Consider the following 70,772-nt stretch of genomic DNA (forward strand, 5'->3'; position numbering starts at 1 on the left):
CACTGCAGCAGTAATTCAGCCACTCTGGCACAGCCTCTGTCTATTTACAATTATAGAAGGTAGGAAGAGACCTCAAAAATGATCTAGGGGTCAGAAAGCTTTCAGAGTTTGCATATTAGGTCTGATTTCTTTTTCCCCGCTTTGAGGTTACGTGTGCCCAAAAGAACTTACTGGCAGCTGAGAGATGCTTCATCCAATGATGACACTCTCATGATGCCACAACTCCCAGCTCCAGATGCTATGTATGCCTTTCAAATATGTGTCTGCAAGTTATTACGTACACTCGCCTCACAAACTGATGCCCTTGGGTCTAGTACCCCCCTTCCCAAACACACGCAACGATATCTAAATGATGCCTTTTTCAGCTGTGTTTAAAACCATCAGTGCTAAAGACTCAGTGACCTGAACCAGCACCAAGGCTTGCTTAGCCTCCTAACTAAGAAGTTTTTCCTTATATATAGCAGAAACTGTAACTCTAGATACTATTTAAGCTCCCTGCTCCCCTCTAAGCATTAAGAGTTACCTATTGCCTTCCACTGAGCAGCTACCTTTTACATATTTGAAGACTCTTATCATGTTTCTTCTCAGTCCTCTTTTCTCTAGAATAAACAAATCCAGTTATTTGAGATTTCCTCCAGGGTCAGTTTTTTAAGACTTTTATTACTTTTTATTGCTCTCAGTACTTTCCCTAATTGTCCACTCCTCTCTTAAGTTCAGTGACCAAAGTGAATCAGTCCATTTTCCAGTTTGAGACTTCACCAGTGCTGAGTAGAAGTCAAGAAATTATTTCACATATCTCACCTAGCCAATTTATATATTTCAGCACAATACTTTCTTTTTCACACCAGTATGGCATTGTTAATTCTCCGTCAGCTTGAGCTCTTCCAAAATCTCCAAGGCATTTTTGTACAGGTATTTTGCCTTGCTGGCTGCTCTCCATTTGGGGGTTTATTCTTACCTAATTGTAATAATTTACACCTGTTCTTACTGCACTGAATCCTATTGTTTTCAGACCATTTCTTCAACTGATCAAGATGCTAATCCTGCCAAGGTGCTTGTAGAACTTTCTCTACAAATTTGATAGCCATACTCGATATGCCATCTTCTAAAGCACAACAAAAATAGTGAGTTGTACAAATCCCAGGAAGGGCATCTGCGGAACTGCTTTCCATAATTCTTCCACTTCAACAATGAACCAACAATAATTCCTCTTCTAGTATTTTTTTCTTAAGCAGCTATGAGTCCACCTTACAATAGTTTCGTTTTAGCTTGCTTACAAGAAATCACAAGAGACTGCTTGAAAACTTTGTTCAACTCAAGATATGTAATATCTATTGTCCATAAGACCTGCTACTTGTCAGAGAAGGAAATTGGCTTGACTCAGCACGATATGTTCCTGGAAAATCTTTCTTGGCCTCTACTTATCATTTCATTATTTCTCATACACAAAAGAAAACTTTGTTTAATTATTTATTTCAATATATTTCCAGCAATTCAAGTCAGGCTGTTTTCTCTGTCTATATTCCTCAAGCTGCTTTTCTTCTTTTTTAAAAACAGGTACTGCAATCACCTGTCACTGGTCTTCCGTTCCCCAGTGCTGTGGGAACAGATCCCTCGTGGCTCTAGGATTGCTTCCGCCAGATTCCCTTGTGCTCTCAGTTGGTTTCTGTTGGGTATGACTGACTGGTAAATAACTGACTTACCAAAGTAGTCTAGTCTCTTCTTTCTGTTATTTAGCCTTAGACATTAATGGTTAGTCAACTGATCATAGTTAATTCTTTTTGCTGAGGAGTGAGGGGAAAAAGACTTTAACCACTTTAGCTTTTCCTGTGTCACCTTTTCTAGCTTTCCATCCTTGTCGAAGGGCAGATCATTTTTTTTGCCATTGTCTTGCTCTACCTTCTAATGCATAAAAGTGCTTTCTTGTTACTCTCTCTTTCCTTTGCGAATTATATTGACTTTTTGCCCTGTCCTTTCTGATTTTATTCTTACAGGCTCCTTTTATGCTTTTATTCTTATACTTAGTTTGCGGTAGTGTATGGTCACATTGGAGGGCTAATGAGCCACTTACTGAGATTTAACCAAGTTGCTGCCTGTAAGCTGGTGCACAGAAACCGATGTGCCTGCTGTGGCTCTGCAGCTTTCTTTCCAGGGTCTTCTTATGCCTGCTCAAGCATTTATAGATGTTTCCTCATCATCTTGTATTCCCCATAAACTACCATTTGTTACAATTACCTTCAGACTCATATCACTGACCTGTCTACCTCCTAGTTTAAAGCCTTACTTATGCAGTTGAGCCCTCTCTTCCCACTTTTTTCCCTAGGCCCCACAGGAACTCAGCAGTTCTTCAAAAACTCACCCGAGCCCTCCTGGTGACTCCACCTTCCCAACCACACATTAATTTCCAGTGTGCCAGAGCCAGTGCCTTTGCCTGGAAGAACCAGACCGTGTCAGAGCCCCTGACCCCTCCACTGTCACTCCCATAACCATGTAGCCATATTTGACTTGCTCACGGTCCCACCTGGCAGAACCATTAATACACATGGAAAGGAGCTGTAGAGGGTCTCTGTGAGAGGGCCAGGTGAGTCACAGCACCATCTTGGGTTTGGGTTTGTGGTGGGCAGGACACCTCCTGGGGTATTAGGCTGAAGAGCAGAAAGATGCCTCTTCCACCCCTTTCCATAAAAAAGAGTCACCAGCCATACATTTTGTTACCTCTTGGGTGTGAAGGTTTTGGGATGGGCTTGGGTTGGAATTATCTGTAGTTTAAGGTTTTGTACATTCTGGTTACTTGGTTTGAGACAGTTAATATTTCAAGTGAATATTTCAAGAAGATGGTATGTTCTTAATTCAGAGCACTTTATATATCTAGTACCAATTGAATTCAGTTTCATCTGGGATCATTCAGCACTTCTGCAAATTAGACCACAAAATGTCAATTCAGATACCCAGAAACTAGGAGCATGAAATTTGTGGCCACCTGCAAGAAGTGTGGTTTAACTGACTTATCCAGCATCACACAAGAACTATGTGGCAAAGGAGGGATTGAATCCAATTCCTAAGGCAGAGCTCAGCTGTTTTAACCAAGAGCTCATCCTTTTTCACATGATCCTGTACTGTCATTTACTACACATCTCCCATTCGGTGAAACAAATGTGAAAAAACTCCTGCAGACAGCGGCCTCCTCCACTATGTAGTCCTGACACAGCTCCAAAGCATCTCCACCCTGAAAAATAAATGTGGCAGAGATCCCATGGAAAGAAAAGTATGCAATTATATACATTGCATATGCATATGCAAAGGAGAGGAAGGAGAAAATAACACTCCTCATTATGTAGTATTGATTTTGCAACCTAGTCCTCATTTAAAGCAGATTTTGTATGTGCAATTATCTAGCTTTTTAAAAAGCAAACAGTAAAAAAAAAAAATCAAACCCCCTTCCATCATGCAGCATCATACTGTTGTAAATGTCATTAGGGCTGAAGTCTTTAGCTTTACCGCAGAGCTCCCTGCCACTCTGAGCTAACAGGGAAGCTGATGTGGGTTGTCATCCGCGCGTGGACAGGAGGAATATTAGACAAATTTACTTTGTCGGGGGATTCACAGGTATTTGCTGACAGAAGAGGACTGGTGTGGGGGGTGAGTGGGGGTGGGGAATCCAGAGATCTGTGGTTTTATTAGAAGGTCTGAAATACATGATTCTTCTTCTTCTCCTCTAGCACAACCCATTCAGCCTCCTACTACCCCATCTTTCCCTGTCCTAGTCTTCTTCAAGACTGCCCTTTCTCCATCCTAGTCTTTTTCCATCCATTCTTACTTCACCCTTGCCCCTCACCCTCTCTTTTACATCCTCTCATTAGATCCTAGTTCCAGTTTGAGAGCACCACATCATAGTCTCCTCCACACTCTTCCCCACTTGTCCCTGCTCTGGTCTCTTTGGCCCACACTTTACCCTGACAGTTCCACTTTTCCTTTATTTCTCCGTTCTGTTTCCTCTCAATCCTTCCTTCAGGGGCAACCCTGCCCACTTGTGTAAGAGTCATATTCCCATATTCCCAGCCAGATATCTCAGGAGCCCTATGTACAAGCTTACAACAGCCCCATCTACTTCACTTCAGCTTTGCTCACTCATCTGCTCCCTTGGGACCAGATGACTTCAGATGTTTCACTGTTCTGACCCAGCTCCCCCCGTCACCTCTTTGGAGTATGTCTGGACCACAATCGCTGCCATGACTGCAGAACCATGCAGGTATTCCCATGCAGCCTTTGTACTCCCTAGGTCACCTGCTGTTACCTCAAATGTATAGTGCTCAGCTACAAACCTTACTGAGAAGGTGAGTAAATACTAGGGAGAACAGGCATGTATCTGTACCTGTATCTATATCCCTGTTTATAGACAAAAAACAGTACAAGCAAACACAACCACACTTGGCAGTGTAATTACTCCTTCCACAGGCAATTCCTGTTTTCTACTAACACCTCTGAAAATCTGTCCTAATCTTAAGTTCAAGACAGCAAACATTCTAGTCCTAAACATATGATAAATCTTGATTTTAGTTTGATATTGTGCAATGTATCCCAGCTAGAAATCAAAGCTTTTACTAGGAGGAGAGAATTGCCTTTTCTGTGGTGCACAGAGTACTTGTTTCAAAATGAGGTATATTCCATCATAAGAAAGAGATCACCGAAGCACAATATAGTTGTGCTTAGAGAGGCTATTAATGGTAATTTTGAGGCTTTAAAAGTGCAGTATTTTTAATTTTATTTTCCCCTTAATCCTGCCATGCTGGACTAGCTTCTTTGTCAGGACTCTATGAGATATTGCATGACATTTTTTAATTCCCCAAAACATTTCCAACAGCTTTTTCACAGAATAGGTTCTGTATTTACATATGGATATAGAATGCATGAGGACATATTTTTATCTTGTGCTTTATTAGAAAGAGTGATGTTATTCATTAGCTCTCTCTGTGCTGCTCTCTGGCATGGGGATGGATGTGAAAGACAATACGATGCAGAGAGGATGGTTTGCCTTTGTAGCATGCCCAACCTTCAGCATGAAAAAGTCATGACTCAAGTCTCTCAAAAGTCAAAAGTTTACATTTGTTACTTAAAAAAAAATTATCTATATTAGGGGAGTTTATATTTCCTTACAGAGTAATTTAGGGCATGGTCACTACATGTTTTTCAGACCTTCCTCTGTACTGTGTGCTTTCAAATATTAAATGAGAGTTTCCTATGGTCTTTGGATACTTTGGGTTAGTGCTATGAGGAAAAAACAAACTTGTGAGATTCAAGGTAGCTCATACCTGGTGTTCACACCAGGTATGTGAGAATTCCTATTCACACCAGGAAAGTGAGAAGGCATTAGGAACTCCCATGGAGACATGGGATGTCGCAGTGTATGCAGCAGTCAGTCCATGAGCAAGTGCACTTAGCTATATGTAGGCATGATGCATGAGACGCCCATACGTGTGTGGCATTCAGACACAGATAGATATAGTCCCTGTATCTGTGTTGCTAATATGCATGAGAGACCCTCAGGCATACAGATCTCATTCACTGAATATATATAGGGATGCCTGTCTGGGAGTGTGTTTATTACATCTCATGCACAAGCATTTCTGCATGCATGAACAAATCCCAGGCACAGGCATAAGTGGACTCAGGCTCAGTCTTATGTTTGCGGGGTCTTGAGATGCAGCGCTGAAGTATGGGTGTGGGTGGGATTCACAAAAAGGGCTGGGGGGGTTTGTTGGCCACACGCAGATGTGTATTTGCAGGGCTTGCATGTGGAATGTAGTTAGAAGCGAGTATGAACGGTGAATATGAATGTATATCCAACTGAGAATCAAATATTGGCATTTGAAAGCAGCACTAGATATTTCAGTATATAGATGTGGGGATTTGCATAAAGTTCTGCGTGTGAGAGAGAAAGACTTCAGGAACAGGGATTGAACGCGTTTCCTTTTTTCTGGCAGAGGAGCGTTTTAAGCAGGTACAGTGTTGGTAGAGTGGCAGGGAAGAGAACAGTGTGGCTCACGCGTGACTGTGCCACCACTGGCAGCGTGCACCGGGAGGGTGTGTACGGCAGGGATACCTGGGCATTCCCACCTCCATTGGGGACCATCACTTACCAACTACGTGGATTTCCTCTGGAACTGACCAGGCACCTGTTCAGAACAGGGAAGAAGCTCAGGCCAGACAACACTGTATTAAAAAAAGCAAGTAACCCAGGGAGGGCTCCTATGTGGTAAGCACCAATAGGCAGTAAATTATACCTGTCAGCTGACTGGCAATTACTGCCTAAGCACTGGGGGGGTGGGAGTTTGGGAATATGTGTAAACACTTCTGCATAGGCAATTCATCCTCAACAGCCGATTACTCGTAGCAGTACACAAACAGCTCAACAGCCGATTACTCGTAGCAGTACACAACCAGCTCCAAGCACCCACATAGGCTTTGTTGTGCCTGTGGGGCACAGCACCTGTCGGGAACTACCTCCAACTCACATCTGCGTAAGATGAGGAAGGCCCACAGCACTACCAGTGCAAGTCATGATGCAAAGTGCTGGGAAAAGTTTTCAGCTAGCAATACCTGCACCTGCAATTCGTTTCACCGACTGTGGTATTGCTCCCGTAGAAGCAGAGCAAAAGCAAACGACCCTGCTTGTTGGAGTGGAAGGGCATGGCTGGGGTTCCCACACGAGATGCTCTTGATGGAGTGGGGCTGGTATTCCATAGATAGCTATTTCATTAAAGTTTTTTAATCTCACCTTCGTCCCTGCTTCCCCTTGAGCCACGGCATGGTGGCTGTGCTCTCTCTTCCCCTGCCTCTTTTCAGAGAGCAGACAGGGCCAAGCGATGAAGGCTTCAAAACCTTGGGCAGAACCTCGGTGTGAGCTCGCTCTCCTTAAAGCCAGCCCGCGTGCTGGGCGCTCTGGGGGACGTGTGAGGGGCAGGGGTACCCCCAGTGGGACCTGTGTCTCCTGTGGAGAAAAGAAATACTGTCAAACAGGACTGATGTACCACCAGGCTCTCCAAACGCCCCTCTTTGGTGGATGCAGGTGGCTGTAGGCTTCCGGCGTGGCCACAGCTGGACACCAGTGTTGGACGTGCTGCCGACAGAGGTTATCTGTGTCACTGACCTTGATGGCTGCCTGCGAGTGCAACATCAAGGGTGCGTGCCGCCAGCTGGGAAACATGTGCCCAGCAGCTCCCTTGCCGGGAGCGCCCAGGTGTCAAGGCCAGCCATCTCCCGGCCACGCACCCCTGCCCCTCGGGTGGGCTGCAGCCTCCTGCACTAGTCAGGCAGAGGCACCCCAAAGCGCGGAAGGTTCTGGAAGAGCAGAGTGTGCCCCACATGCGTGACCCCGGCCCGTCACAGCACCCTCGCCTCGCCCTCCGGCCCAGGGGTGCTTCTGCCACCCGCTGCCGGTGCCAGCCCACCCAGGTACGTGGGGACAACGGCCGTGGGCGCCGGCGGCGGGGACCCAGGCGCAGGGGCCCCCGCGCCGCCGGCACTGTCCTCCCTCCCCCCCGCCATGTGCGGTCTCGGGTGTGTGTGTGTGTGCGCGGAGGGGGGGAGCGAGGGGGCGGACACAGTGGAAATTTCCACTCCCTGCAGCAGCCACAGCCGCCGCCGCGGCGGCGGGAAGGAGGAAGGCGGGCGCAGGCCCCGGGCCGCTGCAGGGGGGGGGGAAGGCGGCGCCCGCGCCGCAGTTCGGCCCGCCCGCCTCGGGCCCGCTCCCCGGCAGCGGCGGCAGGAGTCCCCTCCCGCCCCCCTCGCCCGTTCCCCCCCCCTCCACCCCGGGCCGGGGCGGCGGGGCAGCCCCCGGGCGGGCGGCGGTGGCCCCCCGGGCGGGCGGGCGGTCGCGCAGCGGAGGCGGCGCTTGGCGCGGGCAGGAGGCGGCGCGGCGGAGCCTGCGCAGCTGCCGGCGCCCTTTAAGCCGCGCCGCCCGCCCGCCCGCCCGGTGTCGGTGCAGTCCGGGAGCCGCGCGGACAGGAGCCGCCGCCAGCACCGCCTGCCGCCGGGGACGCGCCTGCCTCCACCGGTGCCCCCTCTCCGGCATCGCCGCTGCCCCCCCCCCCCCCCCCCCCTCCTCCTTCCTCCCACCCTCTGTCCCGCCGCATCCCCGCTCCTCCTGCCACAGCCAGCTCTAAGATGCCCCGCTATGAACTGGCTTTGATCCTGAAAGCCATGCAGAGGGTGAGTGAGGGAGGGGAGACGGGAGGGAGGGAGCCAGGTGGGACCTGACAGATCCCCCCCCCCCAGCCCCCGGCGTCCCCCCCGCCGGTGCCGTCCCTGGCCGCCGCGTGCCGGCCTCCCCGCCGCAGCCGCACGGCCCGGCCCGGCCCCGGAGCGCCCGGCGGGGCGGGGGACGGCCCGGCCGGCCCCTTCCCCTGGGGCGAGCCCTGCCCTCCGCGCCCTCCCCTCCGCGCTCGGAAGCGGGGTTGCGCAGCGTGCTTCAGGCTCCCGTGTGCCTTCCTCTGCCCTCTCCCTCCCCTTCCTCTTTTTATTTTTCTTTCCTCCCTGCTCCTTTGGAGAGTTTGCTTAGTTGCTCCCCTAAAGCCGCAGTCCCCTTCTCTCCCCCCTCCCCTTTGGTCCGCAGGTAAGCAGATCCCACGCTTGGCGAAATAGATGCATTTCTCTCCCCCCTGTCCCCCTTCCCCGCCTCTTGCCTGGCGCAAGTGAACTCGGCCCTTTCCTTGCCCCCCTACATTGGTGCCAGCACGTCCCCCTCTTCCACTGCAGCACGAGCACTTCCATGGCCGTGGGCTTCCCCACCCCCCCGCACCTGCGGTGGCTTCGCTGAGTGCCTTGCTAGGTTGCAGCAGCCCCACGCTGGGTCCCCTCGCCCATGGGAGGCCTTGCCGTGAGCCTTGGTGGGGGGAAAGCAAGGACTTGCTCCTGCAAGCTTCCCCTCGTGGGGTGCCAGCTCCCCGCTTCTCCAGCCCCGCTCTATACCAGGGAAGTCTCAAGAAATTTATTTTTTTCCTGCCGTTGCTAACACCAGTTGAGCTGTGCTGATACGGCTCGCCGTATCGCCCACGGGAAGGGTTGCTAGCCGTTGCCGCTGTTTTTGGCGGCGTGATGATAAGCAGTGGTGTGAGTGAGTGAGGTTATATGATGCTCTTTCTATTTTACAAGAGCTGAATCAGTGCGGGGGGGTGTGCATACTTGTGCGTAAAAATAAAATGGAAACATCTCTTTGTAGATGGGACCCTTTATTTGGAAAATAATAGCTGATACTGGTCCTTCTCTAGTACCTTCTATAGCCTTTGTTTATCTGCTACTTTCCAGCTTAATATGCAGTCCTGGTGTTGGAATGTAGCAGCACTTCTGCTAGGCTGTAACCCTTCTGATCTGACCCAGCGTGGACATGCTTGCTCTCGCATTTAACCTTTATTTAAATGAACATGTATATTTGTCATAGGCTAGCAGGAAGCTAAGTAGCGTTGCTGTGTTTCTTTTGTAGTTACGGGAGCATGTCTTCATGTATTACATGTGCTGCATATACTAGTACATTTCCATTCATTTTACATGTACCATCCACATGTCAGGGTTGGCTTTTTTTTTTTTCAACTTGGCTTAACTGCAGAAGCTGTAGTAGACCTCAGGTGAGTCCTCTAGTGGAGAAATACAGCAACAGGGAAAAAAATCTGGTGACATTGCTGCACCGCCTCATGGAGCAGCATTCGCTGTGACAAAACATGCTGCTTTTGGACTTGGGTGGTCAACATGTGATTTATTTTTTTTTTTAAATTTTTTTTTTCTCCACACATCTCCCCATCAGTGTATAAGCCATAGGTAAGGTGATGAGATGCTTTTTGTATACGTGCTGTTAATGTGGGAGATGCATTATGCTGTGCAGAGGCTATAAATGCAGAGCAGGACAGAAAGCATAGCAAATCTGACATAATACGGAGACACAAAAGCCTGACTACTCTAAAAGGATGCCATGGAGTGCTGTCTTTGGTTCCTAGGAGCTGAGCTCAGAGATGCAGGGATAAGCTTTTAGCAGTAAGAAGCTTCTAATGAGCATCAATGCCCTGAAGATTTAACATCTGCAACCTTTTCCTCTTTGAAGTTTGACACTAGTATATTCTTTCCTGATAGATGTATCTTAAAGGTGTTTTTTTGCTCTGTGGTTATGTTAAAATACTTAAGTTTTGGTTCAGGTGTACTGCTGTTCTTAACCTGCCCTTGTTGTAACTCTAAAATTTAGAGAGTCTAGATGCTGGTTTTTTGTTGCTGTTGACAGTACACCAGATCTAGGTGCTTTTTAGTGTTCCAGTATCTTACTACTGATGGCTTTCTTGTGTAATGAGAACACTTGAAAAGAATTTCTGTAGTGGTATACGCTACGGTGCTGCTGAATCCTGGCAAAGGAGTTGCTCTAATGACCCCCATAGCAGTGCATAATCTCGACTGTAATGCTAACTTAAATTAGTCAGAACACAGAGACCTGAATATGGGGCTAATAGAACAGTCTGAAATTATGGAGTGACTATATAACTCCTTCCTGTAGAAGTTGGAGAGATCATATACAGTCCTGAATAAATTGCATTGCTTCTTGGCACTAGTGCTTCCTGATGAAGCTATGCTGGGCAGGTGTTCACTGTCCTGCTGTGTCAGTCCCTCTGTGTGGTGGCTGTGTGCTCCGGTGCCTACTTTAGTTTGAGGCTTGAGCAAGTGCTGTCTCTTTTCTTGCTGTCTGTGGCATCCTTCCTCATCTCTGACAGCTCCCCTGCCTTGCCAAAAAAAAAAAAAACCCAAACAAACACATAAGAAACACGTAAGGCCCTGCTGCCTCTCTGTCTTGCCCTTTAGGGCTGTTAACTCCTCTGAGCTCCCTGGCAGCTTGAGCACAAACCTCAGAGCTAGTCTGGTAGATTTTCACAGCTCTCTCCAGAGGCAAACTTTGATTCTGTGGGGTTTCCTCCACCCACAATTGTTTTTAATAGTTACCTTGGTGTTTTCATAGACCTAGGCAGAATAAATCCCTCAAATTCATTTTTGTCACTTTAAACTCTGTTGGTCCCTAGCACTGCTTGTGTTCAAGTTGGGGATCCCTCCTCATTCTTTTCTTGCATGTGGCTTCTGTTGTGAACCGTGGAATCTGTTGTGTAGCTGGTCTCCTCCCTACCCAACTAGCCTTGACATGGTTACAGGGCAGGCATGACCCCGCAGTCCTGCCTGAAGCTCCCATGTCCCCCGGCTTCTTGGCAGACTTCCTCAGAGCCTCTGCAGCTCTCCTTTTGTGTCTTAAAAATGCAACGCCCAGGAGCTTGGGGGAGGAGGGGGGAAAGGGGGAAAACTTTTACTTTCAAACTGTCACCAGTTGTGTGCATGCACTTTTCACAAAAGCTCGTGACTTTATTCTGAAGTCAAAGCTGAGCAGCTGTTCTCTGTCCCATTTTGTAGGTAGCAGATGATCAGGTAATTGACTGGCCCTAGAAATACTGTATTTGTAAATTGCCTGGGGACAGAGTCCTTGATCAGCAGAGACCCCAGTCAGTGACTCTTAGGAAAGCAATAATAAAAAACCTCAAAAGCACCCCTAAAGTAAACAAATGAAAAACTACCTCTGTGTGGTATCACTGTACTCGAAGAGTAGCTGCAGTGAGGGACTTGGGTTGTGTTATTCTGTGTGTGAGTATATGGAGGAGATGCTTTGGCAAAAGAAAGGTATGAGGCCGGTGAAGTGACTGGAATTTAGGATGGAAATAATGAATTTTGCTCACCTGTGTGGCTTTCTGCACTCCAACATGCAAATAGCAAATAGTACAGTGAGTTTGGGGTTGGATGGTAGACTTGTTATCAGCAGTGCACAGATGTATGTAAACGACACGTTGCCTACCCTCAAGAGCCCGAGCCAAAGACTACAGTTGTGGTGAAGGTAGAAGTGCAAAATGAAGACACAGCTGTTCATGCTCTAACCTTTACTGTTCATAGCAAAAGATGAATTTCTAATTATTTCTAACTTTCTCCCAGGAGAGTCATCTTTGGCTTTCAGTGGAGGGATTATGGCAGAGCAGGACCTTCAGCAGGAAAGGGTAGTGACCCGCTAGTGAATTAGCAGTTGTCGTCACTTGCTGGAGAAAGGAGAGGTCTTCAGGGAGGCTTCCTCTTTCTACCCTTCTTGTCCTGCCAAAACTCCCTTGGGAGCCCGGGGAAGGAAGTGTTGGGGGGGAAAGGGAAGGAAGAGCTGGAAATGGCTTCCTATTGCTCTGATGCTGTTTTACAGACTGACCACAGGGCGGCAATGCGAGACACCCTCCAAGGAAAATTGCCAGCCTGGGGAACCTAGGACAGAGAAAGTGGCGTTATTCCCATGCTGTTCTTGCTGCTGCTCGACTCGTGCGAGCTGGGACACCCGTCTTCAATAAAACAACTTTGTAACTGGAACTGAAGCGAATGCACAGTTTGAAAATACTTTATATTAGAGTATTTCACTAAAAATGAGGAAACATAGCAGTATTTTATTAGCAGTGTACTTTTCTCCCCCACTTCACCTGTAACAAAAGACAAATACCTAGTATGTGTCAGTAGTCAAAAACCTAATTACCTTGTTTCAGCAAATACCCAGACTAGGGGACCCATCCACCCACTGCCGTAATAGTACGGTGAATCCGAGCTCTCGCTTTGACTGGCATGTTCACACAACGTAACTTGTCTTCAGCATCTGTTTGTTGCCTTTGGAGTGGGTTGCCGTGTTTCAAAAATTCCCTTCCTGCTGTGGAGATCGTTAGTTATTTTAGGAAAGCCAAAGTAATGGGCAGTAGTGTTGCTTGACATCTTGACTATTACACTTAATTGCTGTGTAGGCAGCTGCAGCAATTGGGCTTTTGATATCTTAGTTGCTAGGAGGGGGAGAGAATGGGGGGAGAACGAAGAGAGCAGTAAGCAGGCAGATGCTGGTTTTATTTTCTTTCCTTTCTGGTGAACCTACCTGTTTTTACAGTCCAATATTACATCTTCCCTGCTGCTCTTCCCTACTTAGCAGGTTAAAATTACACAAAAGTTTTCCTCTATTTCCTTTGACTTTTTTTAGTAGGCTGAAACAGGCTCTTCTTCACAGTATTGTGCCTAGCAGGGTAGGACCCTTGTGTTGGGGGTGGTGCTGGAAAGAAGACCAAAGAGTTAGAACTAAAAGACAACATTCGAAAACCACAAGATCTAGCGCTGACTCTCCTGTAGGAATCAGATTTTTGTTTTCTGCCTTAAGCATTTCCATAAGAATAACTGGATTTTGAAGTGTGTGATACAGACAGCATTTGGGAATGATACCCTCTTGGATGACGCTTGCCACTTTCAGTCTTAAGACTTGAGAGTGGTCTTCTAAGTTTCTGCTAAGTGTGGGATATGTGCCTAGCTTGGGTATGGGGGAAGGTAGGAATTATTTGCTTCTACAAAATATTTTAAGCCTTTTTATAGCAGATTGTTAGCTAGGTGAATTTGGCAAAGTTGTCCAAAGTGAGTACTAAGTTGATGGCAAAGAATAAGGGACTCAGAAGCCTCTTGGTTTATAGAGACTGCAATGTGTTGAGTGATGTGCTTGAATGAGTGTATGTAATGGGATGCCTGGGTTAACTCTGCCACTCTTGTTCACTAAGCTGTAGATCTGCAAGCCTGAGCGCTGAGGCGCGGGACTGCGGGCAGGCCCTTGTGTCCCTGCTGGGACTGGCAGACTTCAGTGGGATTTGGCTAGCCCTGCTTCAGGTGGGCAGCAGTGGCAGCTTAACCTGTAAGAGATGACTTCTCCTCTTTGCCCCCGTTACCTCCTTAGCAATGTGCTCTTCTCTACTGGCGGTGTATCTCTCCTCATTTGTTCACTGTGTGATGTGTACGTGTGGATGCATCATGTATATGAACAGGGAGATGCCTATAAACCTCAGCATGAGAGCAGATTGTCTATCCCTTTAACCTTGTTGAAAAACAAGGAAAGTGAACCTGTTGTGATAAAATAGTATTATTGCTCTCCATTATTATAAAACCCCTCAAAAGTGATTGACTCTTTTCAAGATGTCCACTTTATCACTTAGAATAAGCCATTAAATTAATTCAAGTATGAATGTGTGTATGTCTGCTTTCTTCTAATACATCATATATACAATATTTTGTAATGATGGATTGCTTTCTTTATATGTTCTTTCAAGAGCTGATTTCTCCAATTCCCTTATTCCAGAGCCATAACATTGGCAATTTCCACCCAAAAATTACTTCAGTGGTTGTTGATTATTGATCAAGTAACTTACCTTGCTTTTCATCAGACTCCAGCCAGAGCAGGCTATAATTCCTTGAGTGACAGCTGCCCAGACCTCTGCTACAAGTCTGTGGCAATGTAGGAGTTGCTTATGTGGAAGCAGTTGCTTGATAGAGCTGCATATACCAGCCTCTGTGCTGCTTATCCGAGAGCAGCAGGAACCACTGGTACCAGGTTGTTCCCTTCAAAACCACGTGCCCAGTGGACCAGCAGGAATATCTCTGGTGTGCATTCTGTAGAAGAGTTGATAAGAAGGTGAAAGAAGGGAAAAATAAAAGGGAGGACAGATAGGCAAAATATAACTAGTTATGTAGAAGTAGAACAAGAAAGATGGGAAGTAAAAATACGGAAAGTAAGGCAAGATCTGTGTAAGTGAAGGACCTGCACTGTGGAAGCACTAGTGCAAATACTGGTGCTGGAAATGAGATGCTAAAGAAAATGCATCACCCCTGGTGAGGAGTGGGGAGGGAAAGAAGTAGATGGTGTAAAGGAAGGCTCATGAACCCTAGAAATATGATTGTGAGGAGCTACATAGAAACTATTGTTCTGCTATTTCTCACATCTTTTTTTAATCCTGATTTGTCCACTTGCAAGCCAGTCCTTATGCTTCAGTTATGCAAATATCTAAGGAATAATTAAAAACAAAGGTACATGCAGAGCATGGATACAGGAGGGGAATGCGTTCAGCGGAGTTGATGTGTTTGAGACTATTAGAAAAATAAATCAGTATTTGGTAGCTTTTAATGTAGGTAATTATAAAGCTTGATGTAGAATAGCACTATTTGTTTTATAACCAAGATAACTTTAAGCCTTGTTTCGGTGTCTTAAAATACCAAAATCCAGAAATCTCAGAAGAGCGCCCAGCAGACTAGGAAGCTTGGAGGGCCTCAAACTTAAATCCTAGGATTATGTATGCCCCCGAAACTTCTGTCTCATCTTTCAATAAAACTTCTGATGTTTTATGCTCTTGGAAAGATTGTGGGCAGCCATAAATGTGATGGGAACTTGGGGAAGTCCTAAGTAAGCTTAATGAGACTGGTTTTATTTTTTATTCTCCCTAGAAATTCTAGGAAGAATTTCTTCCTTGTATATTGCTCAGTTGCATGGTAACTGATACTTCCACTACTCCTTTCTCATTCCCCGACTAACTTCTGAGGTCTGTACTCTCTTAGTCAAAATCCTCTTCAAATGGGGTGAACCAGCACATTTTTCTAGGCTGGGGGTATGCGAGTTACATTAGTTACTGCTGAATGGTGATAACCAACAGCTGAATCACATCTGTGTACCAGCTAAAGAAAAGTCTTATCTTCAGTAGTGGTAGAGATTTTATAAGACTTTCTGATGGCGTGCTTCTAATAGGGTGATAATGTTTGTCCTCTGCATCCAGAAAACTTGATTATGTGGTCTCAAATCCTCTACAGAAATCAAGTACTTGCATGTTTATGCTTGTTTTACCCGTTCTCTTGCTGTTGCTCTTAGTGACTAAGTACTTCATCAAAGTTATTCAGGTAAATAGTACTTGTCAGTGGCAGTGAAAATGTTGCTTCTCAACTTTAGGTTGCCACAAGAAGGAATTTGAGTCTTTGGGCTCAGTGTTCCTCTGCAGCTTCTTACTTAGTATGTCAGCTGACATCTCGACACACTTGCCTGGCAGGGAAAATGCTACCTGATGCCAGGATCTTGTGTTTTTTGCCATCTCCTGGGGGAGACACCCTTTCCCACCTCCATTAAAATGGCTTGCTTTCCCTGTTTGCCCTATTGTGCTCTTTACTTAGTTACTGTTGACCACGTGCCTTCTCAGTACCCTCTTTCCTCTTCTGCTTCCAGTTCCTGTGTAGAAGGAAGAACGTCATCTGTCTGCAGTTGCAAAGAAAAGCATGGTTTCCTTGCTGAGGGATGGAGCAGCTTATAGTGACAACCTGTCTTTGAGCATCTGAGCCTCTGGTAGTCATCTGCTTGGGTTACAGCAGAGGCATGAATGATTCGGCTTATTTGCCAGGGAAGAGTGGCCCAGTTCCTCAGTGGTGCTGAGCAGCAGCTGTACTTCTGCTCTCTTCAGAGAACCCGGATAACATCTGTCACCTGTGTAAACAGCCAATTCTCTGGGCTGACAAGGAGAAAAGGAAGTACTTACAACATATTTTCTTTAAACTAATAGTCAGTTTAACATAAGCTGATGGACTAGTCTTTCTTGAGACCTGAGTAAGATGGCTACAGTATGTCTAGGTAGGCATGGAGAATATAGTCTTTTGTTCTGTTATCTCTTTATTTTAACAAATAAAAAGGAACTTTATATGTCCTTTCTTCTGTCCCCACCTCAACAACACCCCCTGCACAGTTCCCCTTTAGGTGTTTGGAGTTTTTGGAAGAACGGTAGAAGCAAATAAATCCACTATTCCTGACAGAGTGCTGTGGACTGACTCATGGAGAAAGAAACCATCCAAACGTGAATGCCACAGGCAGTGGCATGAAGTGGCTTGCTGATGCACTGCTAGTGGTGTAGGTTTCAGGAATTATGCCATCTTCCTCTTGCTTTGCAATTCAGCAGTACTGTAGCTTCTGTTGTGTTTACAGAGTACTGAATGAGCCCTGCAATAAAGTGGCATCCTTTTTCTTCTGCCCTTTTTTTTTTTCCCCCCCTCCTTCATTTATGACTTGGTGGGAGACCTAAATAGGTGTGTACACTTGGGATGGGGAGGAAGAATGGTTAAAAACAAAACAACTGAATTGATACACTACTCTTAAGACTATCAGTCACAGTGCCCTTCAGCTTCTGTTGGCCTTACAGTACTCCAGTTACTGCTTCTGTAATAGTGCATAGTAGCATTATATTTCTGATGGGCAAATGCAGTGTAGTTCTCTGTTTCTTCTGCTGAACTGCATGCTGTGAGGTTACTTACTTCTCTCATGTCTCCTTCAGCAGTCCCTTAGAAAAGAATCAAGAAGAATGTATTGTGGAGCAAGCTTCTTTTTCTGATGCTGCAGTAAAGTGAAGACCAGAACGGAAGTGATTCCTGAAACCCCAGGAAAAAAAAGCGAGTTATGTATTCATAACAACTTTGAGTGACTGACTTGAACCTTGCACCTCAAATTGGACTTTTATGGTAGTGATGATTTATAGAGTTGCCTCTGCAGCACCTGAGTTCTCCAAGGCCAGCAGACGTGTCGGTGCAGTACCACCTTGGGGCAGCAGAGCACGTGTGGCAAACAGGTTAGTCAGGTGACTGCTGGTTCAGGTAACTTGTAAATGTGGTACTCTTCTACTTCAGCCTGTTGAGCTGCTTGGAATGCCAGTCCAGACCTTAACTCAAGTTATTTATTAGATGCTACAGGTCGATTTCTGCCTCCGAGCTTTCCTGCTTCCTATGACATATCCTGTTTGTCTCAGGTAGGATTCCTGCTTGGCTTCTCTTCCCCAGCTCCTGGCTTACAAGGGAAAGTCTTGAAACTGTGGTCCTGGATGTTTAGGGCTCTGTTGAGCAGCTGGCAAGGATAGCCCCTACTTCTTCAAGGGCATGTACTACATAAGGATAAGATGATGTGTATAAATTATTCCATGAAGAACACTTGTGCTCCCTTTTTTGTGTTCTAGAGTGCTGCAGTAAATGGAGCGAAGCTTTTTCCTCTTTATTTTTTTCTTTTTTTTTCCTGAGACATAGGGAGCGTCAGACAACCCTGTGTTTACTGATCTGTGGACAGGTAGGAACTCACTTGCGTGTCTATAGCAGGTAGCCTGCAGTGTGAGCAGGCCAGACAACAGACTCAAGGGGTTGAATGTTGTATAGGCCTGCTTAAGGCATGGGACTTCTTTTTTTCCTTCTGGGAGAGAGATTGTTAGTATTTTCCATGTAAGTGTTGAGCCTGGCAATCTGGGTATATTTTTTCAACGCAAGTGAGCTTTTCAGTAGGTAAAGTGCTACTGGTATGAGTTAACGTACCCCTGCTTGAAGAAGGTGGAGAAGAAAAATCTTTCTATGAAAGAACCTCAAAACTACTTTAAGTCTGTGAACAAAGTTAAGTATGTACTTTATTTGCTAACAAATGATAGCAGTAGACACTCCTGTATGATATGTGGGTGTTTGCATCCTCAAATTAACCCTTAAAGCATTGGCCGTTAGGACTGAGTCTTTAACTGTAAGAGAAAAGGGAAGTCAGCTGAGAAACTGCCCATCTGCTGAAAGAGAAATAGACTGAGCAGAAAACAAACAGTTACTTTAGGGCTGGAGCAGTTTTGATTCTGGCATATTTAAAGACCCGTCTTATTAGAAGAGCACTGTGGAGAAAGTTTTCCTTTAAAACAATCATACAAATTTCTCCTAAAAATCTCACCCTAAATCTGCTTCACATTATCTAATACCTCTTCAGGGAATTGCTTGAGACTTTTCTTAAAGGACATGCTGCCTGTTGGAGAGACATATGCATTGTTTCACCAAAGCTGTAGCCCTCTATCTTCAGACAAGAGGGAAGCACATTGTTTTGTGTCTTTGATATGATCCAGCCAGAAAACAGCCTTAGGGAAAAAAATTCACAGTCCTTTAGCAGCAGCACTGTCTTTCTTTTTTTTCTGTCAGTGCCACAATGTACACTGTTCTAATAACTTGAGATTAAACTTGCATGGGGCATCTCAAAAGTCCTTCTTAAGACTTGAGGTCATAACTTGCTGAAAGTTCAGAGGGATGAGTCTCATTTTCATAATGAAAAAAGTTCCAGGGTTATTTTAGAATTAGGTCTAATAAGAAACTGGTACAAGAAGCTACTTTAGTACAGTAATTTAGTGACAGTGCAGCAAGCATTGAGCTGTGTTCAGCTCTGGGGCCCCCAACATAAGAAGGACATGGACCTGCTGAAGCAAGTCCAGAGGAGGAGCGTGAAGATGATCGGGGGCTAGAGCACCTCCCTTATGAGGACAGGCTGAGAGAGTCGTGGTTGTTCAGCCTGGAGAAGAGAAGGATCCGGGGAGACCTTACAGCACCTTCCAGTACCTAAAGGGGGCTACAGGAGAGGTGGGGAGGGACTCTTTACAAGGGCATGTAGTGATAGGACAAGGGCTAATGGCTTTAAACTGACAAGAGGAAAGATTTAGAAGATAGAAGGAGGAAACTCTTCACTCATGGTGAGACACTGGCACAGGTTGCCCAGAGAAGCGGTGGCTGCTCCCTCCCTGGCAGTGTTCAAGGGCAGGTTGGACGGGGCTTTGAGCAACCTGGTCTAGTGGAAGGTGTCCCTGCCCATGGCAGAGGGGGTTGGAACTAGATGATCTTTAAGCTCCCTTCCAACCCAAACCATTCTGTGATTCTATGAAACTTGTAGTGGCTACTGAAAACTTTACACATTCCTGCTTAAGCAGGCTGAATCCTGCAAAATTCAGATGTTGATTACAAAGGTGTAGACTGATTATTTCAAACGTATGGTCTGGCTGTACCTTCCGGTGGAAAATGCTCAAGAAACTTCATGTATTGTTGTTTATTTGGGTTAGAATGAGCCTGTTGTAGTTTGTCAAGTATTCTAACTGAGAAATGTCATAATTTAAGGACAGCTGCATCTTCTACTTACACACTTTTCAGAGGGATTAAACATGCTTGTAATAGTCATACTATGAGCTGGGTAGCTCTTGTATCAAATAGATGAGTTTTTTTGTGATTTATGCGTATTATTGTATAGTATAGTTTTGCAAGGTCATTGATTAACCTACAAGGAAGATGTTGGGAAGTGAACTAAAGTTGAAGTCTAACATTTTTCGATAACAGAGCAGGACAATAGAAGAGGGAAAATACTGGTTGTTACTGTTTCTTTATCTTGCCCATTATTCTAATTTTCTGTATAATAGTTTTTCTTCTTCCCACTGCGTCTGAGTAAAATCTCTTCTTCCTCTTTCCTTAAAATATTTATAGTTTTGGTATAAACATTATATGTAGTTGCATTTGAAAATTTAGGTGATTATAGTAAAAGATCCAACACTATTCAAGTGTTACTCAGAAGTACTTAAAAATAAGAATAGTATATTATGCTTGTATCTGGCATCATATGTTCTGAAGTGTTTATAATTTTGTGTTGGATTAAACTAATAGACCATTTAACTACTGCTGCATTTGCGGGTGGGGATAAATGTGGATTCTTCTATGGAAGAATTTAAAATACATCTGTGGTTTGAGGGTTATGAGCAAGATAAATTTAGCACACCACTGTAATCAGTCCATTTTGTGCCATGTCTCTGTAGTCTCTCATTATTGGCTATAACTCCAGCAGAATGAATATCTGTATTCTCATGTGGGTTTGTGGTGGTGGTGGGGAACCCTTATTATCTTTTTTGATTCTGAACTACGCTTGAAAAACAGCCAGCTTGTACGAATAACATGATTGTGAATTTCTCCTTAAGGCTGAAGTTGTGGTTTGCTGTAAGGTATTTTTAAAATTCATCTGCCTTAATGAGAAGTGCACATTCTTACATCAGCACTGTTGCTGCCTTCAGTAATGCACAAAGTAAGGCAGAGGGGGGAGCGTGTGCATTTTCAAACTTAACTATAGTTTTTATTATGGTCTATCTGAGAATTTGTAATGTTTTTATTTACTTTTTTTTAGTTACATTTTTAAACAAAACAAATATGCTACAGGGTTGCTAAACAAAAAATCACCAAAATACTAGAACATGTTATCTGGGTGTTTGCATTAATCATAGATTAATTAATAGGGAAATGTGAGCTTCAGCATAGTGCCAGAGCACTTCTGCAAATGTGGAAGGGGGAATGCCTGAAGCTGATGCTTGTAAGACTTCTAAGACTGGTAGGCCTTATGGTCAGAAAAAAGATCTGGTGATTTTTTTTTTTTTTTTTTTTTTTTTTTTTTTGTGCCTATATTACCTTTACCAGTGGGTGGGAAAGGGAGTGGAGTCAAACCCTGTTCCTTACTCTTCTGTAGTAATCTTGAATACTAAAGATTTGTGTTCTGATCTTTAGACTAAACTGGTTCTTCGTCTTGGTCTTCCCTTCACTTGCTGTGCCCATTCAGTGTAGGAAGTGGAAGTAGAAGAATCTGATGTCCAGCACACTCTCAACCCGTTAGAAGGTTTTGGGTGGGTATAGGTAAATAATACCTCCCAAGGCATAAATGGGAGAGAGGAGTACCCTATTTCCATGGTGGAGGTAGGAGCCAGTGTGCAGCTCTTCAGTGCCCCTTCATTTTTCACCTGTCCAGTTGTCTGCCAGCAAGTCTTATTATTCCCTTCTCTCTGAGTGTTTCAATCCTGCCTGCCTAAATGAGTGCCTGTTTCCTGACATGCTTTGGTAGAATTGGGTGTGATAGGGGGGTTCAGGAGTAGAGTGGCAGGGTACGCTTTGCCATAAAATCTGCCTCCGATGTTAGAGATCCTTTTCATGTGTGGATGCAAATGGATTGTGCTGGGAACAGTGCTTCCTGGCATCCTAGCAACTGTGACTGCTACCAAAATCTATCCAGTTCTCCCTCCTGTGCCTAGGGTGCTCCAAAAAAATCCTAAAACCATGTGGGAGTGGGTATCAAAAGGCACATGGCAGACAGAAATACCCTAAAACTGGATGTCAAGCATAGTTTTGCTTTTGTCACTTGTTTGAATGGGACTTTTTCTTCACTTTGATTATGTGGGATATGTATGAAGAGCTTTCAGAGTAAAATGTAACCCTGTGGTCATCTGTACCCGAGACAAACTCATTTAAAACCTGTGGAATACCCTTGATTCTTTAGCTGATCTTAAATGTTGTTTTTTGACAGTGTTGTGACTTCACTTTGATTTTTAGCTCTAGCAGCCAGCTGGTGTCTCAAGTGCATGCATGGGATGCCAAGGTCTATCAAGATTTGTGGGGTGCAGTGCTAGAGCAATACAGGAAATGAAGGTTAACGCTCCTTAGTGGTTGTTTGGGTTTTTTTCCCTAAGATTGCTTGAAAGAGGAAGGCCTGTTTAGTGGCTTGAGAAGCAGACTTGTGAGACTAAAGAAAAATAAAATGTATTTCTGTTCCTTGCCTTGTTGTGGGGAATTTGGGTTATTTAATACTCCAGTATTGTTGCGTCTCTTAAGGTACTTGTAAACATGAAAGTTGACTTGTAAAAGGCATTACTACTTAGTTCTACAAATATTTAATTACGTGTTTCATGGATTGCATAAATACAGCAGGAATTATAAGGGGGAAAAAGTCTGTGGTGTTCAGTCATTGTTTTACTAGACTTCAAGTTTTTTCTCATTACTTCATGAAATTCTTCTCTAATTCAATCTTTGTCTTTTGTCTTTGCTGCCTTGCAGGGTTGGTACAGTAGGCCTCACTAAACTTAGCTGCAACTAAGAATTTCTCCTACATCAACTGAGTTAAGGCTGATGCTCTTGTGGAATGTGGATTAAAAGTGCGTGCTAAGTTCCAAATTTCCATTTGAGAAGCGGAGAAAGTAAATGTACCACAACCACCAGCATCAGGACAGCAAACCAAGGGACAAAGAATTTGATCCACAGTGTTGATATATGTTAACTGGTTCACGTGTTGCTTAAAAGACATTTGCTGGGGGGCGAGAAGTGGACGTCAGCTGTGCGAAGTCATTTTGTTTACAAAAATGAGGGCTTCTTTGGAAACAGCAGACATTGCCATTGTGGCTCTGTACTTCGTGCTTGTAATGTGCATAGGTTTTTTTGCCATGTGGAAATACAATCGGAGCACCGTAAGTGGCTACTTTTTGGCAGGGCGTTCTATGACCTGGGTAGCTATTGGTGCATCTTTATTTGTGAGCAATATTGGAAGTGAACATTTCATTGGGCTCGCAGGATCTGGAGCGGCGAGTGGATTTGCAGTAGGTGCATGGGAATTCAACGCCTTAATGCTTTTGCAGCTTTTAGGATGGGTCTTCGTCCCAGTCTACATCCGGTCGGGAGTATACACCATGCCTGAATACTTGTCCAAGCGTTTTGGAGGGCATAGAATTCAAATATATTTTGCAGCATTGTCTTTAATTCTTTATATCTTCACCAAACTCTCAGTTGACTTGTATTCAGGGGCACTTTTTATTCAAGAATCACTAGGTTGGAACCTCTATTTGTCAGTTATCCTCCTTATTGGAATGACTGCGCTGTTGACTGTGACTGGAGGTCTTGTGGCTGTCATCTACACAGACACCCTTCAAGCTCTGCTTATGATTATTGGTGCCCTCACACTTATGATCATAAGTATTACGGAGGTTGGTGGGTTTGAAGAAGTTAAAAGAAGGTACATGTTAGCGTCGCCAAATATTACGTCTATTTTGTTAACCTACAACATTTCCAATACCAATTCCTGCAATGTCGACCCAAAGCCTGATGCTCTTAAAATGTTGCGCGAGCCAACAGATGAAGATATTCCCTGGCCTGGATTTCTGTTGGGACAGACCCCAGCTTCTGTCTGGTACTGGTGTGCTGATCAAGTCATAGTTCAGAGAGTTCTAGCTGCAAAAAACATTGCTCATGCCAAAGGATCCACTCTGATGGCAGGCTTCTTAAAGTTGCTGCCGATGTTTATTATAGTTGTCCCAGGGATGATATCACGAATACTGTTCGCAGATGATATTGCCTGCATTAATCCGGAACACTGTTTTCAAGTCTGCGGGAGCAGAGCTGGATGCTCTAACATTGCCTACCCACGTTTGGTGATGAAACTTGTGCCGGTTGGTCTGCGGGGACTGATGATGGCTGTGATGATCGCTGCACTGATGAGTGACTTGGACTCGATATTCAACAGTGCCAGCACCATATTCACACTTGATGTCTACAAACTCATTCGGAAGAGCGCAACGTCTAGAGAACTGATGATTGTAGGAAGAGTCTTTGTTGCGTTCATGGTAGTTATAAGCATTGCCTGGGTCCCGATAATTGTAGAAATGCAAGGTGGTCAGATGTACCTTTATATTCAAGAGGTGGCGGACTACTTGACCCCACCGGTGGCGGCTCTGTTTCTTATGGGTATCTTTTGGAAGCGTTGCAATGAGCAGGGGGCTTTCTATGGTGGAATGGCCGGGTTTGTTCTTGGAGCGATACGGTTGATACTGGCATTTATCTATCGTGCTCCAGAGTGTAACCAGCCGGATACTAGGCCAAGCTTTATCAAAAACATCCATTACATGTATGTTGCAACAGCTCTGTTCTGGATCACCGGGATTGTGACCTTTGTAGTAAGCCTCCTCACGCCTCCGCCTACAAAGGAGCAGGTTCGGACGACCACTTTCTGGGCTGTGAAAAACAGGAGCGTAAAAGAGAATGCCGCAAAGGGGGAGCTGTACAAAGTGCAAGAAAAGAGCATCCTCAAGTGCAATGAAAACGCTAACCATATCATTCCAAATGGCAAATCGGAAGAAAATATTAAAAATATTAAGCCAGAGGATATCAATCTTCTGGTTACTTGCAGAGATGACAGCAACCCGGTGATTTCTGTGAGTCACTCTGAAGTCGAGACACCAGTTGATTGTTATTCGAACGGACAAGCAGCTTTGATGGGGGAGAAAAAACACGAGGAAGAGACTGATGATAGAGAGAGACATTTGAAATTCATAGATTGGTTCTGTGGCTTTAAAAGTAAAAACATGAACAAGAGAGCTGTTCGGGAGATCGAGGAAGAGACTGTTTGTTTACAAATGCTGGAAGAGACTCCAAAAGTTAAACTATTACTAAATACTGGACTGGTTTGTGTCTGTTCGCTTGGAATATTCATGTTTGTCTATTTCTCTTTGTGAGTGAATAGTGAACTTTTAAGGGTATGGCTAAACATACAGAAGTTGATACAGGTCTCTGGAGATTTTGTTTGTTTTGTTGTTTGTTTTTTTTCTTTTCAAATAACATTAACCACAACCCAGGCATTGTTTACGCTATAATTGTAAGATCAACTCAACTTTAGCCTATTTAGAGACCATTTAAGACATGTTGTCCTGTCTCTGCTAAAAGCAGAATGTGTTGTGTGGTGTCTTTTTCTTTTTTCCCTTTTGTCCTTTCTTTTTTTTTTTTTTTTCCATTTGCAGTACTAACCTGTTGTTTTTCCATGTATACATATATAAATATACCAAAGGCAGGCAGGTGGCTGTGTTTGAAGTCAGGCAGTTACAGAGCTCAGTCAGCATTAAGGTGAAGATAACAAGTAATCATTTACCTATGCGTAAAATCTAAATGATTAAAGCTATGTCGAAAGATTTTTTTAAATATAGGGCTGTGATGCACATTACTGTAGTCATTCTTTGTAACATAGCTGTATTACCTCGGCCAACTTAGCACTTTTTTAATTTTGCTCACTGCTTCTAGTGTTTTTTCAGTTTCTCATTTCTCTCATGGAAACAACAGGAAGATGTTTTGTCTCATCTTGTAGCCCTTAAAAATATGATAGCTGTTAGTAGCCTTCTCTCTCTTTTCTCTGTAAGAAAATTTTTGTCTTTTTGATTTTTATCCACTGTAAATTCCATTACTGAAAAGCTGCTGTATTTAAAAAAGGGAAAAAAACCAAACAAACCCTGAAGATGACAAACTGGCAATGGAGGAGAGGGGGAAAAGGGGGGAGAAAAATACTCTGTTTGGGTTTTGTAGTATATTGGAATAGAAGAGTATATATTCAGCCTCTTAGTCTCCAAACCTTTAGGACATAATTAGGGTTAGCCTCTTTTTTAGAGAAAAAGTCTGTACGTAGGTTCTACTACATGGGAAAAAGAGAAGTGTGAGACTTTGCATGTCTTCAGTTTGGTAAGCACACTGAAAAATAACTTCTCCTCTGCTCTGTACTTCTAGAAGGAAATACTCTGCAGCCCCTGCCGTTGCTGCATACTGAGTCTATAAGGGGAGAAAAGCAAGTAGGAAGACAAGAGGAAGGTGAAGTGGGGGAAAGAGGTCAAAGCAGTCCTTGTTTTCCAGAGTCATTTTGCCTCGTATCTTTTCCCACTTCCCCTTTCACCCTGTCAAACCTTCTTTTTTAAGGAATGACTCCTGAGGGATTCTGTGTCAGGAGATAAGGAACGTGTGCAGTCGTAATCTGTGCCGGCAATTGAGGTCTGCCCTTACGATTCTTCAAAAAAAGTGAAACTTTTCCCAGGCGGTCATAGACAATCAGTAGGTCTCAAGATGCTGAGGTTCTTTTCTCCTGAAGGATGAATGCCTGAGGCAGGGATGAACAGTTTCCAGGTGTGGAGGACATCTGTGTGCAGCAGGTTGGTGGAGCTCAGCAGACCAAAAGGTTGCAGAACTTGGTCCGCTTCCCCCCCTTGGCAAAGCAGGAGTACATGTTGCCATCCTGAGTGCTCTTGCCCTTACGCTAAACCAAGTGAGGGCCTGTTTTCAGGTGCAGAGGCCAGCTGACAATGTGTGGCTGCGCTCATAGCATCAAACTGCCTTACCCTCCAGGACAGAGTGGTTATATCCAGGCTTCCTGTGAAAATAATTCCTCCAGTTATCTTTGTTCCCAGGCTTGTCTCAGGACTTGTTCGGGAGAGCACCAACCAGCTAGGCTGAAGATGATATGAGGGACCATGCTGACAGTTCAGCAGCATCAGTTCAAGGGTCCAGCAGTGTTTCCTTGGCACATAAACAAGAACCAATCCCTATGGGTGAAATAGTTCTCTAGAGATGAAATTTGGGTTAATCCTGCCTTTGACTGCTGAAGAAAGTTTGCTTTCCAGTACAGTGGTGCCATAAGCTGCAGGCTGTCCAAATGGCTTTTAGTAGTATGATGTATAATACATATTTTCAGATAAAATTATTAACTTCCATTTTTGTGGGTTTTTTGTTTGTTTTGGTGTGTTTTTAAATCAGTTGAATTCCATTCATTCCAAGACTTTAAACAGAGGCCGAGATGCCCCACCTTTCTCCACTTTGTCTAGTTGTTGCTGCTGGAAAGTAGACTACTCTTAACTGGAAATACAGTAATAAGTGTGGGAGCGATGTTGCAATATATGTAGAAGAGGAGAGTTACCGTACCTGAGTCTTGATGTTAATACCAGTGTGACAGGACACATTTTCTTATGGTTTGTGTGGCTGGCTTCGTTCAGAAAAATATTTTAAATATTTTTTAATGGTAAAATCGTAGTATGTGAAATATGTTAATGGCATCTCAAGTTACTTTGTTAGTGGGCTGAGTTGGGAAGGATGGTACTATAAGAAAGGTGTAAAACATAGTTAATTGTTTCTATGCAGGATAAAGTAGGGCAAAGTTTGATCTTAGTGGGATCAAAAATAACTTTTGGAGGGTAAAGAGAAGTCTCAGTCCAACAATATCTTCTTGAAAAGGCTGGGATCTGGCTAATATGCCTAATTTGGCACAGAGAAAGAGAGACTCGTGTACCAGGCACTGTCCCTTAGTAACTTGGCATGTCTTTCTATCAGCGGCTGATATTTGGATTTTCCAGACCAGTCCTCTTTGCTCTCAATATTAACAAATGCATTGCCACCTAACCTGTGAAGCCAGGTTAGCTCAGGGACCCTTTTGCTTGGCTGCCATTGCTTCATCTGTGCTTGCTTTTTTCCCAGGGTGCCTTACATGGTTATGAATCTGAAGGCATGGCTTTTATTGCCCTCTGAAGAGTGGTTTGCTTATAATGGCTTTTCCCAGCTTGTTTTTCCTCTTCTCTTCCGCACCCACCCCAAGTTATTTGCTGTTTAAAGAGAACCCTGTTTAAAGAGTTAATAGACAGCATGCCTGGATCCTGTTCAGTATAACTATGGTTAGATCCATGGTGAAATTACCCTTCGACTGCGGTAGGGAGTCACAATCCTTCGCAAATGTATGGTGCAGCCTTTGGCTGTTGAATCTGAGATACTCCATCTCCCAGTTAATGTATTCTCACTTTGGCTAAACTAACAAGTTGCCGCATTAATTGCAGTGGTAATTGGCAGTCAGGATCTTAATAAAGTAATACTTTGTCTCACCCCCTTCTTTAGACCTGTTATTGTGAAGAAGCTTTTAAGCAAATTATTTCTCCAGTGCTTTTTCCTCTTCAGTTGTTTAAAAATGTGCTTATGTGCTACTCTCTGCCTAATGCCAGCCTCATCAGTTGTATTCTGTTTTCATGTGTTAGAGGTCATAGAACTTGCTAATGTTTTTTGCATATAACCACTTAATAAAAAGCCTTTATTAGGAAAAAAAGTAATGATTATAAGGCTTCAAGCAAACTGTCTATTGGTGAGCAAGTACCTTGCCCTGTATTATGGACCTTAGCATAAGAAGTTGCTTGAGGATTTTTTTTATAGCGTAAACATGCCTTTGCTAATCTTCTGATCAGGATCTACATGGAAGAGGGGTTAACCCAGGTTGATACGTTTTGGTTTAAACACCAACTTTTTGGTCCAGTAAAACTACAAAGTGTCTCCCATAATGGACAATCAGTTCCATAAATGTTAATGCCTGGCCTTCTCCTCCTTGGTGGGACTGGCTAGTCATGCAGGGGTAGATCCAGGAGGACACGTGCTTCTGTCTGGCAGCGATTGGTTTATTTATTGCCTTGAGCTTAGAATGACAGTCTTGAAAAACTTATTTTGGAATGACACCTTTTTTTGTTATTTCCCTTAACTTATTTTTCTGTTAAGATATTTGAATTTTCTCCCAGAAACTTTTTAGAAGCTTTTTATTTAAAAAAAAAAAAAGAGGCTTTTTGAGAGCTTAATAGTACATTCTGGGAGACTGTTCTTATTTAATTTTTTTTTTAAATGAATGGTTTGATGCTATTCTCTGCCAAAGTTTAGGGTTTTTTTGTTGTTTTTGTAATTTTTCCTGTTAGCTTTCACTAATACCCAAAAGGAAACAGTGTGAGATTGTAAGAAATTAAAATGGCCTTCAGTATACCGCTTGTGTATCTTCTACTTTTCCACTTCTGTGTTCCCTTTTCCACCCTAATCCCAGAAGGGCCAGCATGAGACTTCTGATACAAGTCATGAGTACTGTAACTGAGTAGTGAAAAAGATTTCCCACAAGGTTACAGTGGAGTGGGCAGAGCCATCAACGGATCTCTGTGCGAACACTTAAAGCGGAAGATGCTTACAACTTTAAAACGTACAGCTTTATTTTTTTTATATATATATTTTTTTAAATCCTAAGATAAAGGAGGTGTTGGGAGATGCTCCCTTTCAGAGAACAGGATACATGGAAGAAGTTAGAGTTGCCAAGCTCTAGCTTTCTTGAGGAAATCTTTGGATTTAGCATGTATAGCGAAGCAAAAATACTCATCTGTTAATTTGGTATTCTGTATGTTCTGTGCCCTTAAATGTAATTGTTTTGAAAATAAAACTAACCTTGTTATGTGATGTTAAAAAGCAGACTTGTGTGCAATGTTTTAAAATTTTTTTTAAGAAAATGTTTGTATATAATTAAATGGTTTAATGTGCTTTAATTGGCCTAAGGTAAAGAGTAGTCCTAGAATGTAAACATATATAATTAGGATTTCTGATTTCACTGTGAGATCTCTGAACTCTCTTGTTTTGCAAAGTGGTTTGTTTTGTTTACAAAACACTTTCTATTATTTCTTTTATGGTGTTGGTTTAAAGGCATTTGCTTCACTTCTGTTCTAATATTGAATTCATGGTATAGTGACATCTGGTGACACTTAGCATTATCAGTTTCACTGTGTAAAGTCAAGACACTTTGAGCAAAAATGGTAATGATATGACAATTCTCTGTGTCTATGAATACACGTTTTTAAATGAGGTGGTTATAAAAATAGTTGCTGTGCAAAATGTTAGTAGTCTTCTTCAAGAAGAAAGCAAATTTTCTAATATCACTAGAGCAGTCTCTTCATTTATCTTCTTATTTTTAAAGCACAGTGTCAAAGTGATGCTGCTTTACCTTGTATCTCCGATATAATGTTTTTTTAGATATCTGTGAAGTATTTTTGTTTTTTGTTGCTGTTGTATTTTTCTGCAGATTTTATATAAAATACCAGTTAATGAATTGCCTTTTTGTTTTTTTAACTATTCAACTAAAATACATTTCAGACCAAAACCAAATGATATCATATAGCATTTGAAACCTGCCTTTTTCCTTGTCCCCCCCCCCCCTTTTTTTTTTCTTTTTTGAGATAAGCCAAATGGGCATGTAGATAAGATCACTATAATGGATCCAGGTCTCTTTTGGTAAAGTGTTATTTAAAGGTCTGTTAAGATCTTATAAGACAATATACTGAAAAAAAAATTATTGTAGTAGGAATATAGATTTAGAAGTGTTAATGAGATTAATACAGCTTAATTATATTGTAAGTTGCTACTGTCCTTAATGACAAGCTTTTTGTCATAGAAACGATGTATGATAAATTAATTTTGGTCTAGTGTATAGAATTATCATATTGCTATAAATCTTTGAAGTAAATCTGATGCAAAATTTTCATAGTTAGCATTGCTGGCCCTGTGTATACTGTTCTTTGTATACTGTATGCATATTATTTTGCCTACTGCATTAGTCTTCAAACTAAAACTCTTATTAGAGAGTATTTGGATACTTCAGACTGTGTTTCTTGCAGTTTACATTCCTTTACCATGGCATTTTGTCCTGTCTAAAAGTATTGTATGGAAATGTTTAAAACTTCTGTACAAAGTTTCAATAAAAATAGAGGAAAAAAAACCCCACAACAACAGAATAGATATTTGTGAAGCTATTTTGGAGAACCTGACCATAATTAATGTATTCTTACTTGTAGTAAGCCTTGCATCCCTATACATAAAGATACTTCCCTTTTTTCCCCATTATTAAAAGGCAGACCTATTGAAGGAGGGTGTGGGCATTTGGTTAGAGAAGTAAAAAAACCCCAGACTTGATTCTTTAAAACTGCAAGAAGAATTTAAGAATACAAAATATGGGTGCAGTTTGGTTGCAAAAACTCTAGGCCAACTCATGTTGTGGGGAGGTGGGGCTGAGGTGGTCTGGACTAGACTGATCTTTTTATGACCTGAAGCTCAGGATGCTGTCAGGGCAAGGCAAGCTGTCTGAAGCATCTTGCAGAGCAGCAGCTTGCATGCGGAACAAAGTATGGGTGAACCCTCCTTTAGCAGGGCAGCCTTGTTGCTTATTGTGCAAAATTGTGATTTTTTTTTTTTATTATTTATTTATTTTTTTAAAATACCTCCAGTTGTGCTTTGCTGTCACTCTGGGACTGCCCTAGCCTTGATGCCTTGGTGTCTGTCTTGTGTTTATTTCTGATGGTGATCTAGAAATCAGTCCTGGTGCCCAAATCCTCTAAAGAGCCCATGCCAGCAGTCATGCTCTGAGAATGATGCATGGGATGCTGTCTTCTCCCTTGTAGGAAGCAGTTAACAGCTTGTGGTAGCCAGTGCTTAGATAGTTGTCTTTGGGGAGGGAAGAATACCTTCTCACGATTTTTATTTGAAAAAGATCAAAACATCAACACAGTTCTGTAAGCAGAGACCGAACATGAGTCTTCCACTTCCTTCTCCCCCTCATCCCTGTCCCCCGCTAAGGACATGTTTGAACTGTGGAAAGCATGGAGTGAATCATGACTTCTTTGTTGTCCAGTGATGATGGTTCAACAGGGAGGGGGCAGGCCTGGTGTTTAATCACCTGTAGATTGGGGATTAAGATTTAGAGATGGGTTGTTGGCAAAAACTGAGAAGGACACTAAACTCATATTTTCAGCTGCAGAGGAAATGCTGCATTCATCAAAATTATTCTTGGTATTCTCTTTTGCTGCTGTGTTGTAAAAGGCAAGTGGAAGCTTTGCTGTTGTTGTTTATTGAAGGAATGGATAAAAAACACTTTTGGAGAGGAAGCTTTGAATTTGGGATGAAAAATAAGCAGTTTCCTGCCTGCAGACTTGGTTTGGATTTGTGATTTCTGGGAGGGAGTGGGACTCCTGTGTTTTCATTAGTTAGCTGTTAATTGGTTATCTAATTAGTTTATTAGGTGATTATTCAATGAGCAGCTGTCCATTTCATTGATTTTGAGAGGTTCAAGAAGCCTCATCACCAGCTGGTTCCATTTGTATTAGTTAGCAAAGACTGTCAATCCCCAGTTTACTGATGTTTGAGACTTGAGCGTTTCTTTGGGTGTGGAGTCCTGGCCCAGGCAAGTTGTGGGCAGGTTCAATAAATGCTGCAGCAGCATTTATTTTGAGGGTTCACTGGAAAAACCCAAGGAGATGGTGGTAATGAGTACTCTTTGCCTGCTGGCTCTGAAGTGATTTCTCCTTCCTTGGATGTGGCTGTCCCAGTTTGCCCTGTGCATGTTCTCATGCCAGGAAAGTGAACAAGCCAGGAGGTTTCAGCTCTGTGCTTGCTTCCTGCCTGTCTAGCAAGCACGTTTAATCAAGTTGTACTTTGTGATGTGCTTTTTTGATGGGTTTTTTTTGAGGTGCTTGTAGACTGATAGGAATAAGGTGACAATTTGACTGCATGGTCATGATGTTTAGAACCCTTTAATTTGTCAGCAACTATTTTTAATACTTATCCAATCCATGAAGCTAGTTTTGTAAGTTAGTTTTGAGTATCTCAGTATATATGCTGTAGCATACAGGAGAATTTAAGCAAGAAGTTGCCAAAGTTTGCTGTCACTTGTGCGCACCAGTTGGTGAAAACAGTGTGACTTCCACCTTAAACACTATTCAGATTCAGAGATAGTTACTTTTCTACAAAAGCATGAGGATTTGAAAATTATGGCTATGGTCCTCACAGACTCTTTGGAAAGTTTTTTACTAACCACATTCAGCTTTTTCTTAGTCCTGACTCTTCTTTATTCTTCTGTGGCAGTAAGGATGTGCATGATGGGTGTCGCAGCTGCGTGTTAGGAACCAGATCTCTGGTCCTTGAAAGATTTCTCATAGAAGGGAGCTCTTCAGTGGCTTAGACTAGTCTGGGTGGTGCTAGTGGTACAACCTAGGTCTGGAGTGTTGGGGACTTGTTTGGAATATATCCTGACACCCTACTGCTACAATGGATTGTTTGGACAGTTGCAGGTATTTTTTCCAACGTTGGACTATTGCTGGCACTCCAAGGCTGGAAGCCTCCATCCTGGAGAATGTGAAAATTAACTGTGTTTGGCCTTTGCAGCAGTGACTCAACCAAAGTAGTGTTTGTCTTCTGGAAGCCACTCAGTGCCCTTTTCCTTTGACGCTGCACAGATTTCTCCCAGTTACAGAGGTGTGAAAGCTGGTTTGAAAAATGCTGATTATGCCCAGAGCAATTACACTGGAAGAACCTCTGTGGGTTCAGAGCTGCCTGCACATGTGCCATGTCAGACAGCGAGCTGTTCCCTGCGGGAAAAGCATCAGGCTCGGTATCATGTGGCAGCGGGGCGGCTTGGGTTGTGAGCTCTGGTCATTTTTTTGAGTTTGCAACACACTGAAGCCCTTCTCCTTGATGATACCACTGATTTTGTCCCTGAGCCATCCAGGGAGGCAAACAGTAACAGCAGCAGTGTGACGATGGTTTGATTTGTGTCCCTTCCGCAAGTTGCATAGAAGTGAATGGAGTACCATCATAGCAACGCATGCGGGACAACCAGATGATCAGGCCCAGTCAGCATGGGTTTATGAAAGGTAGGTCCTGCTTGACAAACCTGATCTCCTTCTATGACAGGGTGACCTGCTTTTTGGATGAGGGTAAGGCTGTGGATGTTGTCTACCTTGACTTTAGTAAGGCCTTTGACACCGTTTCCCACAGTATTCTCCTGGCAAAACTGGCTGCTCGCGGCTTGGATGGGCATATATTTCGCTGGGTAAAAAACTGGCTGGATGGCCGGGCCCAAAGAGTTGTGGTTAATGAAGTTAAATCAGGTTGGTGACCAGTCACGAGTGGTGTCCCCCAGGGCTCGGTTTTGGGGCCACTCCTGTTTAACATCTTTATTGATGATCCTAGGTCAGGGGATTGAGTGCACCCTCAGTAAGTTTGCAGATGACACCAAGTTGGGTGGGAGTGTTGATCTGCTCGAGGGTAGGGAGGCTCTGCAGAGAGACCTGGGCAGGCTGGAGCGATGGGCTAAGGCCAACTGCAGGAGTTTCAATAAGGCCAAATGCCGGGTTCTGCACTGTGGCCACAGCAACCCCCAGCAGCGCTACAGGCTTGGGGAGGAGTGGCTGGAGAGCTGCCAGTCAGAGAGGGACCTGGGGGTGTTGATTGACAGCCAGCTGAATATGAGCCAGCAGAGTGCCCAGGTGGCCAAGAAGGCCAATGGTATCCTGGCTTGCATCAGAAATAGCGTGGCCAGCAGGGACAGGGAAGTGATCTTACCCCTGTACTCGGCACTGGTGAGGCCGCACCTCGATGACTGTGTTCAGTTTTGGGCCCCTCACTACAAAAAGGACATTGAATTACTCGAGTGTGTCCAGAGAAGGGCAACGAAGCTGGTGAAGGGTCTGGAGCACAGGTCGTACGAGGAGCGGCTGAGGGAACTGGGGTTGTTTAGTCTGGAGAAGAGGAGGCTGAGGGGAGACCTCATCGCCCTCTACAACTACCTGAAAGGAGGTTGCAGAGACATGGAGATGAGCCTCTTCAACCAAGTAACAAGCGATAGGACAAGAGGTAATGGCCTCAGGTTGCGCCAGGGAAGGTTTAGGCTGGATATTAGGAAGTATTTCTTTACAGAATGGGTTGTTAGGCATTGGAATGGGCTGCCCAGGGCAGTGGTTGAATCCCCATCCCTGGAGGTGTTTAAGAGTCGGGCTGACATATCACTTAGAGATGTGGTGTAGTTGGGAACTGTCAGTGTTAGGTTAATGGTTGGACTAGGTGATCTTCAAGGTCTTTTCCAACCTTGATGATTCTGTGATTCTGAGGTGCCAAGCAGTTGAAGGAGTGATTAGCTCTGTGTTCAGGCAACCTTTTCCTTTCAAACACTTGGGGCAAGGGGATGGTGGGCTTCAGCTTGCCTTGGAATAGCAGCCATCACTTTTGGACCATTTCTGTCAGTGTCTGAAAGTTTTCCAAGCTGGTGTTAAATATGTGGGTGAATAGAAAAGCTTAAAAGAAGTTGATGAGAGAAAACAATAGGGGAGCCATACACGCAGTGTGTGGAGATGGAAACAAGGCTGAGTTAGAGAGGAGAGATTGAAAGAGCGAGCTTATTTGAGAGAAGAGATATCTTATCCAGAATTAAAATTCTTGCTTAAAATTAGTCTTGCCTTGCGAAATTTGGTAGTATAGGTGACATTCTTGAAAAGTAAGCTTCCACACTTAAATTCCAGCTTAATTCTGGTGCTGGGTTGTATGCATTATTTTTCATCCACAACCTGTTTCCATAGGGATTATGTCATACTAAACATCTTACTAGGTAGAATTACACCACAAGACCTCTTACCCAGAGGAGGCATAACCAGCTTTCTCAAGAAAGCAGTAAATTGTAACAGTCAGCTGTAATTTTAAAAGATGGGGAGGAAGAAAGAGCAAAACTTCTGCTCTTTGTGGCGATTAAAATCCTGAATACATCTAAAAATACTGTCATGCACAGGATTTCTATTTTAAACTTGTCTAAGGATGACTTGATGCAGATTTTGATTAGACTAGGCTGCGCAGTTAAGTCTGGCTTTACATTTTGCTTATCTCGGAGTCTTCTGAAGGTGGATCTCTGAGGTTGGGCAATTGCAGTCCAAACGCTTGAGGAATCAAAGGGAAAGTTTGAAAAGTTCAGAGGAAGTTCCAGGGTATCTTAAAACTGGCAGCTGATTGCTTTGAGGAGAGGAATTGATGACCTGAATTGTCAAAGTGCAACGATGCATCCCCTTCCAATGTGCTCAAGGAGATGTTTACCAGTGAAAAGTACTCACATGGCGAGAGGAGCACTGGTTTCTTGACTGTGGTTCCAGCTTGTGTATCACAAGATTGGAGAAGGCTTCTTTTCCTCTCACCTTCCCCTTTTTCTGCTCCTACTGTTATCTTTTTGTTCTCTTCATTGGAATGTCTTCTGTTTTTCATCTTAAACACAACAAATGTGGAAACAACGGAAATTCCGTGTGTGTGCGCATGCATTTCAAAAGCTAGCAAGAAAAGGTGTTTGAAAATAACTCTGTCCATGTTTGGTTTTTTTCTTTTTCCCTTTCCACTCTTGATTATTTAAGCTTAATGAATATATAAAGTAAACTTGATGAAATGTATTCACATCTAAAAGTCACAAGAGGAACAAAACTTACTTGTAGTTTCTGGTACGCTTGGTATTAGCAAGCCTCTGATAAGTACACTTTAGCTGACCAGGAGTGTTACACTGAAGTCCATATTATAATTTATTGTGATTGAGAAGAAGAGGGTAAGTTTCTAAATGGAGTTTTAAGGAAGGTGTATAATTGATTTGAAGCTGTGTCCGATTGCTACATTAACTCTTTCTAGTAATAAACCCTTGAAATGGCCCTGAATCACGGAGCATTTGGTTGCTGTTTACTTCAGATTTACAAGACACCTTTTAGAGTTCCTTTTAGAAAATACCAAATTAAGTTCAGCTAAGTTCAGTGTTGAGATTCATGTTATTTTAACTGTGACTTGGTATTTATAGGGTACTTGTATTGCTTGGTTTTTAGTTCAGTTTCTTTGATAATTTCCTGTGATCTTAAATGTTGAGTTAAAAAAAAATAATAATTGTGGTATTAGATTCTTTGAAGAAGAAAGGTAGATTTTGGAACTGAAGAGATACTAGCATCACTTTGACTTTAAAAGTTGCTTTGTTGACATCTAAATCCCTGGGTTCCATGTTCACATGAGGTGAAGTTGCTAGCTCCTTGGCTTATACACTGTTAAAATGCTAATTAAATATCTGTTTTGAGGATGGGGTGTTATTTTTAATACAGACTGACTGAGTCAATTTTGATCACTCCCCCAAACTTATTTTTGGTGACTTGCCTGCTATAACTTTCTTGCTATTTGCCAAATCTCTTTCTAGAATAGTATCACGCCTTTTTGTTCAATCAACATTTGATAGAAATACGAAATGGTTATCATGTTCAGGAGCACCTGGGTTTCTTCCATTTGTTTCTTATTCTGTATTGGGGAAATTGTACTGTTGTAGTTACAGAAACCTCTGTCCCTACCTAGCACTGCCATGTGTCCAGCTTCCCCAGACTGATCCCTCCCCACCCCTGCCCAGGTCTGAATTTCCAGGCAGGTGTCCAGAGTCCTCACATTTTTGTTGCTCAGTTTCTGGACGTCCTGATTGTGCTCATCAGTCACATGCAGGCCATTTTTAACAAGGGTGCAGCACAGCTCCCACATCTTCTGTTAGCTTGATCTACCACTTCTATCTTTATTTTGATCTCTTCTGAGGAGTACTTATCCTTCAGTAGTTGCACCCTACTTTAGGACTGCTGTTCTGTGTTGTTTATGCTTTTATAGTAATTGCAGCTTTGCATCTTGCATCGGGAGTTCAAGTTTGTTCCCATGGCAGATAAAGAACAACCCTGCCACTAGCTGTGTTGTATGCCTGGCTATGGTTTTTACTAATATTAGCATTCATTTTTTCTTTGCTGTCCATTCTTAATCTGCAGATTATTTTTTCATCTGTTTGCTGTGTCTTCTTGTGTACTAAAATAGGGTGTGACAATTAAATAACTCCAGCTTCCCCTTGTTTCTCATTGCAAAGCTCTTCTTTTTATGCCAGTGTTGATCTTGGCTAGTTCACAATGTATGTGTGGTTTTTTTATCATTTTCACTAATAAGTTTCTAATGTTTTATTATGTGGTAAATGACAGTAAGGAGATGTTTTTTTCCCCCTAGTTTTGCAGCTTTGAATTGCAGCTTTCTTCTAAACATAGATTTTGCATTATTTGATTTCTACCTCAGTAAATAATCTCAGAACCTTTTGTAACTGTTTCACAACCAAAAAAAGACATAATTTTATCCTACTATTACTACATTGAAGGGATAATCATGATGGATTTCTTTCTGTTTATAATTTAATTTTATAATGTGCCCGCTGACTTTAAATGCTTCCTGTTGAACTGAATAAATGGCCAGAAGAACTTGAGTACAGTCCTAGCCCTAAAACTAAGTATTTGGTGTCTGCTTCCTTCTCTCTCTCTAAAGACCCTTTTGGAGAAGTTTTGGTGGCTTGAGAAGGCTTCTTTTTTAGCCAGTTCTGTTTTTTCTATCCCTTTGCCTTTCTGTCCTCTCAAGCTCCCTCTGGCCAGCTAATGAGATGGAAAATTGAGCAGTGGCACAGAGTCCTTTCACATGGACATAATTCCAGCCACAGCGTTGTCCTTCCCTTTAGGACTAGGTGGGTGGCTCCTTGTTTTTTAGGAGACATCGACATTACAAAAGCTTTATTTCAAGCCCTTGCCATGTTTCTAGTCTGTCTCCAAGCTGTTCTTTGCAGCTTCATGGCTGACGAGCTCATGTCTGTTTGGCCTCTGGTAGAACAGAAGATACGTTGCCGTCAGAGTATTCCCAATTTTTGTTCTGTTTGCCTATTTTTGATACACCTTCTGGTTGCCATGTGGGTTCTGTATGACTGATAAAAGCCAAGCTATAGTTTTTACTCACGCTGGTGGTATATAACTTCCCCTCAAAAAGAGGTTGTTGGTGCTGTGTTGCAGTACTTGCTGCTTATTACCATACGTTTGTGGCATTGATCCTGGGCGCTAATTGACAGTGCACCCCTGTCCATTTCCATTTGCACAGTCTGGTGAGATGCTGAAGAAACCTGTGCCTTAAACAGCTTTCTGCTCACTTGAGTGATGATTATGTTAAGCTGACAGACTGGCCAGGAGAAAGGGAGAAGCCAGAGGTATGGAGGAAGTGCTTAGGGCATGGTGTTCAGCTGTGGTTTGTACCGCACCTGGGGCTGTGTATAACTTAATGGGAATAGTGGAGTTCTGAATAAACTGAACTGGATTCTTTGTGAAAAGGTGCTTGGTCATCTTGATGAGCGTACTTCCTGCGGCATCGGCAGCAGCTGTGTGGGGTCTCCCTGGTGGTGCAGCCACCTGGTAAATGTGGCTGCAGTGATCTCATCTGTGGAGAAAGCCAACGATACACAGAAAGTAATGTACCTCTGTTGTGATTGTTTTGCCTGGCAGATACAGGGTTGACATGCCAGTTAAGGTGTTCTGGGCAGTTTTAAGTTTAAAAAATGTGGGGGTCGAGGAGTGGGGAATTTTAATCTGTAGGCAACAGTTACTTTTTCCAGGGGCAGTTTTTCAAGGAAAGGTTCTTGGACAATCTGCGGTGACCTCCCTCCTCTTCCTTCCATGGCTTGGGCAGGTCCGTAGGGCTGTGTACCTTTCTGAGAACAAGGTGACTACTGGTGGCTGAATGATAGTGAATCCAGTTCACTAACGAAGTTCACCAAGTTCAGTAAGGGCGAAGCCAGTTGAAAGGGCTCTGGCTTGACTGTGCATACAGGAGGGGGAACCGGGCCTTACATACCAGGGCTTACACGCTCTTGCTAGCGCTTCCTGCTCTCTGGCATGGATATCCTGGCATCGGCTTCCATTTTCTCCTTTTCTCTCCCCCATCTTTGCTTCCCCACATCTGTGGTACTGGAATTAGTGCTGGCTGTTCAGGAAAAAATGTTGTGGCTACTGGGTTGGGAGCCAGGCAATACCATTTCCTATGTACTCAACGGGTCTGGCTCGGAGGCAAACCAAGGAACCTGTGTCTGTGGATATTATGGTTAGCAAAGGCTAGCCTATATATAGTTTGGTTGATGGCTTTAGGCAAGCTATGATAAACCATGATCTTTTTTGGAGAGGAAGAATGAGAGGGATTACAGTGACAAGCTTTCAAAACCAACAATTAGTTTATGTTTTCAGAGTATGTCCACAAGTGGGGAGGTTGCAAAAACGTGTAATATTTTACAATCCTTAATGTAGAAATCTGTGGCTTTCTCTTCTTGTTCTTTTTGTTTTGTTTTGCTTTTAAATACATGGGACTTGATCTTAGGCTTCATTGTGTTTAGAAACTGCACATCATGTTGGACATGCAGCCACTCAGGGAATGTGCTGATCTGTTGGCATGTATAAAAGAGACAAAAAGCTTATGTGTCATTTGAGGGTATGAGGGATGTAGAGGAATAAGCTTACCCAATAACATTTAACTTAAATCTGCATGGTTGTTAAGGACAGTATGTCATACAACTCCACCACTGGACATACAGCTGTTCGTCTAAAGGTCTCGATTAATTAAGATCTCTTTTGAACAGAGCTCTGTTTATTGATCAGTATTTTTTATGCAAGTGGGAGACAAGTAGCAACAGTAAACATAACAGTATTTTTATTCATTGACCTGACAGATTTCTCTTGCGATAATTGTGTGAGCACCGTGGAGGCTTCTGCAACCTAACCACACCCAGCAGGCACAGTGGGAGAAGAATTGAATGGCAGATCCTATTGCTTTCCAAGAACGTATTTTCAAGCCTAGGATTGGAAGCCCTACAGGTGTGCTGCTGTGCACAAAATATTAAAGCTGTTAGATTAGCTGCCTTTTCTCTCCTAAAACTGCTCATTTCCCTTACTAGTGTGGGTAAGTAAAATCCTAACGGTCAGTGTCAGATTCTTCTTTAAAAGGCAAAAGCTTCTAGATAGTAATGCGTACCTTGGTGCCTGCTTTGCAAACTCAGTTGTTTTTATCTTCTTTCTGGAAGCCAGATTTCTGGTATGGTTCCTACAGCATTAGACTGTGGATATCACTAGCAGCTCTGTTACCGGAGTTTTTGGCTTGTCTGTATTAGGCTGCTGCTTCACAACAAATGAGGGTGTCTCACCAGTAGCTCCTGATCTAGATGGGTTTGAGTGCTGAGATCCTGTATTGATGGAAAGTAGCATAAAGCCTGTCTAGAGTTTGGGCCAGCTTCTCTTGCCTTTGTGCCATGTAAGTCGAGCTAAAACAGCCACGAGGAACTTGGGTAGAAATTCTTCATGGGAAAAGTCGTAAGAAACGAGCCTTTGCTCCCCTTTCTCCCCTTGTGTTTTGGCATTTGTGGAGTGTGAAGAACAGTGTCAAGTAAAGTGGAGCTGCTACCTTTCTTTGGCTGTTACTGATGTTTCTCCAATAGCAGAAGTTTGAAAGAATACTTTCCACTATGGCAAAACAACATGTGAGTGTGATGAAGAGTAAGAGATTTTGTTCTATGCTCAATCCTAGTTGCTGGCATTATTGTGATCTCCTTACTTGGCTTTTCTTGATTCTGTTCCTCACCTTCAGTCCTGTCAGCTCAGCCAACAGATTTCACAGTCACTCTTCCCACTCCTTGAGTACTGCTCAAAGTACTGAGAGAGTAACATGCTATAGCTGCTGCTTCTGAGTTCTTCTCCGATAGTATTTGCTTTTCCTTCTCCTTGGGTTTGTGGAGAGAGAGAGGACTGCATGTGACTGCTTGGTGGTAGTTGTCAGACATATTAGAAGATGAAAAGTAATGCAAAATGTGAGCACATAGAGAAGACTGAGAATCCAGTCTTGGAAGAAAATCCTTGTGTTGGTGGGATACTCTCTAGTACTTGAAACTAGTATGCAGAAGTATTTGAGAGACAAGAGACAGATTTAAAAGGGGGAATGAAAGTATTAACATGGTCAGCATCATCAGCTGTAGCATCGACATGCGAGTGCCTACATGATTTTACAGAATTTGTTTTATGCTATTTCTGTAGCAAAGGGCTGTATAGTTGCGGTCTGCCTGTCCATCTGTCAGTCTCTCCTTCATAAGTTTTGAACACACTGGCTTTGTTCCAGATAAGCTTGAACGAGTTTTGGAAATCTCAGAAATTCAGACTCCTGTTAACATTTGTGGGAATGTCTTGTTTTGTGGCAAGAGGCCAAAAAGAGTTGTAGGGAGACCCACTTAGTTCTGCAAACGTTTTGGGGAAGGAGGTCTTAAGCATGAAAGGTGCTTGCTTGAAAAATCTAATGAGTGATGATGGAAGCAGTCATCCCAAGTCAACTGAAAAAATAGTGTTATTCCTGGTTTTGAGCTAAAATATGATTTAAAGTAATATAGTATAATCTGTAAAATCTATTAATCCCTTCATCTTAACTTTTCACGCTGTGACAAGAGATACCTTTAGTATTTGTCTGTTGTGAGAAACAATACTTTTAATGAGAAACAATAGTTTTCATGCATTGAAGAATTTTGGCAAGGTAGCAATGTTTCTTCATGTGTGAACATACTTGTCTGGTCCTTGTAATTGTTTTACAACACAATCTAAACATATGTTGAAAAAAAAGTCCAGGCATTTTTGCTGACCTGACCTGTTTAGGCTCTTTGTGTTGAAAATAAATTTCCCGGACAGTTTGTGCACTGGAGAGAGGGGGATAAAATTTCTGATTGATGGTGAGGGGCAGTAGGTGTGATCCTGTGATTGACTCTTGTCTGCCACAGGGTCATTAGCCCATGGAAACAAGAAAACATTTCAGGCCGTCTGTACTTCAGGTCTTTCAAAGGGCAGTCAAATATTGCAAAACATCATATGTTGAACATCTCTGCTCTGCATTTGGAGGCTCTTTCATACCACCTTGCGTCCTCAGGAAGATGAAAGAGAAATTTCACACGCAGGATCATGGGCTGCACCACATGCTATGAGATTCTGGTAACACTTTTTTCCGCCAATTTCCATTAAGGGAATCTCTGCCTTAGACTTAGGAAACTAACTTTCAGTCAACTTATAATAAGGTGATTGAAGGCTTAGGTTTTCTTCTGACTGAGAAGGGACAGTGAAATTATTATGATGGTCTGATTTAACAAAATCTGAATAAAGCTGAAAATCAGCTCTTTCATTATGTTTCCATTTACAGCTGTTGCCATCTCACTGGACAAGTAGACTTGGGAATATCTCAAGGAATGCAGAAGAAAGCTGTACAGTTTGGTTTGTGTTCAGTTGGACATCCATTTAGTTTCCTTTCTCTGTAGGAGATCTGTTTCTTAAAATACTTCTTGTTGCTGAGAGGGTATAAGTTTGCAGTTGTTTCCAAAACATTCTAATTTGAACTTTATTAACATTTTCATAGATATTGTTGAGTGTCATTACCAAAATGATTCAGCACTCTAAAGAGCCCTGATATGCAGTGAGCAAGAAAATGTTGCATCTGTTTTACCTACTGTTTTTTGGCTGCCTGTCCCTCAAAGTTGTTTTTCTAAGGAGTGAAATCTCTGCATGTTAGACTAATTACTGCATGTCAGTTCCTTAACTCTTAAAAAGGCTTGGATGTTGGCTTTGCAAAAGTAATGAGATGTGCAGTGATTTAGCCAAGGTCTAGATATCTATTATGCAGGTGCAGTTGAAATAACAATATAAAATGAATGTGGGGTTAATTGTTTTCTCTGTAGCAAGCCACAAAGTAGTGTTCTCCCCACGCTGTTCACTTTAAATGTTGTGGTGAACAACATTAATGAGCATCGATGATTCAGGGACCTTAAAACTGTTGCCAATTCATAATTGCTCTTTGCCATGTATATTTACTTACACTTGTGGAAGGGTCAGCCAAAGTAGTACCAGGTGAGTTAAATCGATTAACTATTTCCTTTTTCCCATTGTTGGGGCCTGACTTCAAAATTGGTGGAAACTTTGCAGTTGCCATAATTCAGAGGAATTGGCTGTTTGTTCTTAAAAATTTTCTTCCTTAGGAGGAGATCTGCTTCTACTTCCACTTTACCCTCTCGGGTTACAGAACGGTCTCTTCCAGCGCTGAGCTGTGCAAGTACAGGTATCCCTTCTAATCGCATAATAAGAAGAACCAATTGTGTACATTTCCCTCTCTTTTTTTTTTTCCTTTTAAAGCCTGAGACTGCAGCTGTCCTGAAGCGCACTGTTGAGGCTCTTATGGAGAGAGGAGCCGTTGTGAGGAACCTAGAAAACCTGGGAGAAAGGTCTCTACCTTACAAAATCTCCAAGCACAATGAACGCCACAGAAGAGGAGGGTATGCATGATGTGTTTTTCTTTAAAATCCTTTAAGTGCTCATTTAAATTTTACATAAGTAACTCCCATTGTCTGGTCTTCCTTGTGCTTTTTGGGAGTACACCTGTAATGTCTGTGATCTCAGTAAGGTGTTGTGTGTCTGTTTGTGCATGCGAGTGTTCTGCTTCAAGTGTTTTGTGTCTTTTATTCTGTGTGGTGTCAGCTTTTTGTTAGTGTTTAGTCATCGTGTTATAAGTAGTCTGAGTCCAGGCCTGCAGCACTACTTTCTCCAACATACACAATGTTATTTTGTTATGTTATTTTTACATAACTACTTTCCAAGCCAGTCAGGCTGTTTCCTGATAAAAGTCGTACTAAATACGACTGGTTGCTAATTGACAGGATTGATTCTTATTCTATAGTGCATCTGAACTAAATGTTAATTACCATGTGCACCTGCTAAGACTTCCTTGTGTTTCTGATACAGTTTTTTTTAAGGATGTTAATGATGACCATGTGGTTTACAGGAAGAACGATCAATATAAATGAAGTGAACTGGCATCTCGGATCCTGGGCTTCCCCCGCAGTGCAGGGGGACGGTGCTGTGGATCGCACCCCCTGCTCGCTTATGCCGGTGTGTTGTTGATCGTTGAGGCTACCTCCGAAATGGATGCTGGCTTTCACAAGGATTGAGAAATGTTGCTAGGCAACCCGCACTGTGCTGGGGCTGGCTGTGGTAATCAAAATAACAATTAGCGACATGCTCCTCCTAATCCCTGTAATGCAACTCTTCATAATTGGACGGTTGGCCAACCCACCTACCTACCGTCTTCCTTGAGGGGTGCTTGGCACTGGAGAAGGTGAGGTGACTCCAGAGGTGCACCTTTTATGAAGCCCTTCTTGGATCATCTTCCCAGGGGTGATTCACGGTTTCACTCCCTCTTCTGAGGACCTCTTCATTCTCCTGCGAAGTGGGAGTGGTGACAGCTGCCAGTTAAAGCAGACTGACACAAAGGGTAGGGAGGAAATCTCCACCATGTGCCTGTTACTTAACCAAAAGCAATGGCATTGTGGCCATGACTGTCTTGCACTCCTGCTCTGTGGTGTCGTTCAAAACATGGCTTGATCCTGCCAGTTTTGCATTTTAGAGTGAAGTCTTGTTGCCTACACATAGGAGCTAATCAAAGCATTGTCTCAAGACACAATTGCTAATTACCTCATCCTGTTGGACTAGAAGGATTTTATAAACATTAAAGTCTTTTCTGATGGCTTTAGCAGAACAAGGAGCTGGTGTTACTCTCCTTGTACAGGTGGGCAGCTAAGGCAGAGGGACTAAATTCCACTAATTTTCCATGCTGAAGTTGAGACTTTTAGCTTCTAGATTTTTTTTCTAGAGTACTTGGCACTCTCTGACATTTCACCACTTCGGATGACAGTTTCTGCTTGGCTTGGGTGGCAGTACTTCTACAGATTGGGCCTTGGGTTCTTCCGCAGGGAAACCAGGGCAGAAAACGGTAACCAGCATCACAAGAACTCTGTAGCAGAGATGAATAGAAGCCATTTCTCCCCGGGGATTTTTCAGACATGTGAACTAACTTATTTACTGTAGCAGATTACCTACTTAATAAGCAGGATGAGGCGACCCGTAGACTATAACCCTCTTATTTGCAGAGTCTTCAGAGCAGACAAATTTTGTGTTTTGAATGAGGCAAGGTTTTAGCAGCAAATCATTGTGATTGTGTCTTGAAACACAGGCAGGAAACCATCAGATTTATGTTGCCATTGCTGTTCCTCCCCCTCCTCCCAGTTCAAGTGTCTCTAAATATTTAGCAGTCATTCTCCTTGCCCTGGATTTGGATCCTCTGTATTTGAATACAACAGTTCCCTCCCCTAAATTGCTTGGCTTCTTGAAAGGGAGAAGTGATTGAGAGGGGGTACTTCAGGAAATAGTTGTTTTGTGTGCTTTTAATTGGAGAACTCAAATTCAGGAGACATGAGATATTACAAGGGAAAACAGCAGGCAGTTTCAGTACCTGGTAATGTGGGAGAATTGTATTTCTGTAGATTTTGTTGAAGAGATTGCTGTTCAGTGTATGGGTGTGCTGGACTCCTGGTATACCATCCAATATTTTATATGGTTTGGAGAATAAGTTACCTGGGGTATTAAACGTGATCTAGGAATAGGAAGTGAAAAGTCAGTTCTTGATCCACCTTATAAAACCAGTCAGTTCTACTTTACAGCATCTGTAAAAAGTAATCATTTTTTTTAACAGGACAAAGTTAAAAAGAAAAAAAAGGCCTTTCAAGATACCTCACTAAGCTGAAAATACACCTGTACTTACTAGAAAATCCTAAGGTCTTTTCTCCTTTGTAGCCATTTTTTAATTCTGTCTATGTTCCCTTTCTTAGCAAGTTGGTGTAGAATAGTCTATTAAGTAGTACAGAGTGTGTCACCTTTTCCTTAGTCTGGGCTTTTTCTGAAGTAACTGAGAGGGCTTCTGTGAGATTGCAAGTGATACCGTGTTCTGTGGTGGGGAGAGCATTGAATCTTTCAAAGCTTTTCATTTTGTGTTTTTTTTGTTTGATTTTTAATTTTTTTAAAATTTAAATTTTATTTTTTTTAGTTTTGTGATTCTTAGCAGAGCTTCAGCTAGTTTATTTTCCTGTAGTGGTAGATGGTTGGAGACTTAGGAAGTACATTGAAGCTAATACTTCTTGGACATTCATATAATTTGCCAGCCTGAAAATTAATGGAACACCATATTCTCAACAATAAATTGTATGAAAATTAGTGCAATACAATAATGCTGTTCTGTACATCATTTGGTTCATCTAATATGTGATACTATGTTATAGTAGTTACTTTGTCAAAAAAGTTACCTAGAAACAGAAAATAAATACTCATTTTCCAAACATAAAAATTAATTGGAAGTGCAGAGAGAGAAGCTGTGAAGTGAAGATATATAGGAATGAAAGAGTGAGTTATATGAGGGAGGACACAAATAAGGACAGACATAATAAGAAATGTAGAAATGAATTAGTGGTGTACAGAAGCTGGACTGGGAGGTTTTTTCCCCTGTATTCAGTAGCAGAATTTAGCAACATTCATAACACAATACAATGTTACAAATAAAATATATGTTTTTTTCCTTTTAAACATAGTCTGCGGTTAAACTGAAGATATTTTTTAATTTGGGTGTGCAGAGAATATTGTTGAAACATGGAATGAAGTTATAAAAATCTTGATGGCCAGTGGTTCACTGGTGTGCAATGCCACACCTCCGTTTTCTTCAGCTGAAGATGTCTCTCATAGTGCTTAAACATGTCATTACTTAAAAAAATGAAACCATGTGGGATGCATGCAATATAAAAGCGCTCTACCACAGGTCTAAATCAGATTTAAAATCTCAAAGAAAAACTCTGGTAATGGTAATAGACTGTATGCTGTTTGGATATTGCTTTTTGCTCTGAGATGTGGGGTGACCAGTGTTGGAGGTGCCCCTGGAAGAGGAAGGCAGTGCTCCCCTCAGGTGCCCCAGTGCTGAGGCCTGGGACATGTTGGCGTTGGAATGGGCTGCCCAGGGAGGTGGTGGAGTCCCCATCCCTGGAGGTGTTTAAGAGTCAGGTTGACCCAGCACTGAGGGATATGGTGGAGTTGAGAATGGTCAGTGTGAGGTTAATGGTTGGACTGGATGATATGCAAGGTCTTTTCCAACCCAGATGATTCTGTGATTCTGTGATTCTGTGAATAGTTGTATCATGGGTCACAGCTTAATAGCCTGTCTCTTAGAGACAGCTCTTGTCCTAGTGACCGCTGCACAAACCTGTCACTCAGAATGGCATGGGATCCCCCCACCTGTGTGGGGTGTTTGCCTGAAAAACAAAACAAACCAAAAATCTTCCTCATCAGCATAGTGAGCCTAGCTTTGCTGCCTTGTAAAACTCCCAGTGCTACTCGGACTGTACCTCTTAACCTAAAATCAAGGGCCATCAGTAGGGGAGCACCAGGTATTTGCAGGCCAAATGAGACATGCTCTGTGGCATGCCTAGCAGTTATCCTTCTTCCAGGCTTTTACTGTATGTTTTTTTTCATTTAGTTAATTCCATTTTTAACTGCAATTCAAGTCTTTATACACATACACAGCATATCATAAAACTGAGTGATTGACAGTGAAAGGACACACAAGTGCGATGCGCACAGAAAAGCTACTGCTGGACTTAGCCAGGTTTTGGTAATGTCTTTAGTAAACAGTAAAGAATTCAACTGGAAAACACATATTCTTAAGTCAATAGGGAGGATAATTGTCTCCTTAATAAAGTGCTTTTTCCCCCTCTGAGTTCCAAGTGCTTTGGCATCATCTGTCTCAGATATACTGCATTACAGGCACATTACAAATTTAAGAATATCCAGGAGACTTTACAGAGAATGAGAATTCTACTGCCAATTGATCTGTAAAGCTGAGATTTTTCAAAGACTGCCATAGGGGATTGTGGCCCACAGCTGTCGCTAGAATGAGCAGTTTTACTCTCTGAGGCAGCTTTGAAGAGCTCAGATCATATGTATAATTGACTTGTTTCTTCTCAGGAAATTATATTCACTGAACAGGTGGTGCATGTGCATTGAGGGTACATTAAAACAAATTTAGGTCTTTCTCTTAAATGCATCTCTTTTGGCAGAAAACACCCTCCTTTTTTAGAGACCTAATATTGACAGCTTTTGCATTTCAGTAATTATGAAAATAGTATGTTTCAGGAACTGTGTGGATATGTCTGAAGAATCAAAACTTAAATCACTGCTTTACTGATATTTTAAACTGAAGTTGAATTAGCTACTAATTCACATTTATGGTATTAATTGCCATAGCAGGACATTAATATTTAATTTTTAAAATATTTAAGAGCATGATTCAAGTAACATCTCACAAAATTGTAACAAATACTATTCTCCTTATAGATTAATAAAATGTGACAAGGACACATTGTTTCCAGTGTGGGTTAAGTATGTAAATTTAGTTGCGGCATCGAGGCCGAGTGACTTGCCCATGGCCACAGTGTCTCTGAAAAAACAGTGGAAGAATGTAAATAAGGATTACCAACTTTATCTCCTAATGGGCAATAGATTTGTGCCAAGTTTTACTAGCCACTACTTGTTTATAATTTTTAATGAGTTGTATTTAAATGGCTTTTAACACGATGCTTTTTTTTTTTTAATACTGTATTATATGTATCAGGGGCTACTTATTTCTGGAACAAACAAAAGTGAACTGATTTAAATAAGGTGTGTAGTAGTATTTGAATTCAAGGAATGTTAAACTCTGGATTTGTTTGCCGTTTAAGATGGTACAGAAGCACTGAATCCCTCAAAGCAGCTTTCAAATAAAGGGTCCAGACTGGGGCTGGGTGATGACACTGCAGAGCCATTGCACATATTTGGTCAGTACTAAACTGAAGAATATTGCAACTGCTTGTAAAATGATAGATCCCAGTAGCACAGTCTGTGGGTTTGCACTTTGCGGCATACCTGTTTTCTTTGGCCTTGCCAGGCTATGCCTTAATCATATGCTTGTGATGCTTAATGCTTCAGGGCATCAGATAAAGGAGTTGGTTTGGGGGATGTGGTTGGTATGTAAGGTATTTTTACTTTAGGGGAGATGGTACAAGGCTGGCTGCGAAACAGATCTTTAAAAAAACAAGATTCAGACACTCCTTTGGGAAGGTAATGGCTCAAACTTTTTGCAGACCAGGAATCTATTAAACTGGAAGGAGCTATGACAAGGGCTTTGGGGAGAAGTGAGTGGCCAGGTGTAACTGAGTTTTGAATACTGGGTGTCATGCTGTCCAATAAAGATTTGTTGTTGCTTCCCCAGTGTTGCTTCCATTCTTATTTTTGTAACCTCTGTTGTAGAAAAGATGATATACATCATCCTGGTCAGTGCTTATATTTAGTACAGCTTTGTAAATTGGTAGAGCACTGTGGCCTTTCCCTTCTACTTTTTTTTTTGTGTAGATGTGTGCTTTCCTCTATTAAATCTACCTGTAGTACAATAATGTTTTTAGACCTTTCTCCCCACATTTTTATTTCATTTCCTTTATTTGTGAGTTCTCCAGCTAAACGGTGCGTAATTCTGATTATTCATAACAATTTCCATGTTCTATTTGCCAGTTTTTCATTGTCTTGTTGTTTTTTTCCCTTTCAAATTTGATTTTGAAAAGATGGCAATTTTCTTTTGTTATTTGCTTGCTTGTCTCTTAATCTTTTTGTTTTGCTGTTCACTCCCAGTTATCTCATCAGCCCACTTGTTCTCTGAAATAGCAAACTCAGGTCTTACTGAGTTGGTTCTTGCTGAATTGTATTTTGGGAGCTTATCTTAACACATGGATGGGGAATTTTCTGTAAGAGGTGTGCAGGGACCCTGGGTGATTGCTAGGGTCCACTGAGGAGCACAGGATATATACCAATAGCATCTAATAGGATCAGGAGTTAGAAAATGCAGGTTGCCGTTTTAGTTGCGCTGTGGACTTGTTTGTGTGATGGGGGAAAATGGCGAGGCAAGGAGGTCATTTCCCAGGGACGCAGCATGGAGAGCTCAGCTTGGCTTCTACGCCCCGCAGTACTGTGATTACCCGCCAGGAGCTGGAACACCAAGCTTCAGTACCAGCTTCCCCTCTGCTGTGACGGGGAAGGCTTGGAGGCTGTCCTGGCCTTCCCACAAATCACTCCCACCTCCTCTGGGTGGTTTAGGGTCTGAAGCAGTTAGTCCTCCTGCAGGAACACCTTGTGTTTTGCCTTTGTTATGTGGTGTGTGGCGTAACGTTGCTTAGCCAAAGTGGGAGCTCACGAAAGGGGGCATGACTCTCTCGTTTCTTGGTGCCTCCGTGGCCTAATACACAAGGAATAGATAGTTATTAAGAGGAGTATTTCAGTAATTGAGCATCATGTTGTTTAAGGCATTTGAATGTTTTGGAAACGTATCTATGTAAATTATGTTACATGTTCAAACTTTACCTCTTTCCATAAAGTATCTGAGCTTAGGAACTGTACTTACACAACATATTTTTAAACAAGCAGCTTGTGGCAAAATAATACTCCATGTGGACAAGAGATGCTGAAGTGTCTTCCAATAACGTATGCTGTCTGGATACAGTTTTATTTACTTTATTTGTAAGAGTAAAATAATAGTTGCCCATCAGAATTGTTTTCTGCAGTGTTTATGAGTTTTAACAGCCCTTCTCTTCTCCCCACCCCCTAGTAAAATACAAACTATTGCATAGGTAAAGGACTTCATCATGCAGATAAATGTACCGACATGTTTAGCTTCACACAGGTAGACTTTCTTGATGATTTCCATGACTATTGAAGACCAAAGAGGAGGAAAGAAAAACAGATGAAAGGGGTTGCAAGCTTTCCTTTCTTAATACCACTAAACTAAATGTATAGCTAGTGCACAACTTGTGGTGTTTGTTTCTGTTCAGATTTTAGAACATCTTGATCTGTTTCAGCAAAAAGGAATTTGGGGTCTGTAATGCACTTGAATGAGAACAAAACCAGTTTGAATATTTGAGTATTGTGCACATTTGTAGTATTTTCTGCTAAATTGATTGTCTTCTTCCACTAGATGGGGCTTTCTTCATTGATGAGTTGAACCATCACTTTTCCTTCAAATGCTTTTGTCCACATGCACATACATGTAAGTGTGGATGTGCCTCAAGTATCAGAGCCCTGAAATGCTTTTTTTCCCCTCTACCTTACCTGTGGGAGTGCAATTTGCAGTTTTGGTGCTTGTCAGAAATGGCACTGTGCAATAGTTTGTGGCGTTGAGGCACCAGTATAATTTTCTGATGCACTAAGTTATGTAGCATCCTTGTGCAAACACATTGATTACATGTCATGGTTGCTCTCAAATAGTGGGCTTGGTGGAATGGGAATCAGTCACCATTTTGGGTTTTTTTTAAGCTGTAAATCATACAGAAGGCGGAGAAGTGACACAAGCAGAATTAATACTTGCTGTGTAACTTCAGCGCTGATGATAACAACTTTGCAAACTTCTCAAATGCTGCCCGGTGAGCATGACTTCTCAAATACTCCAAATAGGTCAGGCTGGTTTCTCTTTTGCAGTGTAACAGTATTTTATTTTATTTGTCTGCAACGCTGCAAAATGTCTTTCCATTATTTAATTAGCTCAATAACATGCATCTACGTATAGAATTTGGCAGATGAAATTTCTGAAGACTGTGGATGGTAAAATGTATTTTTCCCCAAAGTACTTACTTTCTCATTATGGATTGTTTGCGTCATTGCTGTGGCGCAGTCTAGTTACTAAGGTACCAGCTTTTGGCTTTGATCTGGTACTTCCCCGTTGCTGTCCTTGTGATTTTCAAGAGACTTCCATCTATTCCATATGTATTTTTTAAAAGCTAAAAGTAACACGTGTACTAGGCCTTCCAGCTACAAAATTATAATTCTTCTGAGCATGAACTTGCGTGGCTGCCCTGCTGAGGAAGGGTAGCTACCACAAGAGTTCAGAAGAAAGCAAACCACCTCTCTTCAGAGCAATGCAGTGGTCCCAAAGATGAAGTGAACATGCAGGTAGCAAAAAAATTTCATTTATATAGGATTACCTTAATCAGAGTGAATGTCCAGCTGCTCTCACACGAGTGCCACAGCTTGCTTTCCTCCAGGTGGTTTCCTGTTTCACTGTTCAATGCTTCACCTCGTCAGAACATTTTCTTTCCTTTGTATCTTCCACCTCCCCACTAGGGAAGCTTACATACACTTACTGCCACTATGTAAAGGAGAAATTTAAGCTTACAGACATTTTTTGGGCACAACTATGGGACCAGACAGCCTCTTCCAAGTCCACCATACCTGTGCTTTTCCCCTGGCTCCTCAGGCTGATAGACTTGTATTCTAGGAGGATTTAAAAGTGAGTTTTGATCCAGGTGCTTTTCAGGGTTCTTTCAAGTCCTAGAACTGTCCATTTGAAAGCAAAATATTTGAGTATCCTTAGGACTCAAGGTTCAAACAATTTCTGGCTTGCATATGTTAAAAAGGATAAACGAAACCTGTCTTTTTTTCTGTCCTTTTTTTTTCTCTCTCATATGAAAAGGCATGTGCTCCTTTAATTGAGATCATACAATATTTTAAATTTTTTTTCAGTTATGCATTGTTTTAATATGTTTCAATCTGCTCTCCTGTATTTAAATCATCCTTCTATTTACAGTCAAGCAGGATGACAAAAATAACTGTGGTCTCATAGTGAATCAGTGGAATTTTCCTGCATTTCTCCCCTGATGACTCGACCGACTCCTAGAGAGCCTAAATGCTTTTGCATTTTTGCTTGCAAGAATGAGGTGTTTTCCCTCCTGCATTCCTGTATTTTTCCCTGTCTTTAAGTCTCACTGGGATTTGCTTTTGTTTACTACACAAACAGTAGCTACAGCATTGTGTATCAGGTCATAGATCACTGCCTGAAACTAAGATTGCTGCATGCCTTATTGAGAGTCAGTTAAAAAAACCCATGGCCTCATGACAGCTGATTTAAATGTGTATATTTGGGGGGAAGGGGTTCCAGAACTCCTCAGGGATTGTGTTGTCAATTGTGTTTGGTTATTGCTTTTGCAGCCATTAGTTTCTTCTCTTTCTTTAATGAAGAAATAATATTTTTTTTACACTGGGCCTCTTTTGCTTCTCTCTTTTTTGGCACAGGATAGCAATCGTTGCTTGTTAACGTTGAAGAGTGGTGGTTGTTTTTAAAAACTCACATTGTCCCCGATTACTGCAGTTTTGTATCCTCAGATAAAATACCTATTCTGCGAGGAGTCATAAAGATATGCTGTAACAGCTCATCCTCCCATCCCCCACTTCTCCTTCAGTTATCAACAGTGCGTCAGTGGAAATTTCCACCCTTTGCTAATGTGAGAGAAAGCACAAAGTTGCAAAGCAGCCTTTGGAGAAAAAAACCCCACTACTGCCGTTTTAGGAACACAATGAAAAGCAGCATACGATTTGCAAGCAGAAATGAAATTAAATTCTCGAGAAACGGTGGGACTAAAATGGTGCGGCAAAGAGCATGAATTGCATTACGAATGAATGCTCTTGCTAAGGGAAGGGGGCATGAGGGTGGTGGTGGATCCCTATCCTCCTTTCTGTTAGTTGCAACTGTGAGAGGATTTGGAAGGCTTCTTCCCAAGGAGAAGAGTTAAGTGTCATCTGTTAAATTTACCAGTGACTTTTAATGGCTTTAACAGAAAATATGATTTTCCCTTGTTTAAGGGGTGTGCATCCTTCCGATGTTGCTGTGCAGTATTTCTAATGAATTGTCCAACCTTAAAAATTATCTCTCTCCCTAAACTTTTAACCAGGTGGCATCTCTTAATTCTGGAGACCAGAAAATGGTAGGAAGTTCAGTTTTTCGAAATATGTTAGGCCAAATCCTGTTCCCCATTGAAGTCTGTGAGGATGTGTGAGGAGGACTGAGCTCACCAGAGTTCCTCCGAATCCTTCTTGAGGCAAGTTATTCCTGTAGCTCTCAGTAGCCCTGCTGCAGTCAGAGGAGCAGCACCTTTGCGGACGTGACCTGGCACTGGTCCCTTGGCTTCAGTGATACTCGGCCACAGCCCGCACCAGCTGGGCATGTGTTCTGGAGGACTCGTTGCTTCAGTATGGGCCACAGGGAGATTTTTTTCCATCAGACCGCTCACATACAAGAATTCAGTGCTTCAATCTGATATTTCTGAAAAAGTCTTCAGAGACGAATTGTGGCTATTAACGTAGATGCCTGCGTAAGAGCTTCAGGATTAGGATGTCTGGCTAAGGAGAAGCATCTTTGCCATGTTTTCCATGGGTGGATTCCACCCCTGTGCAGTAATCCACCACATGCTGCTGAGTCATTTCTGGCCCGACGGGTCTCCTCTGTGTGTAGTATTTTTATGTAACACATTTCGTTGGATGAAAATGAACTCCATGCAGCGTGAAGAACACAAGTGTTTCTGTTGTTCATGACCACATCTCCTGTGTTTCCTGTTCAGACTCCCAGTTCAACTTCTGGTCTTGGGGACTTAGCCTCCAAGATTACCTTTATGAAGATGGACTGTGATGCTCATGCTGACTTAGTTAATAATCTATACCTCTTGCAGAGCAAAGTCCTCTCTGTTAGGTACAGTTTTTAAATCAAACTGGGATGCTTGATCCAGCTTGGATAATAGGACTTCAGTTGAGGGATATCACTTTCAGGTTATACCGATGCTTCATGGGGAGGTGTCCTTGAGTGGACTAGAAGGAAAGGAGAGCTTTAGTAAGAGGATGTGTAAAGATGGAAATGAAATAGCTAGGTGGGAAGTGCTGTGCTGTACACTTAGTCTTTAAATTACTGATAGTCTTGGAAACAAGGTGAATGGTTAGTTCTCTTCAGGAGGATTTCTGAGACATTTGCAGTGTCTTTTTACTGTACTGTAGTTAGTGCCATGCCAAATGCAGACAAAGTGATTACAAAGTGTTCTGGTTACAGCTCTGTTGACAATGCTGGTTCATTCACAGCGTTTCAAGGGAGGAGGGGTGGCCAGTGATATGGCTTACCCATTTTTGCATTAGTATGATGGCTGGCACTACATCACTCATAACTTGCAGGAAAAGCATACATAATGTTGCTAACGAATTTAAGGTACATCTTGCGTTAAGAGACGGGATCTGAATTTGCATGTCTGAGATATGAAGTTAGTGCACTGTGTGTAGTTTTGTCCCTTGTCTGAAGTGGGGCTCATGAAGTGCAGTAGACATCTTTGCCTTCAGGTGTACTGAAGTTCTAAAAGCCTCTTGCAAAATTATAGCTGAGCTCATGAAGAAGGTGCAGTTCTTCAGCAAAGGAGTTTATTGCAGAAGTAACCTTGGTGGCATAAGATATTAATGGGGATCAACGTTCTCCTTCCCGTAGATAGGCGATCAGCTTTTTCTTTATAGCTGTCAAAGACAGCTGTGTGGTGGACATGAAGTGCTTACCTGGAGCAGTGTGTTTTATATGTGCTGTGCATGTGTTGAAGTAAGACCTTTCCAGTCCCGCCAAGGTCAGCACAACCGTATGCTTGTCAGCTGCCAACGGCGCAAGTGGGCATTCCCTGTACGTGGCTTCAGCTCCCACCCTCAGATTGAAAATTTAAGCCATGTTCACACCGGAGATGTGCCTAATTTGGGATAAGTCCATCTCCTTGGGTTTCTTTTGCTGTATTTTTAAAATTTCCACTCAGCTCTGAAGCAGAACTTTAAAGGAAGAAGTGTGCCTATGCGTATATAAGCTTGAGATGTTTCAAACTGGCTTTTGTTCCTCAAAGAAATAATGCCGTGAATTCAAAGGAGGAGGATGCATGTTGTAACTGAAATGAATGTGCCACCCTACTTTTTTTTTTTAACACTATTCAAATCAAGGTGTGGAAATGGATGGAATAGGTACAAGAAGAGTAAGCTCTCTTTAATCTCCTTGGGTAAGCAGTGATGTACAACAAAGAAAAGTTCAGGCTGAGCCTGCTTCACTTGAACTTTTCTTAATTGAAATCAAGGTAATACTGAGCTTTTATTTCAAACCATTCTGGTACCAAAATGTAAGAAAAAATGATACAGTTTCATTTAAGAAATCCCACAGTTACTTGAATTAAAGTTGATACAGTACAGGTATTTTTTTTTTATTGTGTGTATGTTTCTCATTGCAGGTATTTTTTGATAGACTTAGAGGGCCCACCTTCGATTGTATCGACCATGATGGATCATTTAGGACGTGATATTGATGTAATTAGACGTGGTTTTATAAAACATCCTGTATCAAAGACAGAAGAATGCAGTGGCATAATCCCAGTCAACTATCAAGATAAACTAATTGTGAAGAAGAAGTGAATATTCCAAATAGCATGTTTGAAAGCTTTAAAAAATTTTTTTATTCTTGCTTTGGAAAACAATTGTGATAACTAACGTCCATCAAAAAGAATCAGTTTTGGCCATATTATGTGTGTGGTATAGTACACTATCTTGAGTTATTGTAACATTTGAGGTTTCTTTTTGTTTAAAATAATTTGAATAGACTTAAATCTGTATGCTTAACTTGATATCTGACAACTCTGAAAATTGATTTTCTTTTCTCTTGGAGCGTTATGTTGATAATGAAGATTTATCCATCATCAGAATGCTAAAAATAGCATTCTTTTCCAAAGACAGATTACTTCAAAATATGTATATTTACATAAGAGATTAAGAAATCTACAGTGTAAATATAGCAGTATAGGATGTGATTTGTTGGAGGTGGGGTTTTTGCTTGGTTTTGGAAAAAGGTAATAAAAGCGTGATTAAAAATAAAGCTTGACTCATTTTTTAAAAGCAGAAAAGGTACGAGAAAAAATAACCTACACTGCTAAAAGACACGTCATACTTCTTCCTTTAAGGTATTAAAACTCTGTTCAAAGTACAGGTAAAAAATTATTCTCTATAGAAGAGGCCAGAAACTTCCAGGTGGCAGGTTAGAGAAAAACCATGCTTATATGTGAACAGAAGAATAAAAGATGCTTTGTTTTACCATCAGTTAGACCCAGGTGGACATTTCAAACTGAGAAGAATGTGAGGACAAAGGTGTTAACGTATGTTTTGTTTCTTTTGCTCCTGTGAAAACCACAGAAAATGCGGTGCACATGAAAGACGACATTAATGTCGTATGGCCTCCTGCGGGTTGGACATAAATTCAGTAGTTTCTAGAGGATCTCCGTATTTCCCCCATGCTCCTGAAGGAATGCACTAGCCACTTTTCCTTCTGAAGGAGTGTGTGTGTTGTATAGTTACTTCTGTAGAAGAAAGTAAGTTGACCGTGGTTGACATACGTTGTTATGCAGAGAGGATAGTCTTTACACGAATGAGCTTCATGCAGAAGCTGCCTCCTCCAACACTCCAGTGTCATGCGTTGCCAAAGGGAAGGCCAGTGCAGAGGCCATGGTCAGATTCCCAGAGACCTGTGACAGGTCTTGTTGGTGTGACTACTCTCCAGTGTGCTATTTCATCATGAGTTTTTCACGTCTCTTTTTCATGGAGGTACCTGGGTCATTTGGGGGCGGGATGCTGCTTTTTTCCTTGGATGTATAACTTCAGGGGGGAAAAGAAACCGGTGTTTCTTCTGAGTATCTTTTTTTTTTTTTAAAGGAAAAAGTGAATTAGAAAAACGAAAGAAGAAATTTTCTTTCTGTATATCTTTATTTAGGAGACATGAATGTGTGTGGTTTTGTGGGTTTGGGTTTTTTTTTCCTGCTGTTTTTTCTGTTTTTAAATCTGCTTTTCTTTTAAGAGCAGACTGTCACATTTTGTGTCTTCTTTCCTGGAAAAAAAAGCTAGGAGAATGGAGAAAATACACTGCACGTTTACTGAAGCTGAATCCATATTAGATGTTCTTTTTTTTGTAGTTACTGCCAGTTTTGATCCTGTGGTTGCTGTGTGGGCAGAGCTTTTCTTATCAATGATTTTTTGCTTGTAGGACACACCTTCCGTTCATACGCATGTGAGTTTAGCCAGAAGGAGCCATAGGTTTGTAAGTCTATGCCACAGGTTTGGCTCCCTGAGCTGCCCTCTCTTATGGGCTGCTGAAAATTCGGATCCGCAGTGTAGAAAGTGTAAACTGCAAGTAGGGAAATACAGAATGCTTTAAAGAAAGTGTTTTACTCAAAAGTTTCTCAGAAGCTTTTCTTAAATAGAAAGTGAAAAGAAAGCTTATCTTTTAAAGTCACTTTGCCTCTGGCTAGGACTTCGAGCCCTAGATTTCATTGGAGTACAAAGAATATATAAGCTTTCAACTTCATAAAATGAAGATGATGATTGTCAACAGAGGCTTTACACATATAAATGTTGCATGTTTGTCTTTATTAAATTTCCTTTAGCATAGTATTAAATTTTGCGTTTAATTTGTTCCAATTTCTAGGTTGATGCCTGCATTCAGTAGGAAAATCCTAGATGCTCATTAGAGATGAACCCATCAGCTTATTATTAAATATGAGACATTATTTGTTGTGAATTAGGACCTTTGGTCAGTCAGACATTCATGCCACTCTTTTCTGTGGGGCCCATTTCTGATCTCTACAGAAGATTGATGGATGTCAACAGTAGAAGCCTTGGGCTCCTGAATCCAGCTCATCCCAAGCAGTAGCACATCTCTCGGAGCCACAGCTGATCCTGTTTTCTGAAGTACTGAGCATGCAGAGGGGAGTGACTGAAAGCCGCCTTTGCTGTTGGGATAGAAACATTGACCACTGAAACCAGTGGCCACAAGGAGAGCCATGCCTGCCGGACTGGTGCGTGGTTATATAAGCACTGGTGCTTTCTCAGCAGCAGGATTTATTTATAAAAGCTCTGCTGAATAGCTGGCTCTCAACTGGATGTACTATTTTCTTCATAATTGATAGTTTCTAATAAGAACATTTTTTTATTTTTTTGTTTTAATAGGGGGTGGGGTGGGGGAGGCTAAGGAAGGAGTCTTGGGTTGCAATTTGTTTAGCCCAGCCAGCCAACCAGACTGGTAGTTAGCTATTTTGGGAAACTAATGCATAACAGTGTGCGCCTTCTCTCTTAATAGCTGTAAACGCAGGAATGGACACTGGAGTATATCAGAAGATTGGAGCAGTTCTGGGTTTGAGCAAACAGTCTGAGTTGTGCCATGGAAGAAGGCGAGTAACTGTACTCTGAATGAGCATAAATTCTCCCTGCAGAGGAAGGGAAACCTTTGCACGTCTTTCAGATGTGTTTGCCTTTTTGGTTGTCGATAGCTGGTTTGTCCCACTGGGCTGTGAGTGACTCCTGATCTCCAAGAACTAAATTTCAGGACACTGTGTGGTGTTGCTGGAGAGCCAGAAGAGCCTGTGCAGCCAAACCATGGCCAAATGCCTAAAATGTCAAACTCTGTTAGCATTCCCAAGGGCCTGAACAGTTTGAATACCAGTACTTTAAATTTTGTTTACCAAAGAACCCGATAGTGAAGCTCTTCCACCCTTCCTTAGATTGTTTCCGAGTGTATAAAATAAGTAGTTTTATGCTCCTAGATACTCTGGTTTTCTTGTTTGTGGACTGTGGAGATACACAGGATTGGGTAAGTATTAAAATAACAACTGGCAGTTCTCCTGGCTCAGAAATGTTTTCTCCATCTTAACCTTCAGCAAACAAATGAGCATGGTTGGTTTTATGGTGAAGATCTTCAGTCACTCCTTTTTCCTGATCTTGTCTCTCTTTCTCAGCTGAATCTTGCACTCTGGAGGTTTCTTCAGCAGACTGAGGGCACTGCACCTTCAAAGCACTCAGTGTGGCCACTGGCTTGACCCCAGGAGTTTTGTGCAGGCAGTGATTTGCTCCCACAGACCACGAGTGCATCCTCTGTACATCTGACTAGTCTGTCAAAATCCTGTTTGTTGATAGTGTGATCTTAAAGAATTTCAGGATCCTCAGTGTCAGCAGAATATTTCTGTCACTAAGTGGTTTAATGGCACTCTGAAAATCATCTTTCAGATGGACTGCTGGAGCTGCAGGCTGATCTGGGTACAAGCACCCAGGGATGTATTGCTTTGGAAGTCATCCGAGGAGTAATTAGAATGGCAACAGTTGACGTGACTCATGGGCTCCTACTGGTGAATCTAGCTTTGATCACTGAAACACATCACCTGTCCCTTAAAGAGATCAGTTTCTGATTAGTAAGTTGCTACACTCTGTTATGAAGGAAGACTTTGAAATTTAAAGCAGTCCTGTTGGAGTCAGAAATTTCTCTTAAGACATGACCAGTGTGCCACACATTATTTCTGCTCAGAGAGGCTCCTAGGATCTGTCCAGCACTGCCAGTGTGTCTAGCATAAATGTTCAAGAATCACAAGGCAAACCCCTGAGATATTTTGAACTCATGCATGTAATCATGGGCCTAAAAATCATGAGTATTGTTTAAAATGTGAGGTTTTTTTTTTATTTGCCTTTTAGATTTTATGATTCACTTTTCTCAAACCTTGTTGCTGGCATGATTTTCATGTAACATCTGACTGTGAAAAACACAAGCAAATGAGATACTTGATAAATTCATTGGGACTGGTGCTATGTCCCTCCACCCACTGAAACAGAACAAGGGAAATTAAAAAGGGAGTCATTATTGTGTCCTTTCCTAGAATTCTGATGTTCAGATAGGATAAAAGTGAGAATTGATGTGGAGCCAAAACATGCATTTTCCCAACTGCTGCACGAAGGGAAGATTAAAAATGTGTTACTCTCCATGACCTATGTAATGTGTTGCTTTCTTAGTGCTGCTTCAACAGACATTTAAAAACATGCAGGCTGCAGCTGGTGGACTACCTTAGGCTAATGCTGCTCCTCTTTGCACAGCTATTTGTGCAACGCTGCGGAGGAGTGGGAGAGTCACCACTTATTGGATGCTGGTTAAGAGGGGGAGTGATGCATTGACAGATTCCAGTTCTGGAGTATTCAAGGTTGCCTTCTAAAAGCATTTTTAATGGGAGGTAATGCTCACTGTAAACCTGGGAGAGTTTTTGCATTGTGCTTAGGCTGTCAAGTCAGCCTTGTTTGGGGAATGCTAACTGGCACATAGAAAATCTGGCTTATTAAATTCTTCGACATGTTTATGTTGAGGATAGTTTTGGGGGATGGTGTGGCTCCACTGAATCATTAAGAGGCCTCTGGCTGAGTTCTGGTAGGAGCAGATGCACTTGCTTCCAGGGGAATCCTTTAGCCATCCTAGGAGGGTTTGCAGGCTTCTGAACTTTTGTTGATGAAGGCTCATATGACGCTTCCACACAGGGGCTGGTTGGTGCACCTTGGAGAATGCCTGATGTGTGCAGGGCTCTCACGGAGCTTCTGACTGTGGTAATGAGGTAAGTTCAGCTCAGTTTTCTGCTGAGGGCTGACGTGAAAGTTACATACAGGGAGAAAAAGGCTTTGATTTTGAGTTTCCCTTCACAATTCACCTTGGAAGCAGCAGTGGGGTGAAGCAGGGTGGAGAAGGTTTGTTTCATACTCAGTGTTCTTGCAGGCTGTCTTCCCCACTGTTTTTTGTATGTGACGAGCAGAATGAATAAGTCATGTATAATCTGTTTCATCTGTATGCATTGGTACCTGGGAGATATAGGACTGAGGAAAATGTAAAGAGCAGGTTGTTTATTATCTTATTAATGCATGGGCATCGTTCCCATTCTCTTGCTCAGTGAGTGGGAATGTTGTGAAAGAAATACACTCACTCCTTAAATGTCAAGGAGGTAGGCACCATAGAAGTGCTAGGATCCATAGCACTGGGGTGGAGGGGTGAATGGGGCCGAGCACCACCTTCAACAGTCAGTGGCTGCAGCATGGTCATAACGGACCACACTGGGTGAAAAGTGCGATGGAGAAGGATGTCAAAGGAGTAAAGGGTCTGCGTGGAGAAGCTGAAGAGACCCACACTGAGTACAGGCCACAGAGGCGTGTAGGAATGTTGGGGGGGAAAAACCAAAGCGCATCCCTCCCTCCTGCCCTGAAGCAATCAGTATGTTTGCACAGAGGAGCACTGGAAGCAGCTGGTGGGTATGGGTCTGTGCCCAGTGCGCTCAAAGTGTAGACACAAGACTTGTGCTGCGTCAGCATGCTGGAGTAGAATCAAACCAAAATTGTTTGATCCTCCAACTTGCTAACTATGAGGCAGGGTAGGATATTGGAAGTTGTACCAGCCGCTGGAAAGTGCAAATGGTTTGCTTTAGTAATCTCTGTAATCCCCTATAAATAATGCCCTCCCCTATATTGATGAAAAAAATTACATAACAGCTACACCCAGCCAAAAGGGAAAAAATAAACAAAACAAAAAATGAACTAGTGCACTCATGATGCTGGTCAGATTCATCTGAGCCGCATTAGGAGAGCTTAGGATTCCTGCCAGAGAAAGAAGGACTACCATCAGGAGGGAAAATCTGCATAATCTTCGGCTGGAAATGTAGTTTTCAAGAAACTCCAGACCCCAAGGCTTTGTTTGTTATGCAGGGTGCAGCCTGAGCTGGAAGGTGGGGGACTCGTATGTTGGGTCACGCTCAGCCACTCATTCATGGGGACTTTTGCCCTGGGGTTCCTACACTGACTGGCCTCTACATCAGCAGCGGCTGCCCCTGCTTTGATGTGGTGGCTCTTCCATGTTCCACGTGTGCAGAGAAATTGCTACTGGCTTGCTCTGGCACGCTTGTTAAGCTTCACTGAAAAGTGATTTAGTGGATCAAGAGATAGAGCTGCAAAGGGTTTCTCTCCCCAGGCTGGATATAGTGACAGAACTGCTGGGAGATATTTGCACTGTGGCTGAAGGAAACTTTATTCTCTAGTTAGAGAAGTGCAAAAGGACTGTCAGCTGCTGATTGATGGGCCAAGATTTGGCTTTAAAATACGTGTGCATATTTGTTCAATGTACACTTAGATGCTTGGGTTTGTCTTAGATCTTACGGTGTCTCAGGTTGTGCTTTGGGCTGCAGTCTGCAGGAGTCACCTGTGATTGACAGAGCTGACAGTAATGCCCATTTGATGGTCCTTGGATATGACATAGGGGTTATGGAGTCCATGGAGGGACATGGTTGGTGAGTGCTGGTGCTGCACCTGCTTTTCTCCTTCTTCCTTCCTCCTCTCCTGCCATAGCCATCTCCCGAGAGGTGCTCCCCCACCATACTCTGCTATCCCCGCCCGGAGACTTCCAGCTCAGCCACTGAACTTCTCATCAGATTTGGGCTTAAATGTTGGTGGATATTGTCCTGGTTTCGGCTGGGATAGAGTTAATTTTCTTCCTAGTAGCTGGTACAGTGCTGTGTTCCAGATTTAGGATAAGAATAATGTTGGTAGCACACTGATGTGTTAGTTGTTGCTGAGCAGTACTTACACCTATGTCAAGGACTTTTCAGCTTCTCATACTGCCTTGCCAGTGAGGAGGCTGAGGGTGCACAAGAAGCTGGGAGGGGAGGCTGACCCCAACTGGCCAAAGGAATATTCTATACTATATGGCATCACGCAAAACAAAAAACTGGGAGGAGTTGCCTGGGAGGTGGTGGCCCACTGCTCGTGGACTGTCTGGGCCATCAGTCAGCAGGTGGTGAGCATTTGCACTGTGCATCATTTGTTTTGTATATACTTTTATCATTATTACTATTTCCCCTTCCTTTTCTATGGTATTAAACTGTCTTTATTTCAACCCACGTGTTTTACCTTTTTTACAGTTTTCTCCCCCATCCCACTGGGAGGATGTGTGGTGGTTAGCTGCCTGCTGGGTTAAACCATGACAGTCCTTTTTGGTGCCCAACGTGGGGCACAAAGGGTTGAGATAATGACAGATCTGACCAGAGCATTTTAAAAAAATTGTCATAAACATTCATTATATTAGTTTAAGGGTCGCTGGTTGTAATGCTGATTTATTTGCTCTCAGAGTGGTTGTGCTTGTCCTCAAGAGTTGCGTTCTGTAACACCTTACTTGCTGTGTGTGTTCCCTGTTGTGCTCTTTATCACCTCTGGGGGCTGGGTTAATGTTATAATTTTGCTGTACTATCTAACACTGGCTTATGATACCATAAAATTACTGGTTGTGAGACTAATCTAGTATTTGTGCTCAGCATTGCCATCATCTCTGTACTTTGGGAACCATCTCTTGGAAACTATTAATAATTACACTCTTTACCTTTTCTCCTCGGAGAGCCAATCTATGGGGGAGACAAGGGGGGACGCTTTCCCCTGCTCCTTCCCCTTCCCCTTGTCCTCCAGGCTAGTTAAAATAGCTCTTGAGAATTTTGAATATCCTTGGAATGTTCAAACCAGCATGTTCCTATTGCTATGTCTCCTGAATGTGTTTCAGGTCTTGTTTAAGGTTAAACTATTTAAAAATACCATGCAGATATCTACCCTGAGGCTGGATAGTTATGAGTGGCAGGGTGTGTGGGATAGCACAGGCAAGTACCTAGGACAGTGGGCACCTCCAATATTCTGGAATTTCACCCCTGAAAAAGTATGCTGTCACCCTGGCAATTCCAGAATGACGCAGATCACTACAACGTGCTGGGTCCTGGCCCATGCCTACTGACCCTGTTCAACACTATTCAGTACCCTAAGGGGAAGAGAAGGTCTCTGGATCTGATGACAAAATGACAGCACTGCAGCTACTCCAACCCTGGTGGCAGGCACTGCAGCTGAACCAGAGAACCAACCCGTGATGGTATCAGTTGCCCCTATACACAAGAAGAAATATTGGATGCAAAAGTCAGGTCATTTAGTAAGGGAAGAAACTCCTACTAAGATGGGGAAGGAGGAAGAAGTGGATGAGGCAGGCTACTCTGAAGCACAGCCATCATGAGAAGAGGAGGAAGAAGAGGCAGAACTCAAGGTGGTAGCCACCCGATCACTGTCCCTGAGAGAGCTGCGAGATATGTGAAAAGATTTCAGCCATTGTCCAGGCAAGCACATTGTCACCTGGCTGCTCTGATTCTGGAATAACCAGGCCAGTAGCCTGGAATTAGAGGGTAGGGAAGGGGGCATTGACAAAGCGATTGGAAAAGGGGCACAAGCCCTCAGGCTCTGGAGGTGACTCCTGTCAGGCATGGAGGAAAGTTATTCCTTCAAGGAAAATGTTATATGTCACCCAGGCAACTGGACCACCATGGAGAGAGGTATCCAGTATCTGAGGCAATTAGCTGTGCTGAAGATGATTTATGATGGCCTGGACAACAAGCAGTTATTCAAAGATCCAGATGAAGTCAAGGGTACATGACCCATGTGGCGGAAGTTTGTACAGAGCGCACCATTGTTGTATGCCAACTCATTGGCAGTGGTGACCTGGAAGGACAGAGAGGGACAAACAGTAGATGATTTGGCTGTCCAGCTCCGGCAATACGAAGGAATTCTCTCCTCCTCCCTATGGGCCTGTGTCTTGGCTGTGGAGAAACTGTCCCGGGAGTTCCAGCAATTCAAAGAAGATATGTCCTACTCCCCACCTGTATGGACCAGTATCTCAGCTATTAGGAGTAAGCGTTCCTCTGCTCAAAAGAGAGGATATAGTGGGTACACACCATGGGCCACCCATGGTGTGTACCACAGGTTTTATCTGTGTGACCATGGAGAGGACGTGAGGAAGTGGGATGGAAAAACAATCACAAAAGGGTGTTCTTCCGGGAAAATTGTTCCTCCAGTTTCCAGTGGGCAGTTCCCCAGACAGAGTGGAAGGCCTGACCTCACTTTTTATTAAGATCAGAAGACTTATGATTTGTATTTATAAGAAGTGAGTAACAAATATTATGACCAGGACTAGAGGGGCCCTGCCTCCAGCTAGGTGGAGGAAGGGGACAACCGGGTTTACTGGACTGTGTGGATTCGATGGTCTGGCACATACCGACAGGAGTATAAGGCTCTAGTGGACACTGGTGCACAGTGTACCCAAATGCCATCAAACTATGAAAGGGCAGAACCCATCTGTATTTCTGGAGTGACAGGGGGATCCCAACAGCTAACTATATTGGAGGCCAAAGTGAGCCTAAGTGGGAATGAGTGTCAAAAGCACCCCGTTGCGACTGGCCCAGAGGCTCACTGCCTCCTTGGTACAGACTACCTCAGGAGAGGGTATTTCAAGGACCCAAAGTGTTATTGGTGGGCTTTTAGTATTTCTCTGCCTTGGAGACAGAGGAAATTAAACAGCTGTCTACCTTGCCCAGTCTCTTGGAGGACTCTTCTGATGTGGAATTGCTGAGGGTTGAAGAACAACAGGTGCTGATTGCGACCACAACGGTGCACTGACAGCAATATCACACCAACCAAGGCTCTCTGATTCCCATCCATAAGCTGATTCATTGACTGGAGATCCAAGGAGTGATCATCAAAACTTGCTCACCCTTTAACAGTCCCTTATGGCCAGTGTGAAAGTCTAATGGAGAGTGGAGACTAACTGTAGACTATCATGGCCTGAATGAAGTCACGCTGCCGCCAAGTGCTGGTGTGCCGGACATGCTAGAACTTCAATACAAACTGGAGTCAAAGGGAGCCAAGTGGTATGCCGCAACTGATACTGCTAATGCGTTTTTCTCAATCCCTTTGGCAGCAGAGTGCAGGCCACAGTTTGCTTTCACTTGGAGAGGCATCCAATACACCTGGAATCAACTGCCCTAGGGGTGGAAACACAGCCCCACCATTTGCAGTGGACTGATCTAGACTGCACTGGAACAGGGTGAATCTCCAGAACACCTGCAATCCATTGATGACATCATTTTATGGGGCAACACAGCAGAAGAGGTTTTTGAGAAAGGGAAGAAAATAGTCCAAATCCTTCTGAGAGCCGGTTTTGCCATAAAACAAAGTAAGTTCAGGGGATCTACACCGGAGATCCATAATACTGTATGTCATCACTACTATGGCAGCTATATGCCATATCAACAGTATTACTGTAAGAATTACCCAGATTAATGAAAAATGAATTCTGAAGAAACCAAGCGAAGCGCAGCAATGATAGAACCAGGCAAATGCAGTGGTGATGGAACCAGAACTGGCTTCAGCATGCAACAATCCAGCACCACACACCATCTCTCCTGCCCTGAAGGACTGTTCTGACAGATGGAGCCAAAAGTCATGGACTAAATGAACTCAACAGACATTTTAGAGGGATAGCCCATAGACTAAGGGAATGATATCTGTGTGTATATGTCAAAAGGCAGGAAAGGTGGTGGTGATTAATTGGAATGTATTGGAAAGTGTGGGACCTGAGCATGATGTAGATGCTATAGCATAAGGGGTGGATATTGTCCTGGTTTTGGCTGGGATAGAGTTACTTTTCTTCCTAGTAGCTCATACAGTGCTGTGTTTGGGATTTAGGATGAGAATAATGATGTTGGTAACACACTGATGTTTTAGTTGTTGCTGAGCAGTGCTTACACTAAGTCAAGGACTTTTCGGCTTTTCATACTGCCCTACCGGCGAGGAGTCTCGGGTATACAAGAAGCTGGAAGGGGACACAGCCAGGACAGCTGACCCCAACTGGCCAAAGGGCTATCCCATACTATATGGCATCATACTAAACAAAAAAAAGCTGGGGGCAGTTGGCTGGGGGGTGGAGGCCTGCTGCTTGTGGACTGTCTGGGCCCTCAGTCAGTGGGTGGTGGGCAATTGCATTGTGCATCACTTGGTTTTTTTGTATATACTTTTATCATTATTACTATTTTCCCTTCCTTTTCTGTCCTATTAAACTGTCTCTATCTCAACCCATGAATTTTACCTTTTTCCTGATTCTCTCCCCCCTCCCACTGAAGGGGGAGTGAGTGAACAGCTGTGTGGTGTTTAGCTGCCTGCCTGGTTAAACCATGATGCAAGACAGAATGAGGTGTGGGCAGGTGGTCTGTGGCAGAGATTGGGGTGTTACAGCTGCTGGAAAATGGGTAGGCCAGAGCTGGAGTCACTTCATGGATCCTCATATACACCTCCTTCTCCATCCCCAAGGGACAAGTGTATCACCTTGGTTGGACTTGATGATCTTATAGGTCTTTTCCAACCTAAATGGTTCTATGATTCTATGATTCTACAACCTAGGGTCTCCATGTGCCAGGAGGTGCATTCCCACACCAGGCAGCTGGTGCCTGCCTGAGTTGGAGACAGCACCGGCTGCAGCACCCTGGCTTTGCAGCTTAGGTTCCAGGTTGGGTGGAGAGGCTTGACTGGTACAGGGAGGATGGGGAGCAATAGCCTTGCACATGACAAAATGAGGTCAGGCCCTTGCATGTGGTGCTGTGCCCAGAGAGGCTCACTGCGCCGGCTGGCACTGCCCGGGCTGTGCATGTGTGGAGGTAGTCCATGGGCCTGGTGGCAGGACGAGTGTCAAGTGAGACTTGCCTCTGATGCCGGGGCTTGCTGCAGTCCCCCCACACTGATGTGCCAGGTGATGTGTGACCTTGGAGCAGACACGCTGTCTGTGATGGGGTAGGGAGCAATTTGGGTGTGCAGTGGTTTGGCCAGCACTGTGTTATCCTGCAGGTGCATAAGGGGTTTGGAAAGCTCTGGGAAAGCTGTTGATGAGGTTCCCAGCCCGTCGTACCAACAGAAGGGCTCTCGTGGCATCCCTGCAGACAGTCTGAGGCCAGGGCAGCACGGAGGGTCAGGGAAGGGGTGCCAGGGAAGCATGCTGACAAGGCAGCATAGACGCAGCCTGTCTTTCCAGTTGAAGAAAGCTGCAGCAGGTTTCTCTGAAGGCTTTCCGTGCTCGGTGGGTGAATCACTACCGAGAAGTGTGGCACTTCTTCTTGTGTAGGTCTGTACCGCCAGCTTCTCCACAGCCTCCGCTGACACTGAGTAATCACTCGGAGACAAGTGGGGTTGACGACTGTGAAGAGAATTGTAAATCACAGCATTAGAACCACTCCTGCACGTGACATTCCTCTTGGCCTCTGGGAACTCTAAAAACAGCTGTGGTCTAAAACCCCCAGTTAATTGCACTGTGAAGAGCAGAAGCCCCCTCTGAGTGTTATTATGATTTGAATTACATGGTCCTTAAATGCTGGCATTTAAGAAAGTATAGTAGTGATCTTCCTCATGTGAGAATCCACAGAAATGTTATGGGTTCTTTTAATAAATGTGGCCAACCCACTGAAGCCAGTTGGAGTCCATGGTAGATGGTTTTACCAAAAGTATTTGCTAAGGTATTTTTCTGAGGATGAAAATTAAGAAGTCCAGATGGTCATCAATGTATCTTATTCTTGCAAACATATGAACATGCTTTGTTTTATTCCTATGTCATTGATTTCTCCTTGGATGTGGGGGAGAACGTGTGTTTACTTTTCTTGCCCTGTTGATTTCAGTCTGACTGCTTACTTGCACAAAGCTAAACGCATACCTGAAAATTTGAAGGTTCAACAACTTGCTTGATGTCATCTAGGTCCGAAAATCAGAGCTTTCTGCGGAGTTCTAAAAGATTTCTAACAAACATTCCTTGAAAATAAGAGGTTGGGTTTTTTTAAAATCCTGAATACCAGTTGTTTCCTTATTCAGATGTCATTTTTTTCCTTGTACCTCAGTGAAAGTAAAAATTTTGGAAGATTTTACTGAGAGTTCAACTGCTTTGACTTTGATCAGTGCTAGCAACATGGTTCTTAAAAAAAAAAAAAAAAAGAAAAAGCAACTCTTGGCAGAGAGAAGACTCTCTAGGTGGGCCAGTTAACTTTAATGAATTTTCTCCTCTTTGCTCTGTGTGTCCATTATTTGAAAACACGTTGTAACATTCGGTTGAGAGCCTTCTGGAGTTTATGGAAAGCCTGCTGTCTTCTCCAGGCTGGTGTGTTGGAGGCACGCTTAGGGAAAGATAAAGACTTTTTCTGACTTCAGATAAACTGATGCCATTTGTTTCTGATGTCTTTCAAAGTTCTGTCTCTTGGACATCAGACAGAATTTCAGTGGAAATGCCTGCATCTTCCTTTTTCCCTTGTCCAGTTCTTTGTACATTTTCTACAGTACTTTTTACCGTAAAGAAGTTCGATTTTTTTATTTTTTTTTTTTAATTTGAGCCTCATTGTCAGGAGATGAACCATTTCAAACAGGGTACATCAATCCTCTTTCTGTTGTAGGAAACTGTGCCATTTGGAGTTGCTTGTGCTTACTTGACTTTCAAGCTGTTTCAGGTGTCTTTCTATAATTAGATTAATTTTCACATATTCTTCTACACTTCTCTCATCTCTTCTTCAATGCATTCCTGAATCAATTTCTTCTCTTTTGAGTTCTTCTAATTGAGCGCTTCTA

At 42.9% G+C, this 70,772-nt stretch overlaps 2 protein-coding genes and 1 long non-coding RNA gene across 10 annotated transcripts; 2 read left to right on the forward strand and 1 right to left on the reverse strand.

The window, feature by feature from the left end:
- Positions 1–1,457: 1,457 nt before the first annotated feature.
- LOC141940117 (uncharacterized) lies at positions 1,458–7,469 on the reverse strand. The gene is made up of 5 exons (XR_012627885.1): positions 7,148–7,469; positions 6,776–6,988; positions 6,138–6,173; positions 2,360–2,431; positions 1,458–1,666 (listed from the first exon to the last, which is right to left on the reverse strand). It is a non-coding gene; the product is annotated as an uncharacterized LOC141940117 (long non-coding RNA).
- Positions 7,470–8,069: 600 nt separating this feature from the next.
- Positions 8,070–57,363, forward strand: MRPS6 (mitochondrial ribosomal protein S6). 2 transcript variants are annotated; one of them, XM_074858275.1, is made up of 3 exons: positions 8,070–8,208; positions 43,908–44,047; positions 56,726–57,363. In XM_074858275.1, the coding sequence occupies exons 1-3, from the start codon at positions 8,164–8,166 to the stop codon at positions 56,904–56,906; spliced, it is 366 nt and encodes a 121-aa protein (XP_074714376.1). In that variant the 5' UTR covers positions 8,070–8,163; the 3' UTR covers positions 56,907–57,363. The 2 variants fall into 2 exon arrangements, with proteins under 2 accessions (XP_074714376.1, XP_074714377.1); XM_074858276.1 differs by lacking the exon at positions 8,070–8,208 and adding an exon at positions 41,134–41,233.
- On the forward strand, positions 8,084–30,845 carry SLC5A3 (solute carrier family 5 member 3). Of its 7 annotated transcripts, XM_074858269.1 has the most exons (5): positions 8,085–8,208; positions 16,097–16,495; positions 16,608–16,768; positions 17,193–17,480; positions 22,540–30,845. In XM_074858269.1, the coding sequence occupies exon 5, from the start codon at positions 22,842–22,844 to the stop codon at positions 24,981–24,983; it is 2,142 nt and encodes a 713-aa protein (XP_074714370.1). In that variant the 5' UTR covers positions 8,085–8,208; positions 16,097–16,495; positions 16,608–16,768; positions 17,193–17,480; positions 22,540–22,841; the 3' UTR covers positions 24,984–30,845. The 7 variants fall into 7 exon arrangements, with proteins under 7 accessions (XP_074714372.1, XP_074714370.1, XP_074714368.1 ...); XM_074858267.1 differs by having other exon boundaries at positions 16,097–16,768; XM_074858270.1 differs by lacking the exon at positions 8,085–8,208 and adding an exon at positions 8,392–8,611 and having other exon boundaries at positions 16,097–16,768.
- Positions 57,364–70,772: the final 13,409 nt, after the last annotated feature.

The sequence above is a fragment of the Strix uralensis genome, chromosome 2 (genome assembly GCF_047716275.1).
Source record: "Strix uralensis isolate ZFMK-TIS-50842 chromosome 2, bStrUra1, whole genome shotgun sequence".
NCBI lineage: Eukaryota > Metazoa > Chordata > Aves > Strigiformes > Strigidae > Strix > Strix uralensis.

Coding starts and splice junctions, on each gene's coding strand:
- MRPS6 (XM_074858275.1), top strand. CDS start 8,164: ATGCCCCGCTATGAACTGGCTTTGATCCTGAAAGCCATGCAGAGG. Junction 8,209..43,907: donor TCCTGAAAGCCATGCAGAGG/GTGAGTGAGGGA, acceptor TTCCTTTTAAAG/CCTGAGACTGCAGCTGTCCT. Junction 44,048..56,725: donor GAACGCCACAGAAGAGGAGG/GTATGCATGATG, acceptor TTCTCATTGCAG/GTATTTTTTGATAGACTTAG.
- SLC5A3 (XM_074858271.1), top strand. CDS start 22,842: ATGAGGGCTTCTTTGGAAACAGCAGACATTGCCATTGTGGCTCTGTAC.